This window comes from Asterias rubens, chromosome 6, assembly GCF_902459465.1.
Source record: "Asterias rubens chromosome 6, eAstRub1.3, whole genome shotgun sequence".
Taxonomy (NCBI): Eukaryota; Metazoa; Echinodermata; class Asteroidea; order Forcipulatida; family Asteriidae; genus Asterias; species Asterias rubens.
In genome coordinates, this window is record NC_047067.1 from 22,485,202 (window position 1) to 22,557,290 (window position 72,089).

The 72,089-nt window shown below is 38.3% G+C and overlaps 2 protein-coding genes and 2 long non-coding RNA genes across 4 annotated transcripts; 2 read left to right on the forward strand and 2 right to left on the reverse strand.

The window, feature by feature from the left end:
• Positions 1–7,470: 7,470 nt before the first annotated feature.
• LOC117291918 (galactosylceramide sulfotransferase-like) lies at positions 7,471–13,250 on the reverse strand. Its single transcript, XM_033773924.1, has 2 exons — positions 12,725–13,250; positions 7,471–10,206 (listed from the first exon to the last, which is right to left on the reverse strand). Exons 1-2 carry the CDS (start codon positions 12,850–12,852, stop codon positions 8,916–8,918), a joined length of 1,419 nt encoding a protein of 472 aa, XP_033629815.1. The 5' UTR covers positions 12,853–13,250; the 3' UTR covers positions 7,471–8,915.
• Positions 13,251–13,712: 462 nt separating this feature from the next.
• On the forward strand, positions 13,713–20,952 carry LOC117291622 (mitochondrial carrier homolog 2-like). The gene is made up of 11 exons (XM_033773446.1): positions 13,713–13,907; positions 15,320–15,404; positions 15,993–16,099; positions 16,760–16,864; positions 17,408–17,517; positions 17,844–17,903; positions 18,049–18,142; positions 18,395–18,442; positions 18,987–19,054; positions 19,406–19,481; positions 20,547–20,952. Exons 1-11 carry the CDS (start codon positions 13,800–13,802, stop codon positions 20,637–20,639), a joined length of 954 nt encoding a protein of 317 aa, XP_033629337.1. The 5' UTR covers positions 13,713–13,799; the 3' UTR covers positions 20,640–20,952.
• A 7,523-nt stretch (positions 20,953–28,475) lies between these two features.
• On the forward strand, positions 28,476–30,767 carry LOC117291955. The gene is made up of 3 exons (XR_004519229.1): positions 28,476–28,515; positions 29,004–29,107; positions 30,729–30,767. It is a non-coding gene; the product is annotated as an uncharacterized LOC117291955 (long non-coding RNA).
• Positions 30,768–48,936: 18,169 nt separating this feature from the next.
• Positions 48,937–50,122, reverse strand: LOC117291656. The gene is made up of 2 exons (XR_004519184.1): positions 49,857–50,122; positions 48,937–49,037 (listed from the first exon to the last, which is right to left on the reverse strand). It is a non-coding gene; the product is annotated as an uncharacterized LOC117291656 (long non-coding RNA).
• Positions 50,123–72,089: the final 21,967 nt, after the last annotated feature.

Below are 72,089 nucleotides of genomic sequence, written 5' to 3' on the forward strand. Positions count from 1 at the left end.
AGACCAATCTACTAATCAACTTATCAGAACGAGTATACGGGCACGTATGAGAAACTTGTCCAGACGCGTTCGGGAATGCGATGTGGCGTCATAGACCAATCAAATAACCAGAACGAGTATACGAGCACGTATGAGAAACTTGTCCAGACGTGTTCGGAAATACGATATGACGTCAGTTGGACGAATAAGAAACTTGTCCAGACATGTTCGGGAATGGGATGTGACGTCATACAAAGTACTCCACCACCTTATAATGATAGTAATTTATTGAACTTATTATTGCGCTTTATTATTATGAAAATTAATCTATACAAAAACAACCAAATGCGTAATTACATCAAAAATCCATTCAGCCGCTTCTGTTATTTTCACTGATTGATATTTGCTGTAACCTTTTTATAGATTTTTGTTATTTGCTGGAACTTTTTAATGGACTGCTGGAACTTTTTAATGGATTTTTGATGTAATTACGCATTTGGTTGTTTTTGTATGGATTAATTCTCATAATAATATAGCGCAATAATAAGTTCAATAAATTACTATCATTATAAGGTGGTGGAGTACTTTGTATGACGTCACATCCCATTCCCGAACATGTCTGGACAAGTTTCTTATTCGTCCAACTGACGTCATATCCTATTTCCGAACACGTCTGGACAAGTTTCTCATACGTGCTCGTATACTCGTTCTGGTTATTTGATTGGTCTAGGACGCCACACCCCTTTCCCGAACATGTCTGGACAAGTTTCTCATACGTGCTCGTATACCCATTCTGATTAGTTGATTGGTCTATGACGCCACATCGCATTCCCGAACGCGTCTGGACAAGTTTCTCATACGTGCCCGTATACTCGTTCTGATAAGTTGATTAGTAGATTGGTCTGTGACGTCACATCCAATTCCTGAACGCGTCTGGACAAGTTTCCCATACGTGTCCGTGTGCCCGTTCCGATTAGTTGATTGGTCAATGACACCACATCCCAGTACCGAACACGGTTGGACAAGAAACTCAAAATGAAAAGAAACGGGATTTCAAAGTGATCGTCTTTACTGTTCAAATTCAAAACATATCATTTGTTTAGACAAATGCTTTAACAGACCATATAATCTACATTATAATAGTTGCTTAACACTGCCGTGGGCCCAACCCCTCACCACTGCGTGGCTCGCCCTAATTACATTAGCCCACCTCCGCCAGGGTCGACACACCTCACTTCCAGTCCGGCAAAACAACATTGAAAACAAGCCATATTTGCTTGCCGGACTGCGATGAATCCCACTTTCTGACATATAAAAATTCAAAGTCCCTAATATCACTACTTTTAAAGCCCACCCCAACAAAAATGTTGTTAAGTTGGATAATAATGCTTCTTCAAATTAAAGAAGTTTGAAATCTAAAAACCATTCATGTGCCACCCCCTTTTTAAACTAGGATGCTCAGCTTCAAATATTACGCCAATCATGACAACAACTGGCCACTTTTCCATGGTACTCAATCCACTTCCATTAAGAATGCATGAATTTCTGCCCTTTGTCAATCCCTGTGCAATCAACATGAAATGAAAAACCTATTAGGACATGCAACACCAGACATCACAAATAAAATGCTTTTATTAATCAAAAGTGAAGAAGAGGCAGGCTTGAGGAATTGATAGCAATTGAAACTTAATCACACTGTGGAGGTATTTATAGAATATATTGCTTTGATGGCAAATGGAGCAAACAGATCTCTCATCCTATGTCATGTTATTTAAGACAGAAAAGGGTATTAGTTGTTGCAAACTGCTTACCAACCAAAAGGACCTATGGTATAAATGCAAAAAGCAGTTAATGGCCTGTCATCTCGACCCTAGCAGAGTCTGTGCAAATGCTAATTAATTTTTATGATGGCACAAAATACATGAACAGGTATCTAAGTGTAACATAAGCACTAAACAGAAGGTTAAAGCAACCTGTCACTGGGGTGCAAAGACCTGAGACCATTATCATTGAGTTGCTTTGTTTTAATTCAGTTGCTTATACACAAAAAGTTGCTTTAAAAAAAATTATGCTTACTGCACCGGAATAAGGTTACTAGCCCAAAAACAATGTCAAGTGTACCATTTGACTGGTTTCCTGCTTAATTTGGCTTAGCACAATTTAATGCTTGAGGCAGCTCTATCAAATGGAGCTCAACATTTAATTAATCCAATTTAAACTTCGGACTTGCCTTTTAGTCTCAAGATTTTATAATAAACAGCAAGTTCTTTCTTTCTGAACAGTGAAACAAGGTTAAATTTGACGACTTTGCCATACACACATTCCACTTTTACATCCCTGTTGGGAATATTTGGTTCTTTCCTGTATCCCTGTACATGTACTAAACATCCTCCAGTATACATTGTACATACAATTCCTTGTGGAGCACCCAGTCTTTAGAATTCCTTTGCGGAGATTATTATTTCAACTTCTTCCCCTTGGTCTCTATAGTATTACAACACAGACAGATTATAAGCACTGAACACTAGGTGCTTTCAACAGGGTGGATTCGAACCACTGACCTTTCAAATTCTGGTACTGATGTCTAAAGTGCTAGAACCCAAAGATTGCCTGGCGATGAGAGGCAAGTAATCCAAGCAGTGGTGGAAACATTGCACCCGGAATAAATGCTTCAATTACACTCAAATGCAAGCCATCTTACTTTCACATAGAATGGTTAAAGGCACCGAGTTGTCAAAGACCAGCATTCTCACTTGGTTTATCCCAATTATGCATACGAAAAAAAAATCTGCGAAAAATTTGGCCCAATTGCAGGCCTGAAATTTCATCTTGGAAAGGGCAAGGCCATTTTAATTTTGCAAAGGGCACTTGCAAAGAATAATGAAAACTCTTGCAAAATGAATACAATCCAAGAGTACATTGTACACCTGAAATGACTCATACCCTCCAGGATATATTATTTCACTTTCCTACTGCACAGTTTGACATTTGAAGACGACTGTACTTTCCAATTCAATGGACATTGCATTGACTTCCACATTGTGCTTATATACAACCTTTCTTCATGACAGACAGTCCATGATCAATACTATAGAAAGCAGAAATATTCCATGAAATTTTACAAGTTTCATCGCAAAAAAAAGTACCTTGTGTCAATCACTATAAAAATAAGGGAAACAAAATATTTTTTTTCCCTTTCACTCGCAGTCCACAGGGAACAATACTGTAGTATTTCATGGCCAATCACTGATTGTGCAGCCATCTATTCTATTTACAGACCATGACCCAATCAGAAGGCAACGTATCCCTTTAAAGTTATTGCAATTGAATCACTTCTTACGCTGTTGGCACTTTTGAAAACCATACTTGTAAAGTAAGTCTTCAACAAAATTACAGAACCTAAAGAATGTAGTTCAGAGACTTGAAAGACAAGGATATTACTCATGGTGTACCTTCCCCTTCCAGGAACCAGACCCTGGGTGGACTTCCAAATGAATTCCACTCCTCAAGCAATACAAGCAATTTTGCTCTATATACAGTGAATTGTTTCATTATGTGTTTATATGCTCTCTAAAAAATTGTCCACGTCTATACAGAGTTCTTCTTTTAAGGAATCCCCCCTCCCCCAAATTAGTTGTTCGAATATTTCTTTTGACATTGATGCATGTTACTTACTATCGAACATTGTACACACCTTTTACAGCCTCCAACCCATTCCCACCCTTCATACTCTTGCTAGAATTGTGGGAATGTTGACAACTTTGGAGTTTCCTATACTCAAAAGGTGTGCACGTTGAAATATATATTTCACAATTATTTCATATCATGGACAAATTCCTGCATCCTGAAACATCATTCTCATTCATTGAGATCTAAATATCTTATTTAATCAAATGAGATATTGCTTTTGGTAAACAATGAGTGAAAAATTGGTGGTCGGATACGTACAATGTTTCCATTCCTTTAGTTGTCATCGAAACATAAAAGCCAAATACTTAGAATTTCAAAAAACCATACCAGACATCACTCTGTAGGTAAAGATGTTAATTTTATTCAATACAATCTGCACCATTGAGTAGAGATTGACCCACGTATTTAACCTTACAATATACATAAGTTGGTTTACAAGCACAACCGACACCATAAACAAATTTCTCTAGTCTATACACTGTACAAGACATAAGGCTACATTTCAATAACAGTCTATCCATGAACGCTTACTCACTAAAACCATGTTAGAATTCCTGAGACAAAAACCTATTGTATTTTGTTTACAGTACTAAACAAGCACACTGTGAGCTGATGTACAAAATTACATTAGATCTATGGTTACACCTTCTCTGAATTATATCATAACATTGTGCAAAAAGAAATAAAGATTAGGAAGAAGAAAAAAAAAATGGAAAAATGATAGCAAAACAGTTGTGAACAAAATTAAGGAATACTTTCTCTGAGCTCTCAGTTAAGGTTGCACATGATTCCAACAATCCCCTTGGCTCATATTTGTATATTGAAATACTTCATTGGTAAAAGCATTTTGCTGGAACCAAACAGTGAATTGTTAAGTGAAAAAACGTTTAGATACCCTTCATGAAAAATACAATCTACCAAACCATTTAAGTGAACTAATAGTTGGCTTCCATTCTCTTTTTTTCATATTTTAAAAAGTGTAGTTTTAATTGAGACATAAAAGTACAAAAGTGATTTTGGATAGTGGCTTGCAGTGCATGGTAAACACTTCAATTGATCTGTACAGCAGACAAGCCTTGATATAAAGAGCACCGTATAAAGAGGTTCTGCTTTAATAACAGGGTACATTCAGAAGTCCTGAGTCTGATTTCCCATTATAAAAAAGGTAATTCGGCCAGTCCTATACATATACATATAGCGACCTTGTTATAATGAGAGACGACCATTACAATAAACAAAGCACAACTTCTTGCGTGCTCAAAATTCACATGCACTGCATAGTCTGTGGCTTTTATACAATACATGCCAATGTGTACATACAACAAATATATAAATAACCAATCTATAAATAGCTTTGTGTTCCTTTACTTAATTACAGCCGCTTGGGAAAGGAAGGGAAAAGATCCATTACAGAAAATTAAGGATTGATGACAAGAAACGATTATTTTTATGTCAGGGACATGTTGGAAAGAGAGAGCTTTATAGACATTTAGACATTTGCAATGCAGCATCAAGTGCTGCAGGTCAACTGTTAATAATAAGTGCATTTACAGACAGACATACTTTGTTCAAACACTTAAAGGTACTTGACATGTTTGGTAACCGTCAAAGACAAGTATTCTCACAAGGTGTATCCCAAAATGCATCAAAAACAAACCTGTAAATTTTTTGGCTCAATTGGTCATTGAGTTTGCAAGAGAACAATGACAGAAAAAAAACCCTTGTTGCATACTTTTTTGTGCTTTCAGATGCCCTTTAACATGCATGAACTGTATAATATGTATATCTGTCTCATATTGGGTATGGGTAACAGACAGGTGTGTACTTCCATCCTTGGGAAAGCAATTTGACTGTTCCTGAGAAAGAGGCCACCTCCACTGGGAAATCACAAATGGCAACTTGAAAATGCACAAGACATGGGTCCTTTCTCCTAGGGCTTGAGCAACCTTAGCCCTGGCGGCCTTACACTATCAAATGTACTACAGTGACGTCCTGGACATCAGGGTCCATTTCTGGGGTGGTGAATTTTCACAGCTTCATAACTCAAATCTTACCTGCAACAAGCAACTAATTTCAACAGATTCACACTCCATGGCAGCAAATGTTTTTCTGCAGTGGGTTTTGATCGTCATATGTTCTTCACAAATCCGTCATTTTCATGAAATAATGCAGCTCCCAACGTTAAGAAATTCAAAAATTTGTTCGTACTCTCACAGTCTGCCGTGTGTACGCAAGACGCAAATATTGCGTTGCATTTGCGTGTTAACGCTGTGCAGTCAAGATAATGGTGACCAAGAATCCATGCGTCTTGCACGCGAATGTATACGCGTACGCACGGCAACAGAAACACTGTGAGAAAACGATCAAAACGAGAATTTTTTAACGTTGGGAGTTGCATTATTTCACGAAAATGACGGATTTGTAAGGAATATATGAGGACCAAAACCCACCGCAGAAAAATGTATGCCGCCATAGAATGTGAATCTGTTGAAATTAGTGGCTTGTTGCAGGTAAGATTTGAGTTATGAAGCTTTAAAAATTTTCCGCCCCAGAAACGGGCCTTATTGGTTATTAGGACTCTGTATCTGTGCACAGAGGAAGAGTCCTATATAGGGCTAGAGCAACCTGAACAATTTTCACAACCTGTGGAGAACTCGGAGACTCAAATGAGCTAAATGTCTAGATCCCTGATTACTTTAAAAATATTATAAATCATTTTAAAGACGGTGGGAACATTAGGGTTAACTAACCATCAATGGAGAGGAAAACTTGTTCATAAGGACAAAGTAGATCTTTAGTAATACATTGTTAAAAAAAACACACTGTAAAATCTGCACTCATTCACAGCATTTGTGTTCGATTTTCAATAAACATTCAGTTTTTGCTTATAAAACATGATCTGGTTTTCAAATACAAACTGTACATGACATTGCAGCTGCTTCTATATTTAACTTCATGGTCATTGGGTCGCAGGTCCCAATCAGTTTGCTATATAACCTCTCACCTCCCCAAACTTAACTAACCTCTTTCTACGTTTGTGTTTAGAAAAGGTATGCACAGGTTAGTAGAGTACATACAACAAAGTTACAGGTCTGAGAAACCTGGAAGTGTATGTAAGTTAAAGTAGGGCCCTATACCTTTGGTTTTGGGGACGATTTCATTGTTTCAATCTTTTAAAACAATGCAGATAACGTACAATCAAACTATCCTGTGAACATTTCATTTTAAAAAGTGGTCCAATTTTTGAGATAGCCCTGAAAATACAGAGAGATTATGTCCACGCAAGAATCATAATCTGTAATTGGGGTACTTGATCTGAGAAATGTTTTGACAGTAATGTTTCTCAAAACCAAAGTTTGTGGACAATAACTTATGCAAGACCACATTTCTTTAAAGTGAAATGATTCTCAAATCACTTAATACTATCGAAAGGTGCTGTACTTCTAATCAAGGAAGTTTTTATTGCCAATAATTTGAGGAGTGATTCCAAAACAGATTACCTTCTCTTTAAAGACACTGGACACTATTGGTAATTGTCAAAGACTGTCTTCTCAATAAAATAACAAACCTGTGAAAGTTTGAGCTCAACTGGTCATCAAAGTTGTGAGAGAATAATGAAACAAAAAACACCCCTGTCACAGGAAGTTGTGTGCTTTCAGATGCTTGATTTTGAGACCTCAAGTTCTAAATCTGAGGTCTCGAAATCAAATTTGTGCTAAACTACTTCTTTCTAAAAAACTAAGTTACTTCAGGAGGGAGCCATTTCTCACCAGGCTTTTTACTATCAACCTCTTCACATTACTCATTACCATGTAATGTTTTATGCTAATAACTATTTTGAGTAACTACCAATAGTGTCCACTGCCTTTAAGGTTGAAACTAAAATGCAACTTCATCAAACTTGACAGAGCTGTTAACGCTAATCAGGATACACTAATTAGCAAACATTTGCTACACAGTATTTAGAAAAAAAAAAAAAAAGCATCAGCAGTGCTTTCGCAGTAATATGTTCAGGGTAAGCCACATTTTCAGAGCTTCACTTGGCTAATTAGTAATTGATCAAAAATTAGCTCTGACACCATGTACATAATGATTCCAAAACCTATATTTTCGTTGTGACAAATGAAATGTTTTTAACACAGGACGAATTTCGATGATGATACCTTTTTTATATAAAATATGTTGCCTGCTGAGAATAAAGTTTCACAACAAACACTTTGACCCAACGATACATGTACAGTATAAGATTACACGGCCAAGTGGATTACCGACAAAACACGCAACAATTTGATCAAACTCCTGCCGCAGCATGCAGTATTGCAGAGTTGTGCGTCAACAAAATTGACTGATTTCCCCACAAGGATGCGAGGTGACTTTACACTTTGACTTCAAGTAAGAAATATCTACATAAAACCACAATCACAGCCTAAGTACGGGTTGTTTTCCAGGTTAGAATGGATGATAAACGCCACATGACCTTTGACATTTAATAAAAAAAAGGTGACTGTTTGTTAATATCTACATATCCGCACTCAAAGACAAGGTGCATGTACAAGTTACTCCTTAATATATTTGGTTTACTTTATGAAGAAAAAGTACTTTCCCTTCTTGACTAACAAGAAAGCATTCCTTTTCCTATGTTACAATAAGAGAGTTTCAGAAAAGCACAACTTTCGGTATTCGCTGATTAAGAAAAAAATAAAGCCTAAGAATAGCTGTGCCAAAATATAAGTTATAGGCCTGATAGCAGAGTTTTTCAAATATAAAATAAAATACCTTTGATCACAAACAAAGCAGCATCCATGGGAGCCACTGAGTCAAATAACCTATTTTTCGTAATATAGTTGAAATATAATTATAAGTAAAGACAAGTTTATGCATTAATAATCTAACAAGCATTTTTATTGATGGGTCTCTAGTTTATGAATCCCTGGAGCGGGCCCATCTAATGGTTGATGATAAATCTATAAAGTTAAGCTAGCCCGGACGGACAATATTACCGAGTATTGCCATATTGGCAGATACTTCACAGCGGCAACGAAGAAGATTGCCTCCATGCCCCCTGGACGTTGCCTTGGTGGCCTTGAAATGCGCTCCAGTAGATATTTCCCCATAGGAAGCCCTTTACCAAGGAGCAATGCCTTGGTGCCCTTGCCCTTTCAAAAACGAAGCATACAGGCCTGCAAAGGTAACTTTTGATATCAGCACAAGCCCATATGAAATGAAGAAATTGTACAGAATTGCATCTACAGCGCTTTCCGCCTTCTTGTGCTTCGCTTTGTTTTCCGAAATGGGATCTTTGGAAACTGTGCACGTCTCAGCTCGTGGGTGTAAACAATCTCGGGTCTCACCATGTTCTCACAAACTGGGTTATCCCGCGCTGATTCCTTCAGTACAAAGTTATTGATCTTGACCCCAGGCGGTTGCCAGAGGTCAAATTCCCCCTCCTTCCTGTCTGCCGAGTCTGTCTGGATACAGAGTCTGTGGTAATGATCTGTCAGGGCTTGAAGTTCTTTAACTTCCTTGGCCATTTTGTCCCGGCCGTACTCCTCGATCTTACGCCACAGCGTTTTGTTAAAATGATCGTACAACATCACGTCGCCCGCGTTCCACGAGCGAATCTTTTCCTGAACGCCTGTCTTTAATGAGTCTACTGATGTTTGATTGCGAGAGTTCATCTTAAACACAACCATGTCTTCCGCTCGCCAGCAAAGCACGTCGCGGAGCAGAATTAATGACTCCTCAAAATATTCTGCAATTAAAATTAACGAGAACTGCTGATCAATTTTGTCAATTGCTCCCGTTATGTAGCCCATGTCATCATATTTGGTGCTTGGCACTCCAAAGTCATACAGCATGTTATTGCGCATGTGCACCACGCTGGGTGCATTCACGTAAAATATGCTCGGATTTTCAAGAAATTTGCTCATAGCATCTTTATCGTCAGTCATTTTGAGGCGGTAGTCTATTTTAAAATAGGTGAAAGCACTCTCAAAGACGTGGACCGGGTCACGCAGGATGCTGATATAGACCGAATTCGGCGGCATAATTTCCGGGATGACCTTACTAAAGCGGGAATGGTGACAGAATATATTGTACAAGCCGCTGTCCACAGGTAGCATGTGGAGATGGCTGAAGAACTCTGGGAAGCCAAGGTGATGACCGTAGGGTGGCAACACAAAGTTCAACTTGTGGCGTTGTCCGAATCGCAGGAAGATGTTCTGCAAGGTGCTGCTGCCAGTCTTGTGCACCTTGAGAAAGGTGATATTGTGCAGTGGTTTACACGTGGAGCGATCAATCTTCAGCAGTTGTTGTCTTTTTTCTTGTAGATGTTGCGCATTGCTATAGGCCTCCTCAAACGTCTTCACCTCTTCTCCAGTTCCTCTCCAAGTGTGCTCTCTCCTGCCCCTTTCCTCCTTGTTTCCAGCCCCCGGAAAAGGTGCAAAGTTAATGGGTTGAGGCAATTTGTCCGGGTTGAAGAGAGTGTCCTTGGGATGTCTATCATCAAATGGTTGAATGAGAAGCTGGTGCCGTTGTCTGTGGGAGAAAAAGAGATAAGAGTAACACAGATGAAAAGGGAACCAAACAGAGAAAAATAATCTGCTACCGAAAAGCCTTTCATTCTTGAAAGGTCATGTGCAGCAATTCTTTTTGGTAAAGGGCACTTCTATCAGGTAAAAATGGTAAATTGTATTGAACTTTGCAAAGAGCCCCGCAGCAAAAACAAAGGGCACCATGGCAATTGCTTTAAGTGCCTGTGGGTTATTTTGAGACCTGTAGTGTACCCAGATTGTATGGCTATAAGAACAAAAGACTGAGTTTCATGACAACCATGACTTTCTCATATTAATTACATGTATGTCAGTCAACTTCTCAAAGGCAGGCAAATAAATGTGTGAAATCAATTTATAAACTAAATACATAAATTGTTTGAAAAGAGCAACAGAGCTGTGTTGAGCACAGCTGACAAAATATCAAATAATGTGTCTCGTACGATCTGCCATCTTTCGTAAAGTATCTGCCATCTTTTGTATTTTAGTATTGTACAGAAGAACAATAAAGAACAGCTGATAGTTGATATGCATGGCTTTTTGTCATTTGTATTTAAGTAAACATCAAAGAGACACTTCAAATTTGAACGATACTTTAGTTGAAGTAAGTAAAGATTTATTGAAAAGAGCAACAACATGTAATGTCTGTGGAGCACAGCTGGCAAAATATCAAATAATGTCTCTTACATCTGTTGTCTTTTGTAAAGTGTTTACAGAAGAACGATAAAACCTAAGAACAAAGAAGTAAATTTCAATTGGAACAGCTGACAGGCATGGCTTTTTGTCATTTGTATAATTTAAGTAAACATCAAAAAGAAACTAAACATTTGAACAATACTTTAGATGAAGCAAAAGTAAATAAAGTGTATTTGTATCAGTCTAAACAAGTCAACTTGCACTACACTGAAACTGGAACAGTAAGATATTTGATCAACCTGCTACATGTATTTCCTTCTGAACCTCAAAATCTATTCTCTCTTCAAGTGACTGAACAGCTGGTATTATTTTTTACAAAAGATATTCACAAAATTGAGACTGTTTCATGCAGGATCGAACACATAAAACAGGTATAAAATCAGCCTTAAAATGTTCACTGATTCAAGGATTATGTGTTAAAATAAGTTTATTCCCAGTTGATTGGCCTTATTTATATCATAGCGAGTTAAAAAATAATTAACAATTTCTTGCATAAGGCAGCATGCTGAACAAATTATAGTGAAGATAGGCCATTACCTAACATATGTCAATGCAGGGGCAGTTAGGATTGCTACTAGACAGTTGGGTTAGACACTGGCCTGGAATCTTTGAGAGGGACAAGGTCATTTTCATTTGGGAATTGAAGGCACCTCTATTGGAAAATCTGAAAGTCTATGGGAAACTTTTGAAGGTCACTAAAAAGCTAAGACCAAGACCAGGGGTTGTCATGGCCTCTATGGCCCCTGTGTACTGTAATTACGGGCTTAAACATTTACCCTCAACTTTCTCAGTGGTGTTGAACATTTAACTTAAGTGTTCATAATTTTCCCTGATGGATTTGTTGACCTTACTGATTTTCACAAATTTAAATTGTTAAAAACTACGTACGTGGACAGTTGAGTTGTAGACCAATGCACTACAAGGTATGTCAATGTTAGGTATGTCAATGTTGGTTTATACATGGCAAACCATTGAAAACAACTGCAAGTTTACTAACAAATCTGTCACAGCCAGTTCAGAAACAAAACCATTACAATTAGACTGTAGACCGGACAAGAAAGGAGAAACGTTTGGTTGCATTACGCAGAATGCTAACAAAACAGTCACTAAGGTCAATGCAAGGGCAGTTTACATTGCCAAAATTGCTTAAAAGGTCAGGGTAGGTCAATTGGTGACACAGGTCTGTTGGAACAGATCGTCAAACATTAAATACACCTTGACTAGTGAGTGAAGTGATCTGTAACTTTACTCACAGTTGGGTGGTTCCATATGTTATTATATTCTTTAAAGGTAATCACTCAAGTTACGTGTGAACAATTTAAATGATTAAACATCATCAAAGATAATGGTGTGACAGTAAATAGATTTTGAATCCACTGGTTTTCAGATCTCATAATAAACCATCATAAAATTTAAAAGGAAACTGACTGGGTACATTTTTTATTATATGATTTGGGTTTTAAAATCTATAAAAAATAAAGACTTGTTTTAATTTATAGTTCAAATGGCATAAACTACAACTTAGATAGTAAACATGGCAAGCATCTGTAAATGAAAAAAATAAAAATAAAAATAAATAAAAATAAAATGTGTTACTGTTAATTACTAGGCTACTGCTGTCATGACTGTACTGTTGAATACAAACAATTTTATTTTTTTTATTTTTAATATTAATAATATTTAAAACTGTGTTGAATGGTTAGATTAAATAGATTCATAAAAAGTATGCACAAGTTTCAGTAATTTCATAACTTTTTATAAACAAAGTGTGTTTTCCATTGTTTTTGTTAAGCTATAAGTATAACTACCTGTTCCATTTATCGAACTCTTGATCCACCCCGTGGTGTCCATCTTTACTGCTCAGGTGCAGGTAAAGCAACGCAGTAACTCCCACAGCGCAGACAACAAGCAAAACATATCTCGCCCTAGTCCTCATGATGTTGCCTGGGCCCCTAAATTAACTCAAGGTTTAGGGGCCAGCATACAGGAAATCCAAAAGGCTTCACCTGGACGCGCGAGAAACACGTTGGAACACCACCGAGGTTTGCCCTAGTTCCACCCGGGCCTACACCTCGTTTTCAACGGCTTCCCCCCTTTTCGGTCACGGTCGCCCCTCTCTCTGATTCTCGGAGTCTCTGCAGACCTTTGTGTCTGTGTTTGGCTTAGTTCCGCATGATTCGTCCAGTCAGGCTGAGACTGTAGACTTTATGAAGAGGTCGAAAATCATGTCAAAGTGCTGACAATATTTCTCTGCGATATTCTTCATTGAATATTGATGGGAAAAAATACGAAAATACAGCACGAAATCCGTCTGCCGCTAGCTGTCTGCCATCCTTTTTCGTTTCTTTATTTTCACTGGTTCCTTATATTCTGTGAACTACTTTCACTACTGATAATAGCTGGAGCGGGGTACCAGAGTTGTGTCTTTGGCCACTACAATTTGTTACGGCTGTTTATTGTTCCATAACAAAAAAAATGGCAATCTTGATTTGATATTGGCATGCTGGCCCATTTCGTTTATGCCTGCCATTGATCTCTTTAAAATAAATCAATGATGCCTAAAAATAACGTAACTTAAATCTCTTTTATTATTATGTTCAATAATAATATAACAAAACTTTACTCAGTCAGTTTCCTGTGTGGTTTATTATTTGATAAGTTGTTTTAAACAAAACAGCCGTCAGATTATCAACCTCGAGCAAAACATACGATTTAACCCCGTGTTGCCATTTGCTCGACCCCAACCAAATGAGACGCTGGAGCGAGCGAAATGTGCCGGTAGTTTAAAAAAAGGTTGACACACTGCAGTCGATCTTGTGTCTGCTGCGCGGAAAGCTGAGTCTGAGATTTGTCGACAACTTTTCAAGAAATCCAGTCATTAAAATGGCGAATAGGCATTCTTCCCACCAAGACCCTTGGGTGCAACTGGCCATAAATGTTGGCCTCACTGCAGTGGCCCAGCCGATGGGCTACGTAAAAACACTGATTCAGGTATTTAGCTCATGGTTTGCTCAAGTTGTGAACTCATCATTGCATGATTTACGTTTAATCTATTTCGTGAAAATTCTTGCACCCCCCCCCCCCAACAAACAATCAACAATATTAATAATAATAATTATAAAACCATTCTTATTTAGCGCATATGGCACCGTGAAATTCTATTATACTGACTGTCTACTGACTTTGGCTAGAGTCCTAGACCCAGTAACTGGGGCGCTGTAGTGTAGGCCTACAGTACAGTTACAGTACACTCCTTTTTTCGAAATTTTGACATTCTGCTCGAGTCGAAGGAGTACTGCGCCCCAGTTTTTTACTGGGTCTAGACTCTTTGGCAGTGGCTGTGGCCAGAATGTAAAACAGACCTAGGATAACTTTCCGTATAGCGCCACCACTTTTTCACTCATTTTTACAAAAAGGGATATATCAATCAGGTAAATTAGATACTATATTATTTTATTTCGAATGAAAAAGTGGTGGCGCCATACGGAAACTTTTCCCAGACCTATTCTTCAACGTTTTTTTCTCAGCCAGAAGTCAGGTTTCTTAATTTGGACACTGCATAACGCTTTTCACAAGCAAGATGTCAGATGATTTACTTGACATGCTTGAGGTTGAAATAATAAGCAGTTCAAAAAACTTTAACAAGTATCAAATCTTGCACAAAACAAATTATCTACAATGTTTATTTTGTGATACTGCTAAAATACCATCCACGCCCATTCATTTCTAGTGATAGTTGCAATAATGTAACCATCCTCCCGTCGGGAGGAGGGTTACCTTATCGCAACTATTCTATCTATAATCTAGAGATTACTATTAATTATTAATGAAGAATATTACCAATAACCATGAAGATATCAATCTTGTGTTACTCTTTAATTTAGTGTAAAAAAGCTGGTCGGGTAAAAATGCAAATAAGAACTGTCACCAAAAGTCGCTGTACCCTAATGTACACTTCCTGCTTGGAATTTACTACCCGAGATGGTCAGCTGTGCACCAACTTACCTACTTAAAATTGAGTTGGCTGATCTACATAAACGTAACAAAATTTGTTTGTCTTCTTGGCATCGCGTTCTGAATGGGAGGATAGCCACACCAGGTGTTTGTACAGTACTAAACAGATGCAGCTGCAGAAATTGTTGAGCAACAAACCCTGAGGTCTTGTGGACCCCCCCCCAATTCAATCCCTGGCTATACAGAATACATTAAACAAAAGTGTGAGGATAAGTTTAAGGTACACTGTGTTGCCCATTGTTGGTAACCAAGTGAAAACAGCAGTAAGCCGTTGATATGGTTTGAAGGGCGAGGTATATTGGTTCCAGTTAATGTTGGTGAAGCTGCATGAATCATGGACAGGCATCTGGATGTTTACTTAATACTTGTGATATTCTTCATGTATACAGATTGGGTATGAGCCTCTACCACCACAGTTAGGAAGAAACGCCTTCTTTCGCAAGACATTACTTCTCCCTGGTGTCGCTGCTTACTGTAAGTTTTATGTGACAACACTTCAGGGTTCTGCCCACAGTGGTCGGTGCCAGAAAACCTGCTCGCATTCAGTATTCCCCAACCTATGTTCTGGACCACACATTTAAAAAAAATTTTTAACTCACACTTTCAATTTCCTTTCAAAGGTTTTCGACGAAATGTAAAATTGTGTATTTACCAGTATGTATGGTATCAAAAGCCATCCCTTTTTTAGCACTTCTTTGATTAGAGTCCATGTATGATCCACCATGTAATTGATCCACCATGTAATTGATCCATTTTCCAACACTAAAGAAATCCTGGGTAGAACCCGACACTTTTAAAATGGTAACTCCTTACCCAACTCCATTAGTAACCAACTCTCCAAAATTTGTTCATCTTTTTCTTTTGTAGCGGCAGGAGATCAAATTTACTTATTCTGAAATCATTCAGTGGTGCTACCTTTTTTGGGTCATTTGGTGTTTTCCAGATTGTTTTTTTTTGTCATTGTACCTTTGCATCTTTACCTTTAAAATTGATAAAAATAATGAAATCACATGGTAGTTTTAACTCTCCTTTCATGTTCTCTTCCCTTTTTGCTGTTAATAGCAAAGCACATCTGGAAGGTGGATGGATTTCTTGGTTTGTACCGAGGGTTCGTACCGCGTCTATGTGGAACCCTGTCAGGCTCAGCTGTGGCTAACAGGGTCTCTGAGGTAAGGAAAAAAAAGGAAGATAAAATGTAATTTCTGACCAAAATTAAGAGAAATCTTACATGAGTGACTCAAGGCTGAGGTTAGTAATAGTTATTGTGAATAGCATTTAATGAAATATGGTTTAAAGGCAGCTGGCCACTTTTGGTAATTGTCAAAGACTAGCCTTCACCCTTGATGTATCTCAACATAATGCATAAAATAACAAACCTGTGAAAATTTGAGCTCAATCGGTCATTGAACTTGCGAGATTATAATGAAAGGAAAAAACACCCTTGTCACACGAAGTTGTGTGCGTTTAGATGGTTGATATCGAGACCTCAAGTTCTCGAAATCAAATTAATGGACAATTACTTCTTTCTCCAAAACTATGGCACTTCAGAGGGAGCCGTTTCTCACAATGTTTTATACCATCAACCTCTTCCCATTACTCGTCACCAAGAAAGGTTTTATGATAATAGTTATTTTGAGTTATTAAGCACACTGATTGAAACGTTGAGCTGAAACCCGCTCTTCTCAGAGCCACCACTACTCAAAGAGATTTATTACAAGGTGTCACCGCAAACCTTACTTACTTAGCATTCATCAGACACTTTAAAATCTTGTATCAAAGCACCTTGCATTATTTACCGTCCTCATTTTTAAATTTTTCATTACTTGCAGAAAATGGATGAATTTTTCCCAGTCACTGACCAAAAAGACTTGGAAGCCATGAACAACAAATCCAAGGGAACGGCCAAAATATCCAATGCAACATTTATACAAGAGGTAAGACATTAGATATGATATTAAGTCTAGTCAACTAACCGCCTAAAAAGTCCCCAACTTGCCCAACATTTGCCAACTTGCAAGTTTTTTTTCAAGAATGTATTCATAAAAGGGAACAATAGAATAAAAGGATAATAATAAAGTACCCCACATACCGGGTGCAAGGGTGTGTGTGTTTGAGGACAGACTTACTTTGACCCCCCCCCCCCCCCCCTAGTACATGTTACCTAGCCACCCAGTCGAAGAGCGGCCCTAATATCGTCAGGCATGCGACTTTTCCGCCGATCAGCGGATTTCCTCTTTTTTAATCTCAGTTTTACCAGTCAAAGTTGAAAAAATACAACCCAAGTTCATTGAAATTTTGTGATTTCCTCTATTTTGGTGAAGTAACAGTTGCATGCCTGTATCTTGACAGAACCGAGATCTACAAAGCTGGCATGGGCAACATCTGAGAAGGTAGTTGTCAGTTAAGCAAGTGGTAGGTGAGCTTTGTGAGACTTGTTTATTAAGTGTTTAAAACTTGATGTATTTTGTTTGTTACAGACATGTAAGCTGACTGTCTCTCACAGCTGCGCCGTGATTGTCACCCATCCATTCCACGTCATCGCAGTACGCTCAATGGTTCAGTTCATTGGACGGGAAAGCAAATACAGGTATGGCTACCAAAAAAATTAAACGACAAGTTTTTGTTTGAGTATTGATGGGAACTAGATTCCTTGCTGCAGACCAAAGATGATAAGAATAAATTCAACAATTTCTTTTTTGAAAGATGGCCACACCTAAGGCAGAGACATTTCTTGGACTAATTGATGAGAATTTGTTTTAGGGTAATCACCAAAACTGTATCATGTTTTAGTTGGTCGGAGTAGAATTTAAAAGGCCTTAACCAATGTAGATAAAATCTAAAATCTTTCTGTCAATAAATCTAGTATATTTTTGAAAAGCTGAAATATTTGACGCCATTGTTTTTTCTCTCCAGTGGCTGGATATCGCCCTACAGTGAGGTATACTCTGAAAGTGGTATTACGGGATTTTTTGTGTGAGTATATTTGTCTTTTGACTTTTTGAAGGGCCTTATTTCATAGTAAAATAGTGCTTAAGTACAAGCAAAAATAAGTATCAACCCCAGCAGTGTCAATTTATATATTAAGGGTTCAATTGATATTTATTTTTTGTCCTTACAGAGGTTTAGTCCCAAGACTCTTGCAAGACGTTCTGACGCTTTGGCTTGCCAGAACTCTCTACCAACTGTTCAACAGTCTCCTTTTACACGATAAGGTACGAAAGAAAGGCTTGTGGAAACGGAGGATGAACAAAATAATTGGTGACTTTGAAATGTGATGGCTGGCATGCCCATGTAGTTGCCACAGAAGGCCAACCCTGATGGCTGGCATACTCTGCTGGTTACTACAGCATTATGGTTCCATCAATTCGGAAGAAAGGGATAGCGAGAGATAAATTAAGTTAGTAATAGTAACAGCAGTGCTTGTCTCACTTGTTGTGTGTTTTTATTATTTGATCCAATTTTAGATGTCAAACATCTCAGAGCTGAGGAGCTATGCACACGCCATAACTGGAGTAAGTCAAACTAATCATAAAGTATTTTTGTGTTAATTATTCATGGCACAATGGGATTCATTCTCAGCTTCTGATGAGGATTATTGGCAGTCTGCAGTGCTAAAATAGCAGAAGGGCCCTTTCCAAGACTCTGTAATGAAGATCTCACTCTCTTCCAGCAGATTCTTTGTTATTGGTAATTGCGAAGGCACACCGCTGAGTAAAAGGCATAGTTTCTTTCTATTGATTATTCATGAACAAAAGAAGACTTTGTTTTCATCTTCTTAGGTGTCTGCATTGTAATTAAATATTAATAGCGGTGTATTGTATTATGCGGGATGTAACTCTACTGTAATCCACCCCCCACTTCACACAAACTGAGTCCACTGATAACCAGAAGTCTATTAGAGTTGGATTGAGCTACTTTTCCTTTGACGATTTGTACAAGAAAAGTTTAATCATTTAACTTTGCTTTTACATTCAAAGACTGAGATCTTCTCAGAGTTAGAAGTTGTTGCATATCTATTACCAGGCCAATCATTGTTTGTTTTATTTCTTGATGCAGTTTATCGCTGGAATTGTTACATACCCATTGGGGTTAGTCAGCAACATCATGGCCGTTAATAACTCTGGGTGAGTAAACCATTACACGGTGCATTAAAGGAATAGGCCTCATACTTGAAATCATAGCTCCACATACCTTGCAGAAAATAGTACGAGGTGTTTTGAATGATACACACCTAGGGGTGTAATAAAGTGCTCTATTAGAACCGATGATCATTATTATTATTAAATGGACTAGCCAGAGCTCAATGAGCCATTTGCGAGTTGGTTTTGAACAATTTGTTGTGCCATGACTTGCTTAGTCACAAGTGCCTGCTTAAATTTGAATTCCACCGACTTAAAAGACAGTAGCTATGTCCCATAGAAAAACCGAAATTCTCCTTTCATGTCTTCATGAGAATGAAATTGTTTTACTTTCAGGCTGGCTGCTGGGTCTCTACCATTTATGCCTGTTTACTCCAACTGGATTGGATGCTGGGTAGATCTTAGAGGAAAGGTAAGCTAAATGGGTAGCATGAAACGTCTGTTAGTTGTAGGGGAACTGTTGTCATGATCATGGCGGGCCTGTGGCTGTATATAATAGCAAAGAGAAAAGACCATAGGAATCTATGACCAGTTACTGTACACAAGCAAGCGCCCTCTGTGTCGGATCTGTGACCAATGTGTGCAGTAACTGGGTTAGCCTGAACATCTCACGCCACACTTCATGGCTTGTGAATAACGCCAGACACCTGCCTCTAGACCGGCATTTACATGCACCTTTGACCTACATTCATTTCACATAGAGGTACGCTGTCAAATTCTATGGCGAACGTGATAGGAGTGTACTGTGTGGGCATCTATGGAAAGCTCATGTCACTGCACGTTTACTTTACGTTACACTTTACTTAGCAACTACGATTGATTTGCAGTAAGATAAATCTTAGCTCTTTGAGAAATTGGCCCCTGATGATCATTGCGACAGTCGCCCTTTAATGTGAAGACCTTAAACAACTGTGTCATGATCACAAGCACGTTAATGATCATCGCATCAAAATGAGAAGATACCTGATTAATGGTTAGACCTTGTGCAAAGGTGTCAAGATCTCGCTCTAATTGGCTTATCTGTCTTAAAGAATGTCCTTAAGATTACTCAATGTTTCAGCTACAATAGAAGTGTTTCAGACCGTGTTCTTTCCCATCAAGTAGAGGACAACCATGACATTACTTTTTGTATCAAAATGTGTTTTTAGATGAGTTAGGCCTGGTTCGTGCTGCTTCTTTCCTTCTTTCTTGCTATTACAGGGGGTTTTCTTTAGTGGAAAAAATTCTTTTGACCTTACGTTTAAGTGGCAATTTACTTGATACTCTTTCTGTGCAAAATTTTAGCATTATGTCATTTTGATGTTGAAATTGAATTTGTTTTAAAATTTATTTGTATGGCAACACAAGTGTTGACAGTTTGATTTCTGATTATAAGTTATGTTCATATCCTAAATGCCAAATCTACACATGTCGGTGTGTTTGTTATCTGAAAAACACTCTTGACTAGTTTTTTCCTTTCTTCCTTTTTGAACGACAGGGTCTATTAAAGCGTGGATCTAGCATCCTGTTCCGCAAGTACGAACCGAGTAAGATGACCATGTCTCCAATGCCACTGACACCCCTGGATTGATAAAGGTGTGGACAAAACACAGACTAATTTATGTAAATCATTTAAGTGCAGTATAATCCAGAATCACTGTCCTTGGACTATTTTTTGAAAATGCCTTAGATTGGTGAAAAGGCATATTAGTTGGTTCCTATTTAATACTATTACCTTTGATTTGAAGATCACTGGTCCTTTTCAGAATTATTGCAACTCAAACAGAGAGTTTTATGTGTGAGGAGTTTTAAATTCTACTTGTTTACATGATGTTACTGCAAACCTTACTAGATTATTTCTCCACCATGCTAAGTTTCAAATCCTACTCATGTACATGGTGTTACTGCAATTTCTAGATTGTATCTCCACCATGCAAAGTTTCAAATCCTACTCATGTACATGGTGTTACTGCAATTTCTAGATTGTATCTCCACCATGCAAAGTTCCAAATCCTACTCATGTACATGGTGTTATCAAAAACCTGAATAGATTGTTTCTTTAGATTTGTATATTTGAAATCAGTAAAATTACAACAAATCGCTGGTATAAGGGATATCAAACAATGGATATTATTTACTTTTTGTCTCTGTTGACGTGCCAATCAGGTTTCCATGGTGACCTTAAAGTTGCCCAAGGCAGCCACGATTGTTAGCTATATCCACAGAGAAATGTTTTTTTAATGTAATTTGTTTAAAAAAGATTGTCCGACTTACCCTTAGGTATGGAATGAATTTCCTTTGAAATCACAAATTCTTTCAAGACATTCTGCATTGGGGACTTAAACCGAATGGCTGATTCCATTTTCTGTAAGATACAAACAAGTTGCAATGAATGAGGGCAAAGAGGCATTGTGTTAAAGCGCAGGGAGTGTAGAATTTTGTTATCTTCACAGCCCAAGTTTTTTGCCAGCCAAGGTTAGAAAACTATGGAAAGCCATAAAATAATGCAAAGCAAAAGCAGATAGCCACAGTTTGTAACAGTGTCACACAACTATCCAAAATTAGTGGAACCCTGTTCTGGAAAGCATCACTGTTTTTTTGCTTAGCTACTCTCTGTGCCTAAGCAGCTCTATGAAATTGAGCCTTGGCCTTTCACAGGAATATAGTGTAAGAGTAATTCTATTGGTGAACTTAACCGGCTTAGCTAATCAAAAGCTTCAAAGAAATCGCAAAGAGTTTGTTTTTCAGCCTGGGTTTACCCAAGAAATTGCCAAGTTTCCGACTTGCCTTTCTTATTGCAAAGATTTCACATCTCATGACGAGCAGTAACTCTTAGTCATTAAAAGTGACTTTTAAAAAAGTAAACCAGGGAAGTATAAAAACACTTGATTAAACAAAGGCTAACAACTCTGTAATTATGCAGTATTATGACAGTCTGTATCCTCAGTTCTTTGCATGTTCCCTTTTGCATTGGACAATATCAACATCCCTCGATACCTGTTTGGGAAGACTCGGTGTCTTAGATTTTCTAGCATTTCTTTGCTCTGCTTTTTTATCTTTCTGAAATGTTGAATAATTCTGCTGTGAATAATATTTGTTCTAGGTGTTGCTAATACAGGCAGGTTTTTGTCACTAGGGAGTTTTATTTAGAGATTTGTATCAACTGTAGACAAGTAGACTACATCTGTGGCAATATTTACCATCAGGGCCAAATTTAATGGCTCTGCTTACTGCTGAATCCTGCGCTTGCATTCACCATTCTTTGCTTACAGGGGCAAGCGCCTAATTTTGGCGCTAGCTGTGTAAGCTAAGAATGCTTAGTAACTTGGAGTATGACGCGCGCACAAGCAAAATTCCCTGCTAACCTGTGAAATAGACTTGTCATAAAGTGTGGAACTTTCTGCTTCCATAAGCGCTGATTCTTTGGCTTTGATAAGCAAAGCCTGGCTTTGATAAGCAAAGCCATGTCATAAGGCACTGATCCTCAATTTCTTAAAACTGTTAAGCAGGAAAGATGAAATTTGCTAAGCAAAACATGATTTGGGCACCAGTGGAAGCAATTACTTTATGGAATTTGGCTGGTAACCTGTTTCTGCTAAGCAAGATGTGTCTGTGCTAAGAAAGTTTTGGGGGCTTTATACAGGCTTTATGGAGTACTTCCCTCCAGCCTCGGTTTTGGTTACATTAGGGTGTGTCACAATAAACGACTTGTGGCTATGGCTGCCCTTCAACAATGGCTCTGTTGCCATGGGCGATAGCGTAAGCCACAATCGCTTGATTATGACAAGGCCTTTTGAAGGGGAAGAACAACAATGTGGCTTCACCAATTAAGGTTTATTTTTGTGTTGTACCTATAAATAGACAATAGGCATAAATACCTGACATTATGGATACAGTAGTTGCCATTTTAACCAAAGGGAAATAAACTAAAGTCAATGGAGGGTATTTATAATTAGTTCTATTCAAAGTCCTGTTTGTCTTGTTAATCATTAGACAATGCACATGTCTGTTATTTTTTATATCTGAATATAGTGATGCAACATGCTTCTGTATTTTTTCAAGTAGAACACACATATGATTTTAAAGCAATTTAAACAAGAATCTTTTGAAGATAGTTTTAAGAAAGTCATCTGTTTTAAGTTGAGTTTTGTTATGATGGACGACAAGTCATAATAAATGCGTAATTAACTAAGTTTGTATCTTTGTCTCCAAGGTTTGTCTTTGGACCATTCTGTGTGCATTAATTTAATGTTCTCAAACTAAACAACTAATGCACTGGACAACTTTGGTTATGTCGAAGACCAGTATTCTCACTTGGTGTATCCCCCCAAAACATAAACTTTTTATGTTTTTTAAATAACAAATCTGTGACAATATGGGCTAAATTGGTCATCGAATTTGCGAGAGAATAATGAACGAAAAACACCCTTGGTGCAACAAATCTGCGTGCTTTCAGATGCATAATAAAAATCTTCAGCTGCACTATATTATTTTTGAGGTGAGAAATTACCTCTTTCATAAAAATTTAGAGGGAGACGTTTCTCACAATGTTTTATACTATCGGCAGCCAAGTAAAACAAAAAGTAAGTTTTTATGCTAACTTGTTTTGAGACTTAAAGAAGTGTCCAGTGCCTTTAACTTCATTGACACATACACTAGTGAGTAGCAAGAAACAGGACATCTCATCTTCATTGATCGTCCTCCAAAACGTAATTTTCTAATCTAAACGCATCTTGTTATATCAAAGTTCCTCATAGTTTTTCCAATTCAAGTGGGTTTTATTTGGTCCTGGAGCTACCGGTACATGACGGGGAAATTGAGCCCCGTATCTTAGACGAATTGTCGGGGAGCATTTGAAAGTAAAGAGGTGATATTTGACGGAATACGATATCAAGTTATCGGCCGAGGGGTATATCTTGTTATATGTTCGTGTTTCTACTGTAACCTTTTCTGTTCCCCTCGAGGAACATTGTGCTCTGTTAAACAAACAATATTGTATGCTAAGAAGAAGAAAATGCGCGCAATTTTTCTCAAAAGGAAACTCGCTCTTGAATTTTCTTTTTTTGGCATCAGTATTGACAAAACCTTAAACATGACTCTGTCCCCTTGCAATGCAGAAAAGAGAACAGAGACACTAGACAGACAAGGGGGAAAAGAAGAAGAGAAAGAACAAGAATAAGAGAAGAAAAACATACAACCTAGAAAACTAAAAAAGTCGCCCAAAACACTAGAAAATATTCGTTCTTTAACAAAAATGTATTCGGTATAGACAGATAGATAGATAGATAAAACGGTTTATGAAACAAACTGTCCTTGCAGCACAAATGCTGACTTCGAACAATCTTACATTAATTTAAAATTGACATTAAATAGGAGGCAAGCTGGCAGTAAAAAAACATAGGTGGAATAGTAAAGCCATTCCCCTAAATTTAAAAACATTGCACATTGAAATTAACTCAAATATGGTTTGACATCGCTATCGACAAAACATAAAACATACCTATGTCCCACTAGAATGCGAAGAGAAATAAAGAAAAGAAGAAACGAAATTAGGAATTGGAAGAACAAGAAAGAATAACAACGAAAACAAGTAAGAGCGTAAAAGTTGAAAGCAACAAGTGTCATTTTGCAGATGGACTCTGCTTAGGTGTAGATAATGTGTTTCAAGACTCACAATAACAGTTTAGCCCCTTAACTATAGAGTGGCTTTAAGCCTTGTTTTGGGGCGAACTTGCATCGCTTACAGGCAAATACAAAAAATTTGGAACCGTTATTGTTGTATTCCTATGTAAAAAATGTAGATGTAAACATTAAAACCAACATCTGACAAATTATTTTCAAAAGTCGGTCACAAAATATTTTTAGAGATATTGCCGAAAATCCGGAGTGGATTCCATGCAGGAAGTATACTTCCCACATAGAACAAAATGCAAAAAATTGTAATTTCTTACTAACTTGTTGTTTGAGGGCATTCGTCCATGCTGTACTCTTCAATCTTCACTTCACACAGTGTCAGTGAGCTGGCATACTCGTCGGTTTGAAACGTCTTGTCATCGTCCACACTGACGTACCGGGCAATCACAGGAGGGTCACATAAAAACTGTATGTGTGCCCCAGGGATCGATGCTTGGTCTATTGTCACTGGTAACCCACACGCGGCGTTTTAAAAAAATGTCGCTCTCTATGCCGGCCCTAACGATGGCGCCAAACAAACGATCACCTGTAAGGTTGAACATTTTTGAAATACTAAGTAAAACACGTAACAAATATTAATGAGTCATGACAATACATAAGAATTGACAACGTTAAATATGTCAAAGCATGGGCGTTCTTCGTTCGTTGTTATAAGGGTATGATATAAACAGCGCTCTCGCCCGCCTAAGCTGTATTGCAAGGACCACGCCCATCTGAACATCTGACATCACACTTCGAGGCTCGTGAATTTATGCCAGATACTGTAGCGGATGAATCTTTTGAATCGTAAATTTCCCATAATAGTGGACCGAATCTTCGGCACACCTTGCAAGCTAGCCTGACATCAGAAAACTCCCCCAATTATTGTTCTAGTTGTGTTAAATCCAAATCAAGAATGGTTAATTCTCGGTATTAGCTACTTTTTGATGGCGGATATGCTACGCACCTCTCGCTTGAGAACGGGACTTGAAACAAATCTTCTTGCAAACAGACTACTATTAAAATTAGCCATGTCCTTGAAATAACATCTTTGAGAAAATAAAAATGTGAACTTACTACAGCACTCTCCTCTGTTGACAAGGGTGATACGACCGAGGCAGTGGTTGGTCCCCAAGTCCACCTTCCACAAGGGATGAGCAGTGACCTCTATAAGAGCAATAAATTATTGTGTACTTTGAATGGGACACTTTGGAACGCTAGGTGGCAGCAGACTTACCTAGGTCTGCTGCCACCTAACGTATAATTCTTACACCTTTTCGAAAATACTGGGGCGCGCGCGTAAAGCTTGGAATTAGGTGCATTGTGGTCTAGCTAGTGATCAAATTTGATCCATATCTATCCCACAATGCACCTCATTCAACAGTCTGCGCTTGCGTAATGGTATTTTGCGAAAAGGTCTATTGATCATACGTAGTTTTGAGCATGCGCAATTACCGAGAACAATGTATTTACCATGGTACAAGTTCATGGCGCTGCTTAATGGCCGATGTTGTGCTTACTGTGCGATTTTCATTTCATAGCGCTGCTAACCGTAATATTAAACACACACAATGGGAGACTTTGGGACGCTAGGTGGCAGCAGACTTACCAGGTAAATTTCCATTGTGTAGTTCTGAGCGTGCGCACATGACCGAGAACGATAGATTTTACCTGGTAAGTCTGCTGCCACCAAGCGTCCCAAAAGTCTCCCATTAAAGTTTTGCTAACCTTCCGGTGCTTATTCTTTGAAAATGAACGACGTATAAATTCCAACAAAACAAATCTCTTGTGAGTGCGCAAGATGAGTTCAAATGTTCACAGGCTTGTTATTTTAAGCATAATGTTGAGAAACACCAAGTGAGAAGACTGGTCTTTGACAAATTACCAAAGGTGTCCAGTGCCAAAACAAAACAACCATGTTATGTTCTTTTATAACCAATTAGCCACTGGACCGCCAGCCACCTAAAGCGATACACTGTTTTATGCGGTAGGAGGAAACCTCGCTATAGCTTTTGTTTGTAGAATAAAAAGAAACATCAAAATAAAACTAGATAGTCAATAGTAGGCCTACGCATTGGTGAATCCATCTACTTGTTTATAGATCATTATTAATTTTCCCCATCACAGTTGAATTGTCGAAGCTAATGATGATGAAACCCCACCAAACGCTTATTAGTAAACACAAAGAAACTGTAACATCATGGTGATGTTTGAATTTGATCAGTATGAGCATTGAGCCAGATAAAAGCTTTGAAAAGTTATTGCGTCCATTTTATCATACAAAAATAATCGCCATAAATATTACCGTGGGTGTTTAACGAGGGGGTTTATTGCTCGCCCAGGAGGACTTGTACAAATATTACCGAAAGGGTCAAAAATGTTGCAAAAAACACATGGTAAGTGCGGATTTTTCTTGAGAAAGTTTTTATGTCTGGAGAAAGGTAATACGTTTGTTGCTTTGGCTGTTAAAGGCAGTGGACACTATTGGTGATTGTCAAAGATCAGTCTGCTCACTTGGGTGTATCTCAACATTATGCATTAATAATAACAAACCTGTGAAAATTTGAACTCAATCGGTCATCGAAGTTGCGAGATAATAATGACAGAAAAAACACCCCTGTCACACGAAGTTGTATGCTTTCAGATGCTTGATTTCAAGAACTCAAGTTCTTTAAATCCGAGGTCTCGAAATCTACTTCGTGGAAAATTACTTCTTTCTTGAAAACTTCGTGGTCAGAGGGGAGCCGTTTCTCACAATGTTTTAAACTATCAACAGCTCCCCATTACTCGTTACCAAGTAAGGTTTTATGTTAATAATTATTTTGAGTATGTACCAATAGTGTCGACTGCCTTTCAAATTTGGGGAAAATTTGCTACACACATGAGTCGGTGAATTTTCAAGAGGCGCAGGCAGGATGGAAGTTTGTGACAAAACGTTATTGCTTTATTTTAGGCGTATTTGCAACGGTATCCTTCACTTGTCTGCTCTCGCCGAATGCCAGTTAAAAGAATTGCAAGCGAATCTAGAATTAGAAACTTCAAACCAAAAACAATTTGCTAATCCCCCAGCAGCAACTTACTAAAATAACTGTTTTTTATTGTTATGTAAAATTACCCCAGTGGTTAAAAATAACAAAATGCACTTGAGGACACACATGGTAAGACAACTTCAACATAAACATATTTCAACATAAACATAGCGAGGGGCAATTTTCCAGCATCATCATGGTTAAACAAAATCATATAATAATATTATTATTATTATTTTTTTTTCATCTTTGTGAGTGACAACTTTTGTAACGGTTCTATAATGATTATTAGTAGTATTTGGAAGGGATTTCTCGTGGTGTGGTTCGTATTTGGGGATATTGTTTGTTTAATTTCATTTTTTTATCCTGTTGCGCTTGGTATTTTCATAGAGTGGATGTTTTTACCAGAATTAATCAAAATCCTCCAGCAAGTGCATCAATTAACCATCTAATGCAGGCTCATTAACTTTACGCGGGAGACTCTACAATCCGCCGACAGAGGGCGCGATTCCTATTTAAATACTTAGTCAGATACCCTAAACCAAATTCAACGCTGAACGTATAGATGAAGTCGAGCTTGATAAATCACGTGTGTCCCATTCAGAAACGCATGCGGTATCAGAATTTCTCAAAAACATGAACGGAGAGGAGTGACTTGCTTCTTCGAGAGAATTTTGCCCGCATTTGGCTCCATTTTACCGTTTCCTGAAAAAGAAACGGTAGTTATGAAGTGCAAGACATGTGCTCACAAAGTAAATGCAAAAAGTAAGTTTGCAATATATATATTTATTGTGGAAACCGGAGCTTGTAAAGTTGTGTGTGATAACCCCCTTGACTTGTGCGTTATTTATAAAAGGGATAGGCGGGGTCGGGACGTGGTCAAGGAGGCGGTGGGGGAGGAGGCTGATGCATGATCGCAACACTCAGACTTTGAATATTAAACACATTAATGCAAATTCAGCTCAATGACTTTGAGTCTGATGATGTAAATGACCTGTGACATAATTTGTAGTTGACAAAAAATATTGACTATTTTTTTTATTTATTTAGGATATAAAAATTACATTCCTTTCACAGATTTTCAACAAAATGTAACACCTGTGTAAAGTTGTTTTTATTAATATTATCAGTGATTTTTTTTTCTTTGTATCACTCAGCAATGACCGCATATTTTATATCACTACCAATTAATAGCACAGACAGCATTTTTTGAATGAATGAAAAGTCACTTATTGTCTTCCTTCTCATTACAGCTGCATTACATGGTGTGGTCTATCATTCATACCTGCGTCTCAACTCTCACAAGAATGTTGAAGGTCGTCAGGAGGTCGTCGACCAGAAAGACCTAGGACCACTGGTGAGTGAAACACTGGAGTTTATCTTACATTTCTTAGGAATTGTCCAAATTGTTTAGGTTTATATCTTGATGTTTACATACAGAAATGTTTGTACATTATTGTTGTTTAGTTGCCCCTGCTAGAACCATCAAAACACTTTGTTTTTATTTTTTCTTTCAGAGGTTTCAACATTTATATTACTCTGAATTTTTAAAATTGGTTTATGAAAAAAAAGATGCACAATAGATGAAATTTATTAGGTGATTTATTGCATATGGTTTCTTTTGAAGAATATAACCCCCAAAATATTTAGGTTCACCATTTGGTTTTTCTTCAGGAAAGACACAAAAACGAATCAGTGTAAAGGGTTTGCCACCTGTAGGGGGACCTCTGGTCAATTATGAAATGGTTTGAAAAAAAGGCACAATTTCGTTTTGAATAAAAGGTGGTTTATCATTTTGTAAATTTTGAAAAAAAAAGCAACCCCAAAGTTCTTTGTTGGTACTTGTTTATTTTATTTCAGAGGTTTTATCCCTCTGAAAACAGCAAAATTCAGTGATAAAGGTTCGCCAACCATAAGGAAACCTCTGGCCAATGTTTTAACTGTTTTAGTTGAAAAATGTACCACTTCGTTTTAAAAGGCGATTTTTTTTTATAACTTGATAATTTTTGAAAATTACCCTCCCCCACCCCAAATATTTGGTCAGAAATAGTTTTGTTTTATTTCAGAGGTTTTATATTTAACTCTTAAGAAGAGCAACATTCAGTGATATGGGTTCGCCACCCGTAGGGAAACTTCTGGCCAATTTTTTAACTGTGTTAATTACCACTTCATTTTAAAAGGCGATTTTTTTTATAATTTGGTAATTTTTGAAAATTCCCCCCCCCCAAATATTTGGTTAGAAACAGTTTTATATCGTAGGTTTTGTATTTAACTCTTTAGCAGAGCAAACTTAAGTGATATGGGTTCGCCACCCATAGGGAAACCTCTAGCCAATTTTTTAACTGCTGTTTATTAATTGAAAAATTTGCCACTTCATATTAGGTGATTTATTTGGCAAGTCTTGAAAAATAAGCCCCCAAACATTTGGTTTTATATTTTAAACTCTGAAACGAGAAGAGCAGAAATTCAGTAACAAAGGGTTCGCCACCCGTAAGGAAACCCCTGGTAAATTTTTTATCGGTGTTTGATTGAAATTAGGTAATGAAAACTAACGGAAGCCCCCAAATATTTTGATATACAAATAGGTTTGTTTTATTTCAGAGGTTTTATATTTTACCTGTGAAAACAGAGGAGCGAAAATCGGGTTCGCCACCCGGAAGGACACCCCTGGCCAATTTTTTAAAAATGTTTGGGAAAAAAAGCAAACCTTTTATGTTGATGTATCGAAATCTTTACCTCTTATTGATTGATCGCTACTGTGCCAGGGTTTTGCTTCTTTCTGTTTTCTTAGCAAGTAGAACCAGTAGATCTGTTTTGCTGAAACTTTCACAGTTTTACTTCTTCTTTCTATGTTTTGTCCATTAATCATTGAAAAACAAAACAAAAAAACTTATGGCCTTACCTTTTAGGCGTATTATCAATGCTTGGTTATTTTTCATCACTTCTTAATTTCATTTTTGTATCTGGTCTGGTTTCAGATTGACAGGGCATGTGCCAAGTGCCGTCACGATGGACTTCATTGCCACACCAGGCAAACACGATCAGCTGATGAAGGACAAACCGTCATCTATTTCTGCCCATCATGCAAGTAAGTTAATCACTACTTAAAGTCACCTGGAAATAGAATTTGTTTTCTTTCAAACATAAGAGTATATGCTTACGAACAATAAAACAATTTTTTTAGTAATTGTTTATCACGATTTATATGTTTAAAAAATATATAAAGTTGTTTGGGGGGCTGAATCCGCCTACCCCTTTTGTGACGTCAATCGAGGCAGACTTTGCCTGCAATGCGTATAGTAAACACACGTGCAAAGTACGTGTACGTCCAAGTCGTAAGTTGGTACATTTCAAAAAGTGTTTTTCTGCATTCAGCAGCAATACACCTGGTCGGCATTGCCGGAAAAAAACAATTTTGTTGTTGTTTTGAAACGTACAAACTCACGACTTGGTCCGTACATGTACTTTGCAATTGTGTTTACTCTACGCATTACAGGCAAAGTCTGCCTCGATTGACGTCACGAACAGCGCCCTCTCGGGTCGGGGTCTACTCTTAAATTTGTTAATAACATAAGAACTGATTTTTTAAAACCTTAGTTAACTGTTTATTCACATTCCACTCATCAAAACACATATATTAGTGACAAAAGCTTTATTTTGAAAAAATACCATTTCCAGGTGACTTTAAACCTGGTTCATACTTCCTGCAAATGCAAAGTGAATTTTGGCGACCCAGCCCTGTTTAGTTAACGAATGTTTCAAAGAGGTTGAACACAGTTCAACTGTTGCGAGTGATTCATTGCGAGTTTGTGACAACAAAACTTGTTCGCATTTGCAGGAAGTATGAACCGGGCTTTAGGCTTGTAGATCCTTTTAGGTTTATCATACAGTTTCCATAGATTGCACAGGGGTAAGTAGGTACCTGTGAGGGCAGAGATGGTTCTTGTGATTTATTTATCACTACATATTTGGCTGCACAGGCAATTTCTGAGTTGGTTTGATGAATGAAATAAATGGTCCAGTGATAAGGGGTAACATTGTTGAAGAGCCACGAGCGTCACTGAATGACGGATTTCAGTGCTACATGCGGAATGGTACAAGCAGAAATTCACCGTTCATATGACATGTGTGTAAATCGTTGTCGGAAGTGTCATGGCCGAGCGGTTAAGAGCATCAAGTTCAAACTCTGGTGTTTCTGATCAGCAGAGTGTGGGTTGGAATCGCCAGCCATGACACTTGTGTCCTTAAGCAAGACACTTAACCATTGCTTCGCCCTTCGGATTGGACGTAAAGCCGTAGGTCCCATTTAAAAGAACGCAGTGCATGCACTTATCGAAAAAGAGAAGGGGTTCGCCCTGGTGTTCCTGGCTTTGGCTGCTGTATGCGCCGTAGCACCATGCCATTACATGGTGTGCTAAGGATAAGGTCTCATAATTTCAAAATCTTCATCCCACTCACCTTGCAGTACAAATATTTGGCGCTTTGTATCCTTTGGAAAAGGCGCGTTATAAATACGTTGATTATTATAATTTTTAATATTGTTATTATTAAAGCACAATATGGTTACAAGTGCATCCATCAGCAAAACAGAAACCAACAAAACATGCAATTGGATCTTGTGAAGGATCTGCGGTGAACTTTACAAAGAGTTAAGACTAGTCTTATCTTGTTAGGACAAGTTACTCGTCTAACTTAGGACTAGCCTAAAGTTAGGACCAGTCCTAACTCTTTGTGAAATCGACCCCAGGATGGTTAAGTAATTTTGTTTAATTTTTTTATTTTATTTACAGGCATCAAGAGATTGAGTACTCCTGAAGAGAATCAACATCTTCGGATCAGTCTACACTGAGAGGAACTCAAGGCAAGAGCTCACTGGAACAAGGAGATGAAATCACCACGGGCGACGACGACGACCCGATGCCAGAGAGATGTCTTACTGATGAGGAGGCAATTTTTGGGGTGTGTTTATTCATTGAAAAATGCACCACTACATAAAAGGTGATTTAAAAGTTTTGAAAAACAAGCCCCCAAATATTTGAATATTTTTATATTTTGAACTCTGAAAACAGAAGAGCAAAAATTCAGTGACAAAGGGTTCGCCACCCGTAAGGAAACCCCTGGCCGAAATTTTAACTGTGTTTGATTAAAAATTGCAACACTTCAAATTGAAAGTTGACATTTGGTAAATTTTGAAAAATAACAGGAAACCCCCTCCAAATATTTTGATATACAAATAGGTTCGTTTTATTTGAGAGGTTTGTAGGGAAATCCCTGGCCAATTATTTTTAAATGTTTGGGGAAAAAGCAAACATAGTTTGTTGATGTATCAAAATCTTTAGATGGATTCATCACTACTGTGACAGGGTTTGCTTCTTTCTGTTTTCTAAGCAAGTAGAACCAATAAACCTATTTTGCTGAAACTTTCACTGTTTTATTTCCTCTTTCTAACCATTTGTGAAATCGACCCCAGGATGGTTAGGGTCAAAGGTTAATTTTTTAATGTAAAAGTAATTTGTTTATATTTACAGGCATGAAGAGATTGAGTACTCCTGAAGAGAATCAACATCTTCGGATCAGTCTACACTTATAGATCTCAAGACAAGAGCTCACTGGAACAAGGAGATGAAATCACCACCGGCGACGAGGACAACGATGACGACCTGATGCCACAGAGATGTCTTACTGATGAGGAGGCCGATTTTTTGACTGGTTTATTCATTGAAAAATGTGCCACTTCATATAAGGTGATTTATAAGTTTTGAAAAACAAGCCCCCTACTATTTGGTTTTATATTTTGAACTCTGAAAACAGAAGAGCAACAATTCAGTGACAAAGGGTTCGCCACCCGTAAGGAAACCCCTGGCCGATTTTTTAACTGTGTTTGAGTGAAAATTGCACCACTTCAAATTGAAAGTTGACATTTGGTAAATTTTGAAAAATAACAGGAAACCCCTCCAAATATTTTGATATACAAATAGGTTCGTTTTATTTGAGAGGTTTTATATTTTACCTGTGAAAACAGAGAGCAAAAATCAGTGACAGTCTGTAAGGAAATCCCTGGCCAATTATTTTTAAATGTTTGGAGAAAAAGCAAACATAGTATGTTGATGTATCAAAATCTTTACCTTGGATGGATTCATCGCTACTGTGACAGGGTTTGCTTCTTTTTGTTTTCTAAGCAAGTAGAACCAATTAACCTATTTTGCTGAAACTTTCACTGTTTTATTTCATCTTTCTAACCATTTGTGAAATCGACCCCAGGATGGCTAGGGTCAAAGGTTCATTTTTTTATGTAAAAGTAATTTTTTTATATATTTTTTTATATTTACAGGCATGAAGAGATTGAGTACTCCTGAAAAGAATCAACATCTTCGGATCAGTCTACACTTATAGATCTCAAGACAAGAGTTCACTGGAACAAGGAGATGAAATCACCACCGGCGACGAGGACAACGATGACGACCTGATGCCACAGAGATGTCTTACTGATGAGGAGGCCGATTTTTTGACTGGTTTATTCATTGAAAAATGCGCCACTTCATATAAGGTGATTTATAAGTTTTGAAAAACAAGCCCCCTACTATTTGGTTTTATATTTTGAACTCTGAAAACAGAAGAGCAAAAATTCAGTGACAAAGGGTTCGCCACCCGTAAGGAAACCCCTGGCCGATTTTTTTAACTGTGTTTGATTGAAAATTGCACCACTTGAAATTTAAAGTTGACATTTGGTAAATTTTGAAAAATAACAGGAAACCCCTCCAAATATTTTGATATACAAATAGGTTCGTTTTATTTGAGAGGTTTTATATTTTACCTGTGAAAACAGAGAGCAAAAATCAGTGACAGTCTGTAAGAAAACCCCATGCCAATTATTTTTTAAATGTTTGGGGAAAAAGCAAACATAGTTTGTTGATGTATCTAAATCTTTACCTTGGATGGATTCATCGCTACTGTGACAGGGTTTTGCTTCTTTTTGTTTTCTAAGCAAGTAGAACCAATTAACCTATTTTGCTGAACTTTTCACTGTTTTATTTCAGCTTTCTAACCATTTGTGAAATCGACCCCAGGATGGTTAGGGTCAAAGGTTCATTTTTTTATGTAAAAGTAATTTTTTTATGTATTTTTTTATATTTACAGGCATCAAGAGATTGAGTACTCCTGAAGAGAATCAACATCTTCGGATCAGTCTACACTTATAGATCTCAAGACAAGAGCTCACTGGAACAAGGAGATGAAATCACCATCGACGACAACGACGACCACCACCTGATGCCAGAGAGATGTGTTACTGATGAGGAGGCCGAGCATCCATCCCAGTATGGGTACTTAAATAAGATAAGGATCCTTTATCACTGACAGTGCCATCAGGATTGTCTCAAGAAACAAAATGAGGCTTGACAACAAAATTAAGTCTGGTTCCTTTTTGTTAAACTTTGAGCGTTTCGAGCGGGTTTTGATCGGTACACGGGAACCAGACAAAATGGCCGAACTGTGATAAAGGTGTTTTTAAACTGTCAGTGTTGCTTACATTAGTTTGCGATAACTCGTGCTTTATAGCTTGTTTCAAAAAATGAGTATCTGAAATTGAATTGTTAACCGACGTGAATTGTTGTTGTTGGTCGATCCTCCCCTAACCCCTGGGGTGGGTTGATCGATTGAAAGAACGATTAAGAAACTTGAGTGCACACCTTTTATGATAAAAGCCTTCTAGCTCTGGTTAGGATTATGGCATACTTAGTAACTTATGGGTCATGGCAAGACTAAAACTCCCTTTTTCCTGAGAGTTGGTCATTGCACAAAATGTCATCCTCGATACTGTTACTAGGAAACGCCTGATGCATTACGGAGGCAACGTTGCCACTGGTCATTGCCTGGGTGCCCCTTGAAATGTTCTTGCAATTGTTCCATAGAGGTGCCCTTTACCAAGAAAAACCACCTTGGTGCACTTGCCCTGTTTAAATGACTGAGCTGTCCTTTTCTGCTAGGGGTTTGCGTCATAGCAAACTAGGAACCTATCAACGTGTTCTCTAGCAGTGGCTTACTGTTGTACCACTACCATAGTGCATGACTTTCATCCCTTTCTGCAAGGGATTGGGTCACAGCAAACTTAAAAAAGAATAACATTAGTGGCTTACTGTTGTACCACTACCATCACACGTGACTTTCATCCCTTTCTGCTAGGGATTGGGTCACAGCAAACTAGGTAAAGTTTTAGTTTAGTGGATTACTGTTGTACCACTACCATCACACATGACTTTCATCCCTTTCTGCTAGGGATTGTGTCGCAGCAAACTTAGTAACGTTTTACATTAGTGGCTTACTGTTGCACCACTACCATCACACATGACTTTCATCCCTTTCTGCTAGGGATTGGGTCACAGCAAACTTAAAAAAGAATAACATTAGTGGCTTACTGTTGTACCACTGCCATCACACATGACTTTCATCCCTTTCTGCTAGGGATTGTGTCGCAGCAAACTTAAAAAAGAATAACATTAGTGGCTTACTGTTGTACCACTACCATCACACGTGACTTTCATCCCTTTCTGCTAGGGATTGGGTCACAGCAAACTTAGTAAAGTTTTAGTACAGTGGCTTACTGTTGTACCACTACCATCACACGTGACTTTCATCCCTTTCTGCTAGGGATTGTGTCGCAGCAAACTAAATGTTGAGGTTGATATCTACATACATGATCTTTTCCCCTTCCTACCTGGGGGAAATGACTGGTACTTTATATTAATCCACCTGCCGTGTGACCTCTGACCCTTCTTCTGTGGGGTAAGGTTACTGTAAACCTTTAGCGGATGTATGTCAGAAATGGCCACTTGCCATTTTACCTCTGCCCCCCCCCCCCTTCCCACCTGGGGTATTTGTTGCAATAACACAGTGATAAATCTTGAATCATGTGTTGTGAATTGTTTCTATAGACTAACAGGCCTGTATCGTTCTTTTTTGAAAAGGCAAGGGCACCAGAGCATTTCCTCCTTGGTAAAACGCACCCTATGCGGAAATTGTAAATCTGTACTGGATCATTTCAAGGGCACCAAGGCAATGACCAGGGGCATCGAGGCTATCGCCTTCGTTGCCTCCGTGAAGTATCAGGCCTGGATTTATTCATGATTGTGCATTTCACTGCATCTGTGATCCAACTTGACAAAAAGAACAAGACAAATCATTACGTGAAACATTTCGCTCACCATTCTTTGTGTTGGCCACACACGCAAAATAAATTACTGTCAAAGCTATTCTTAATTTTGGCTTTAAACTTAATTTTGGGACAAGAAATACGACAATGCGAAAAGATTTGTCTTTTTTGGTAATTTGGGTCACAACTGCAAAATATTTGTGTATTTTACATAAATTATCTTAACACTTTATTGAGACATTCCCACGAAATGAGTTCACATTACTTTATATACAAAATGCGTACATTTTTCATATAGAACGCTTGACTTTACTTCCCAAAATACAAAATTCTAAATTCTTATTTTTTTTTTTTTACTCTCTTGGCAAATTTTTTTCCCGCTACTACTTTTAAAACTTTGCTCACTTTAAAAACTCTTCTTTTCTAGATTTTTCCCAGAGTTGGAATATCTTAGCAAATTTTACAGAAATTTTTGTTTTCCTGTTTAGGAAAACAAAACTTTCTGTAAAATTTGCTTGTGACTCAAATTGTGGGAGTGTCTCTGGTCCTATTTTGATACTTTGATGATTGTGAAGCCAAGTACAACTTGCACTCAATACAATTAATGCAAGCGGAACACATCCTAAAGTTGTATTCTTGGGACCAATCTTCATGACATACAAGTACGCCATCATTTTAACTAAATTTATTCCTTTTTGGCACAACATGTTTGGATAAGTGTGATGCACACCTGTCCAAACTCAAAATGAAATACGAGTACGTCATCAATTTAACCAAATTTATTCATTTTAGGCTTGACATGTTTGGACGAGTGTGATTTACACCTGTCCAAATTCAAAATTAAAAAGTACAATATTTTTTATGAAACAGTCACAAACTTCATTTGAAAATGTTTTTTTGTTCTTCTTTGCATTGCTGCGACAGTAATAGTTAACAGTTCTAAATTTTATTTATTTTTTTTTTGCATCAGCTGATACAAAAAAAAAATCTAATTTCAGAGATAACTTTATTTCAACTCAAGGATTGTAAATGTTGTACTTGGCTGTTTTTATAATTTGAAAAATTATGTAGTAAATTAATTGGTTACCATTCATTAAATGCTGTAGAAAGCACCACTGAACTGTAGAAGCAGCAGAGTTGTGCAAACGTGTGTGCCGGTCGGTGTGGCCAACTACTATCTGGAAAGTGTGACGACCTAATGATCCAAGAGTTAATGGTTGGGTAAGCATTTTATTAAGTGAAATCTTGTTAATGTGGCGCTGGTAGTCTGTCTTACCGGTGTCCTACCTTACATGATTGACAAACATTTCAACTTTCTCGATCTCCAACAAAAAATTGAAACCTAAGAAAGAAAGGATTTGGTTGCCTGTTGAAGTCTTTGGGGGCCTGTATCAAAAGTGTCAAGGACTGAGGACCATTGCACTTTTTTGCACATTTTTTATCTGATCATTTTGTTATCCTAAGTTGGTACCCGTCTCTCTATACTGTTCCTGTGTAAACGGGTCTACTTTTTGAGCAACTTCTCTACACTGGACATCCTCTTCTGATCTGAGGGAGCCTCTGAACTTGACGGATGACGGAGACTTCTACCCAGATGTTGGTGCGAGGGTCGGAGAAACGAGATTCTGAACATGGCTATTCACATTTCAATCAGGTACTCAGGCTTTTACATTGGTTTCACTTGTGTTAAGAAGTTTTGACTGTATCAAAAGGAGATATCAAAGATGACATTGGGATTGTGTAGGAAGTTAACAGGGTCCTTTATAGAAGAAACATCGTCGCTTAGATAGATGCCGTTGTGCATTAGGTAATTGTAACCGGTTAAATTCTCAGCCACTGTAGGTTGTATGTACACTCCATCGTCAGTTAGAATAGTGTTTAAATTTTAGATTTAGTTAAAACACCTGTTGAACTGGTTGGCAATATTCAGTCTATGACGTTAACTATTGGTCTATTTCAGTGACCAATTAACTAGGTTGTTCATTGTAGGTTTTGAGTGGTCAGCTTTATGACAGATTCTACAGTAGGTATGTTAACGACAATCAGTTGAGGAAATGATTTACAAATGATGTTGACCAATAGACATTGCTTTTTTAACAAATACTGCCACTGTGGTGTGCATGATTTGTATACATTTTTCATAAAACATAGAAATTTAGCTGCATTAGGTGTTTTCAATCCTTCAGGGTATTAATTATTGATAATTGTAAACAGTTTTTACAACTGGTTAACCCTTTTCCAGCTGAATATGGTGACGACACTCAGGCGATTTACAAACACTCACAAAATTTGTTCAGCCGCAATGTTTGAATCTTGTTTCTCTAGTTATTTAGGCTGTTAAAGTGACAAAGACACTTGGTCATTAATATTTTGACAGGTTCTAAAAAGAGTTGGCAAGTTTAAGATATGTAACCCATAGAACTGTTGGGAACAAGAGTAACCTACTAGTTTTTTGTCAGTACAACAATTGTCTTTGAAACGAGACAAATTTTGTGCGATGTCCATCAATTATTTTATTTCTTTTATGGTTAACATGAGAATGTCTCAACATGTACAATAGCGAAGTGTACAATGGATCAAACTAGGTGTTTAGTAGCGTATTAGCAGTATTAGTGTAGACTTATTCAGTTAAATAACCTCAGAACAAACATAGTAATTTGTCACATGGCTAGGTAGTTATAGGGAGTATAAACACTAGTCCAGTATTAGTGTAGAATTATTAAACAAATAACTAAATTAGTTATTTCTCAATTTGCTTGTTAGCTTGATTTTGTTATGAATATTATGCCAAAAAGACACAGCAGGAATAGGTAATCTAAATAAGACGTCACTTTGTTACTTTAGTCATGCACTGTTTGCAGAATCACAGGTGTCTTTCTAGATGGAAAATACACCAAGTTATCAGCGATCTTATCGTCACTGATAAAACCTTAATTTTCCGACATCGACGTCAGACCCATTTTTATGCAAAAACATTGTAGTTTATAATTGGTACGAAATCATTAGTATGCAGTGGTTGGTTCGCAGATTTACATGAAGTTAATCAGTAGGAGTAGTTGTTGATCCTAGATGTTCAATACTTTATTGGGACTTCATCAGCAATTTGTAGTTCCGTAGGATTTGAAACTTTGTTGTACTTAGGATCTTATCGTCACTGATAAAACCTTAATTTTCTGACAACAACGTCGGACTCATTTTTATGCAAAAACCATTAGCATGCAGTTGTTGGTTTGCAGGCTTACATGAAGTTAATCAGTAGGAGTAGTTGTTGATCCTAGATGTTCAATACTTTATTGGGACTTCATTAGCAATTTGTAGTTCCGTAGGATTTGAAACTTTGTTGTACTTAGGAGTTTAGAATTTGTTTAGAGATAGGTTAGTTTTTTTTAAGAGTTTTTTTTTTCACAGTCTAGTTATCCTCCATTAACCCAATGTCATCTACAATATCTCCTGTAATGATATGCAAATCTGATGTTTGTGTATAACCTCATTTTTTACTTTGAAATTTGACTTCATTTGAACGTGTAATCACACACACTGTTAAAATGTTGCGATGTTTTAACAAATCCAAAACAAATTGTAGTACTTCTAATGCAAGTGAAACCAATACATTCCTGAGTATGCTGTTCTGTTTTTTTGTGCTTGTCACAAAAATTCACAAAATTTTTCAAGTTCAGCCGCCATGTTGGAATCTTGTTTCTCTGATCAGCGCATCATCATCTGGGTTGAAGTCTTCGTTATTCTGATGGTACAGGACTCAATCGGTGACGGAGTGGGAGCGTCCTTTTACACTTCAACCAAAATTCAAACTTGAAACTTTACTCCAAGAACTTAGCGACGTGTTTGCCCGAACAGGGGGAGACGTCCGATGGTACACTTGATACAGATTCATCAAACATTTTAACGGGCAACAGAATCCTTTCCGACTTGTGTTTTGGACTTTGAAAAAAAAAATCTTAAGTTTGTTTTTGGCTTCGGACTTTTAAAAAACAATCTTTTTAGTTTGTCAATCATGTAAGGCAGGACATTGGTAAAACAGACTATCATTGAAACATTAACTTGATTTAACTTAATAAAATGCTTTCCTTCCATTAATACTTAGATCATTTAGTCGCTTCACTTTCTAGATAGTAGTTGGCCACACCGACCGGCACACACGTTTGCGCAACTCTGCTGCTTCTACAGTTCAGTGGTGCTTAAAAAAATCAAAAAAATCCCTTAAAAAACGCCTTTTTTATATAGACTAAGTCAGCCAAAAATATTTCTCGTGCCGTTGTACGGTTCGAAATTAACTGCGTAAAAACTTTGGCCCTACCCCCCCTATTATTAAAATCTTGATCAACCAAGTACACCCCCTATAGGGGTGCAGAAGAGACTGTATCCCAAAGTAATGTACACCAACAATGTAATCAACTAGAAATTTGCACATGACACTTATACAAGACGTCAAATTCAAATTACCATTAGATTATATAGCTAGGTACATCAAAATGGAATACAGCCCCTTATTAAAGGTATCGTCTTATAGCTTGTTGTGACTTTAAATAACAATAAAATGGAGTCCCATTGTGGACTTAGTCATTTTTTGACCAAATCACTAGCCATTGTTTGTACTTAGTAATTTTTTGAGCAGAAACTCATAGTCTATGTTTGTACTTAGTCTTTTTTTGGACTTAGTCATTTTTTTGACAAAACACTTGGTAATTATTGACTTTCTGTGTCCTATTGTGGACTTAGTCATTTTTTCGACCAAAAAAACTAGCCATTATTTGTACTTAGTAATTTTTTGAGTAGAAACTCATAGTCAATGTTTGTACTTAGTCATTTTTTTTACAAAAACACTTGGTAATTATTGACTTTCTGTGTCCTATTGTGGACTTAGACATTTTTTCCGACCAAAAAACTAGCCATTGTTTGTACTTGGTCTTTTTTTGGACTTAGTCATTTTATGACAAAAACACTTAGTAATTTTCGACTCTCTGTGTCCCTTTGTGGACTTCAAAAACTTTCCAAGATTGAGATTATAAAGTCACAGAACAAGCTATAAGATGCGGCCTTTACAGAAGATACAACATTGGTAGTTACGCTATTGTGAATTGAACTTATATGTTTATTGCGGGAATTTAGTGAACATGCATTGCCTTGAATTTTGGTAAGCATGCAAGTAAACATTCATCTAAATGTCCACTTGATGTAAAAACTGTATTGAGTTAAACAATAAATAAAGAAATGTGTTGTGAAAACGCTGCAAGTTTGAGATAACGTTTTTTGTGTCAAAATTTGTGCACTCTATATGCAGTATATGAATACCAATGTTGTACCTTCTTTATAAGTAAGAAATGCAACCTGTAAACCATAAAGGAGTCAAATTTAATTAGATTGGTTTGAAAAGAAAAAACAAACGCTTCGATTCTGTAAATATTCTGAGTTCTTGTAAGATGAAGAAAAAGCACAAAAAAATATTTTGCAAGTTTGCAGAAATCAAATAGTTAATTCATGAGACTAGTTTTTTTTTGTTAGCCATGTGGACTCCTTTTGGATAAAACAGGTTACATTTCTTCCTTGGTTGATCATTTATATTTCTTAGCTATGGTTGTCATTTGCCAGCTGATATTTCTTCGCGAATATTTTGGGGGTTTAAGTTGAATTTTGAAACTATACACATTTTCAAAACTTTTAATTAAAACAAGTATGAATTGAAAGCTGTATTTGATTTTACAAATACAATTTTTTAAATGTGGCACTTGACAAGTGCATTAAAAAAAAAAAAAAAGACATTTTGAAATAATTTCAATGAAGTTTTCAAAAAGTAATTGTACATCAACTGGCATATTTCCAACCATCAATTTAAGCAACTATCAAAATGAATAGTAAGGAAGCAATAGGAGTGCAAAAGCACCCACAAAAACAAAAATTGTTTTAATTAAAACATTAAGGAAACATAACATACAACATAGTCATAATCAAGTTCTTGAGGTTGGGGTGGGTGGGGGTAATGTCTAACAGTGTGGATGCACTAAGTGAGTGTTATTGTTTTCTTTCTTTGGAAGACATTTAAAGTTTGTTCAAATAAAGTCTTGAAAATTCAAATAAACAATCTAGTCTGGTTTGCTTATTATTTTCTGAAGAATCCTAATATTTGGACAACTTGTAACTTTGATGCCTTCTTGGTGTTGATGAACTAATTAAAAATAACTTTTAGAAAATAATTAAGGTTGGGGATACTTTTCGTAATTATCAAACAACAGTCTCCTCACTTGGTGTGCCTCAATAAATGCATAAATAACAAACCAATTGAAGTTTTGGCTCAAATGGTCATTAAAGTTTAAAACAAATTATTCCGTTCATGAAATTGTGTGCTTTCTAAATGAAAGTTTTTAATAGAAATTTAACTGATTATTCGGAGGCCCCACAAAAAAAGAAGTCATAGGTGGGTCTTAGGAGAAAAAAAAATATGAGAGAAATTTTGGCAAATGTGTTGGTATAAGTTATTCTGGCCCTACAGCTAGTAATAGAATATGATTTATTTTGGTTGCCTTACAGAATGGTTGAGGCTGTGTACCTCAGTGACTGCTGTTGTGGCTGGAAAGACTGCTAAGATGCAGGGAGAGGCAGCATACACTTGATGAAAGGGAAACATCAGATTCCACGAACTCTGAAAAAGAACAAAATTATATTTTGAGTATAGATGTAAATTAGTGTTCATACAAATGAGGGGATATAGGAAGTATAAGGCATTGGGAAAATTACTTCAGGGGCCTTTAAATTGTTCAGAGGCCTTTAAATTGTCTCCAGGGTATAAAGGTCCCGTACCATTGCGAAAAAAAATACACCTAACTCAGGAAGCTGAACTTTTACTAGTTATGTTCCTTGTAGTCGGAACTCCAAGACAGCATTATTTAAAATTGTTGAATTTTCTCATTTAATGTTAATATTTTGGGCTCACACTATCAATTTGGTACATGACGATCGCATCGCCAGTGGCAGGACTCCGACATATTTTCAGAAATTATTTCATGGATATATTTGTAGCTGTAAACTCGTTCAAAATATAGTGAGGGACACTATGAACATATTAACGGAATTTGACTGTTTGTATTGCCAAGACAATCTTGTCTTAGAACCCCCCTCAAATTTCCTCTTTTGCATCAACACATGAATCACTTACCTGATTTAGAACATTCTATGAACATCCGTGCAGTTATCATTGTGGAAGTTGTTGAATTTTGATGTCGGTTTGCGATGTAAAATGTTGCAGAAAATCTGCTTTTTTACCACACACGTGGAGCTGAACCCACCATGCCCGCGCTCAGAAAAGAAAATGGCCGCGGGGGAGTAAAGGGTAGTCTGGTCCCCTGACCAAAGATTCCTTGACGTCTCTTGTCGACAGAGCCTAGTCGGAGATTTTTGGGTCTGGGAACCAGACTAAGTAAAGGGGTGCACCAACTTCGTTCCCAGGGGCGATCGATCTCAATGCGCCATTTTTTCCCCAGCATGCCTTGCTCGATGTGCATCCTTTTATTGGCCGAAATTTGAAAGAATCATAGGCGGTGAGGCCAGCACTTTTCTCAACTTTTGCCTATTTTGTTTTTAAGGTCCGATGTTGTGCTCTTCATGATGCGGTAGGCTTTTCTGAAGCCTTTTTTTATTGAACAGAGGCCAAGAATAATAATATTTGAAGCAATAATTAGGAAGTTGTGATTTTTTTTATTTTTACTTAAAAGTTGGGCGAAACTGAATAAAACTATAAAGGGTAAGGTCCAGCATTTTTATCAAATATAGCCTTATGATTTTTTTTTTCAGAAGCGAAAAGTTCATAAAGCTATTATAGCCTTGTGATTTTTTTTAGAGCAAAAAGTTCACAAGGCTTTTGATTTTTTTTCGAGCGAAAAGTTAATGATTTTTTTTTTACAGCGAAAAGCTCACAAGTTTTTTCGAGCAAACAGTTCACAAGACTTAAAAAATCATAAGGCTTTTGTCGAGCCTTGTAAATTTTTGGCTCTAAAAAATCACAAGGCCTTTTCGCTCCAATGTTGTATCATCCGTTCAAACACCCCCTTGTGATTTTTTTGAGCGAAAAAGTCACAAGGCTATGATTTTTTTTTGAAAAGTTCACAAAAAGTTTGCCTTGCGATTTTTTCAAGCGAAAAATTCACAAGGCTATTATATGCCTGTGATTTTTTTAGAGCGAAAAGTTCACAAGGCCTAATGATATTTGTTGAGCAAAAAGTTAAAAGGCTATATATAGCCTTACGATTTTTTTCGAGCAAAAAGTTCACAAGACCTTGTGATTTTTTTCGAGCGGAAAGTTTACAAGGCCTTATGAATTTTGTCGAGTGCTAAGATCACAAGGCCTTATGATTTTGTTTCGAGCGAAAAGTTCACAATGATTTTTTTTCGAGCGAAAAGTACACATTGGAGCGAAAAGGTCTTATGATTTTTTTAAAGGCACTGGACACTATTGGTAATTGTCAAAGACTAGCCTTCACAGCTGGTGTGTCTCAACGTATGCATAAAATAACAAACCTGTGAAAATTTGAGCTCAATCGGTCGTCGAAGTCGCGAGATAATAATGAATAAAAAAGAAAAAAACACCCTTGTCACGAAGTCCTGTGTGCATTTAGATGGTTGATTTCGAGACCTCCAGTTCTAAACTTGAGGTCTCAAAATCAAATTCGTGGAAAATAACTTCTTTCTCGAAAACTATGGCACTTCATAGGGAGCCGTTTCTCACAATGTTTTTTACCATCAACCTCTCCCCATTACTTGTCACCAAGAAAGGTTTTATGCTAATAATTATTTTGAGTGATTACCAATAGTGTCCACTGCCTTTAAAGCAAAAAGTTTAAAGACTCATGATTTTTTCGAGCAAAAAGTTCACTAGGCCTTATGATTTTTTTTCGCGCAAAAAGTTCACAAGGCCTTATGAATTTTTTAGAGCGAAAAGTTCACAAGGCCTTATGATTTTTTTAGAGCGAAAATTTCACAAGGCTACAATCGCTCACAATTCTTATGATTTTTTTCGAGCAAAAAGTTCACAAGCGAAAAGTTATGGACTTTTTTGAGCAAAAAGTTCACAAGGGTTAGTTTACAAGGCTTTAGCCCTGTGATTTTTTTAGAGCGAAAAGTTCACAAAGCCTTATGATTTTTTTTTCGAGCAAAAAGTTCACAAGGCCTTAAGATTTTTTGTGAGCGAAAAGATCACAAGGCCTGGTGATTTTTTTTAGAGCGAAAAGTTCACAAGCGAAAAGTTCACAAGGCTATAGATTTATGATTTTTGTCGAGCGAAAAGTTTTTTTCGGGCGAAAAGTTCACAAGGCCTTATGATTTTTTTCGAGCGAAAAGTTTACAAGGCTATATATAACCTTATGATTTTTTTTTGAGCGAAAAGTTCACAATGTTAATGATAGCCTGGTGATTTTTGGAGCAAAAAGTTCACAAGGGTAAGTTTGTGACTTTTTTTAGAGCGAAAAGTTCACAAGGCATTATGATTTTTTTTAGAGAAAAAAGTTTAAAGGCTATATATATAGCCTTATGGGTTTTTTTCGAGCAAAAGGTTCACAAGGCCTTAAGATTTTTTTCGAGCGAAAAGCTCACAAGGCCTGGTGATTTTTTTTTCAAGCGAAGAGTTCACAAGGCCTGATGATTTTTTTAGAGCGAAAAGTTCACAAGGCCTTATGATGTTTTTCGAGCAAAAAGTTCACAAGGCCTTATGATTTGTTTAAAGCGAAAGGTTCACAAGGCTATAGCTTATGATTTTTTTAGAGCAAAAAGTTTACAAGGCCTGGTGATTTTTTTTAGAGCGAAAAGTTCACAAGTGAAAAGTTCACAAGGCTATATATAGCCTTATGATTTTTTTCAAGCGAAAAGTTCACAAGGCTACAATCGTTCACAATCCTTGAGGATTTTTTCAAGCAAAAAGGTTCACAAGGCTATATATAGCCTTATGATTTTTTTCAAGCGAAAAGTTCACAAGGCCTTATGATTTAACAAGGTTAAAGTTAACAAGGTTAATAATAGCCCAGTGATTTCGTTTGGAGCCAAAGGTTCACAAGCGAAAAGTTATGGATTTTTTAGAGCAAAAAGTTCACAAGGGTAAGGTTACAAGGCTTTGACCTTGTGATTTTTAAAGAGCGAAAAGTTCACAAGGCCTTATGATTTTTTTTTTGGCATAAAGTTTAAAGGCTATATATAGCCTTATGATATTTTTCGAGCAAAAAATTCACAAGGCCTTAAGATTTTTTTCGAGCAAAAAGTTAACAAGGCTACAATCGTTCACAATCCTTAAAGATTTTTTTCAAGCAAAAAGGTTCACAAGGCTATATATAGCCTTATGATTTTTTTTCGAGCGAAAAGTTCACAAGGCCTTATGATTTAACAAGGTTAAAGTTAAGAAGGTTAATAATAGCCCGGTGATTTCGTTTGGAGCGAAAGGTTCACAAGCGAAAAGTTATGGATTTTTGGGAGCAAAAAGTTCACAAGGGTAAGGTTACAAGGCTTTAACCTTGTGATTTTTAAAGAGCGAAAAGTTCACAAGGCCTTATGATTTTTTTTTTGCATAAAGTTTAAAGGCTATATATAGCCTTATGATATTTTTCGAGCAAAAAATTCACAAGGCCTTATGATTTTTTTTTGCATAAAGTTTAAAGGCTATATATAGCCTTATGATATTTTTCGAGCAAAAAATTCACAAGGCCTTATGATTTTTTTCGAGCGAAAAGTTAACAAAGCTACAGCCTTATGATTTTTTTAGAGTCCCCTTGGACTGGTTGACACGAGAGCTAAGAATTATACCACAACGACGAAGACTGGTGGGCAACGGACTGCCGCATGGCCAGGCCGCAGGATGCTGCTCAGCCACCGGTCACGCCCGACTGGTTTATTGCGTAACAATAATATACAAATAACAACAATCACAACATGCTTCAACGTTATGTTTTTTTACTTATTTTTTTAAGTTGGCCGAATTATAGTAATTTAGCCTTCGAGAAAGACTCTGCTTTTATTTGCAAGGCTATATATAAATAGCCTTGTTATTTTATTTTTGAGCGAAAAGATTACAAGGCCTTATGATTTTTTTAGAGCGAAAAATTTACAAGGCTATAGCCTCGTGCGTTTTTTTCGTGCGAAAAGTTCACAAGGCTAAGTTATCAAGATAAAACAAAAGGACTTTACCTTGTCGTTTTTTTTAATGTTGGGCTAAAATTTGATAAAACAACTGGACTTATGACCCCTTGTGATTTGTTTTCCTTCAATTTTTTGCCCAAAATTGATAAATATGTTTGAGATTTTGTCAATTTTTGCCCTCAATAAACATAGACTTACACTTAGGAAAAGAATCTGCCATGGGGGAACCCTTTGTAAATTTCTGAGGTTTTAATAATACAACCTGAAAATTCAGTGTTACTTTTCGTCAAGTGTTTTCCTTTAATCAAATATTGTCAAATTGTGGCCTCTATTGAGTCCTACTTCTTTGCCTTACTACGGAAGAAAAACAAAGCTTGTGCTATAGAGTCCGCACTAACTACCTCAGCTCCGATCCCTCCACGGTAGACTGGGCCCCTGTCTTTATCCGCAAGGATAAAGACAGGTCGCTGCCGCTAGATCCAGTGATTCCCATTGGATACAATGCACATGCAGTGACATAATGTCCAAATAGTCACTGCTCTCAAGTCCGCAATGTAATTTGACTGCGTATCTATATGTGAAACGACAGAGGTCAGAGGTCAACTAAACGCCGGTTTTTGGCCGCTCTCTGGTGTTATTCACGAGCCTTGAAGAATGACGTCAGACAATCAGGCTACCTCCACGGCAGAAATCTTCTCCAGTTCTTTGTGGTTCTTGGTTCGATTCCCCAGCCTGCTGCCTTGATCCTTAGATTTCTAGGCCTCTAACGAAGTACTTGCAGACAAACCCTGTCTCATGTTCCACTTTGCAGAATTACTAGGAGGAGTGAACTCCTGCGGCTGTTTTGACGTGTTAAGCGTGTCGTCGCAACTTTCTGTGGACGCAAACTTGCTCTTCTTCTGTGGAGTTTGTCTCATCGATGGCATCATCCAGTTGTACTGCTGTGGAGGAGCAAACTCTTGAGGGCGCTCTTCATGTACTTGCTTCTTCACCCTGTCCCATTGCGACTCTTCTGTTTATAAATAAGAATTGTAAACAAATTGTTAGTTTTAAATGACAGCTACCTAATTATAAAAGTTTAACAAAGTCTTCAATATCTTCAGTTGACATCAGGGGTGCGTTTTGGCGATTGCAACTGATACCTGATTTGTGTTGCAAGTACTTATGAAGCCATTTTGCTAAAAACAGAAACATGTGCACACACACGGTGCCAGATTGAACTGAGAAGTCTCCCGATCAATCTACTCCACGGAAGTAGAACTAAGCAAGACAGTTCTCTAAGAACAAACTCTAACTGGCAAGCAGATACACACATGGTGTTACCGCAAACCTATATATACTAGTAATTTGCAGCCATTTTAAAGACACTGGACACTATTGAAAACTGTCAAAGACTAGTCTTCACAGTTGGTGTATCTCAACATTATAATGCATAAAATAACAAACCTGTGAAAATTTCAGCTCAATCTATCGTCAAAGTTGCGAGATATTAATGAGAGAAAAACACACCCTTGTCGCACCATGGTCACAGAAAGTTGTGTGCTTTCAGATGTTTGATTTCGAGACCGCAAATTCTAAATCTGAGGTCACGAAATCAAACTCGCGGAAAATTACTTCTTTCTCAAAAACTACCTCACTTCAGAGGGAGCTGTTTCTCACAATGTTTTATACTATCAACCTCTCCCCATTACTCGTAATCAAGTAAGGTTTTATGATAGTAATTATTTTGAGTAATTGCCAATAGTGTCCACTGCCTTTAAAAACAAAAACATGTGCGCACACGCGGTGCCAGATTGAACTGCGCATTGATATGTGCTACATTTGGACTAACAATTTGGTTCAGCATGCAACGTGACCAAGAAGACGAGACGTCCCTCCATGCAACGTTCTCAAAACACAGCCCTGGTACAATATTGTTATTGCGGTGTAAAGTCCTTCTGAATCGTTTATTTCAGCAAAGAGGATGTAGAGGTTTTAGGAAGGTTAGGTTCCAAGGGGCTGTGTTATACTCAACAGGCCTGTAGCTTTAAACGGATTCATGAATTACTGTACATATTATGTGACCTGTCACAACGAAATGAGCTATAAGTCGCATTGTGCCATTTCCCATTACAGACGGTCAAATCTTTCTCATTAGATAAGTGAGAACTCTCTTGTTTCCACAAGCTCTGTCGACTTGGAGGATTATTGTTACCCCAAGTGTTGTACACCATTGGAAAGCTATTAATCTGCAGAATTCAGAAATGTGAATAGCTAATTTGTTTTAAATTCCGAATTTTAGCTCATTTTGTTGTGATAGGTCACACATGTGCCCTCCCTTGGTATCATATCTAAGGCGAGTACACGCAAACATGCAGGTGAGAGTTCATGATACTATGTACAGCCACAGATCTGCTTTGATCATGAAACAGCCCCTTTAATCACAACAAGACTCTGAAATCCTAACTCTCCACAAGGTTTAGTGCATGTTCTTCTTTTACCATGTTTACAAGGTTTATCAACATACAATACATAATAATAATAATAATAATATCGAAGTCTTATATAGCGCACGTATCTACCTAACGAGGTACTCAAGGCGCTGAGTATATACAAACTTTCAGAAAGATAGGCTATTGCAGTGATGAATGTTGAGACCCAATTAGTTAGCACCTTATAAGGGTTTACAAGGTGCTACGGCGCATTAAGCAACCACAGCCAGGAACATCGGGGCGAACAATTACCAATAGTGTCCACTGCCCTTAATCAACACAAAAATCATGTTATCTTCTTACCTCGTCTCTAAGATGACTCAACATCTCCATCTGACTCTGTCTCTCTCCCTCATCCTTTGAGAAGTCAAAGCAGCCGACACCCATCTCTCTCACATCTGAACAGAAACAAAACTGGCATTAAAGACTCTGGACACTTTTGGTGTTTGTCAAAGACCAGTCTTCTCACTGAGTGTATCTCAAATAACACATGTTAAAATTTGAGCTCAATTGGTCATCGAAATTGCAAGATAATAATGACAGAAAACACCCTTGTCACACAAAATTGGGTGCTTTCAGATGCTTGATTTTAAGACCTCAAAATCTAATATGAGGTCTCGAAATCAAACTCATGGAAAAAAAAATTCTCAAAAACTACGTTACTTCAGAGGGAGCCGTTTCTCATAATGTTTTCATTCATTCATTCATTCATAATTGGTTTATTATTTTAAAAACAAATTCCCATGGCGACCGGAGGTCGAATTACAGGAAAATATACAGAGATTAAAAAATAAGAAAAAAAACACACGATTTCACATTATTTAAGAAATAATTGATTAAGGAGAGACAAATATTTACAATGTATAAAATAAATTGTTCTGAAAGTTGCGGGGAAAAAAACCTGGATAAAAAATATTGCTGGCACAGTCAAAGGGCGCATAAAAAGCTGCATTCTATTGCAATTCAGTTGTTAAAAAGGCGTGTGAGGTGAGGGAGAGGGCTCTTTCTATAGCGCTCTGTTCGGCATTTAAACTGACCCAGAAGTCCGGAGTTCCTAAGTTGGTACCCACTATCATACCTCTGTGGCAAGAGGCGCTTTAGGACTGATGAAGGGAGAGTTTTGGCAAAAGATTGGCACAAGTGGTTACGACGGCATACCAGTGTTTCAATACTGCACAATTGTAGAGCGTCTGAGTAACGCACGTAGTCATTGCCAAGAATAATTCTGCATGCGCGCTTTTGCACCCTTTCCAGATCATTGCACTGCTTACTTGACAAAGCACCTGACCAGGCGGGTGCAGCGTACTCCAAAATTGGCCGCACAAAGGAGGTATATATAGCAACAAGATCAGATATGCTTAGGTAATGGTACTTCAATTTACGAAGCATGAAAAGGCGGGAATTTGCACGCTTGATCATTGAGCCTACATGCGTGTCCCACCTTAAGTCGGCTTGAATAAAAACACCTAAAAGCTTAATAACTGCACATTGTGTAATAGTTTTGTCATTTAGAGTCAATGAGAGGGGATCTGGTTGGTTCCGCGAGAAACAAATGTCCATGGTGAAACACTTTTTCACGTTGAGTTGCATTTTGTTGTCCGACGACCAAACATCCAGATCAGTTATTGCAGATGGGAGGTTGGATCCAACACTGGCATCACGGGTTTCAATGACAGTCATGTCATCAACATATTTGAAGTGTTTTATACTTGTATTGATCTCTTTGAAACCGGCGTCATTGATGATTGCTAGGAAGATAATGGCACCGAGCTTAGTGCCTTGTGGGACACCTGCATTAGTATGGGTCCATTCCGAAAAGCAATCGAGGTATCTCACGCACTGTTCACGATTAGAGATGAAATCACCGATCCATGCGGCTAAATGTGGTGGAACTCCCAACTTGAGGAGCTTGGAAACTGCAATTGTGTGGTCGATGTGATCAAAAGCCTTAGAAAAGTCAGTGAGAAGAATGGACGATATAGATTTGGGTAGTTCAGCATTAGCATGGAGTGTGTGAAGAACATCAATGAAACAGTGCGTGGTGGATACGTTCTTGATGTTTCCGAACTGGGCGGGGTCGAGGTTGGCTTTAATCGACGCCATTGTTTGTTGAGCAATGAAGTGTTCTGTCACTTTGGCAAAGTGATCTGAGAGGGCAATGGGTCGCAAATTGTCTATGTTGGCTGGTGAAGTTTTGGGCACAGGGACGACAATTGCCCTCTTCCATTGTGCTGGGACGATAAGCTGTGCAAACGAGGCGTTGATAATGTGAGTCAATGGCTTAGAAAGTTCATATGAATACTGTCGTATAAATCTAGCCGATATTATCTGGGCCACTCGCCTTTGTGCTGCTTATTCTCTGAAGTTGTTTGAGCACCTCCCAAGGTTGGACAGGAGGGATTGGTTTGGCTGGAAGGTAGGCTGGCAGTAAGGATGTATCCAAGGGGTCAAGGTCGTTACCGACTGCAGCGAACTTTTCACAAATAGCAGACGCTATGTCCTTGTGAGCTGTGGGGTCAATATTCTGCACATGGATGTTGCGATTTGTGCTCGTGCCTGTTGTAATAAGTCAAACTTCACGAAACCATGAACTCGGATTAGATTTCTTGAGTCGCTCGACCTTGGTTGTGTAGTGTGTTTTCTTGGCCAGTTTGATTTCACGATTGATCTTGTTCCTGAAATACCTCCACAGCGATTGTTGGTTGCCATGGAAAGCGCGCTGACGCTTGACAACGAGTGATTTGATGTAGGGTGTCAGCCATGGTTTGTCAGTGGGGTGTTTTTTGACTGATTTTTATACAATCAACAATTCCAACAGTGTCCACTGCCTTTAAAGGGAAGGTACACATTTGTTAATTGTCAAAGAACAGTCTTCTCACTTGGTGTATCCCAACAAAAGCATAAAATAACAAGCTTGTGAAAATTTGGGCTCAATCGGTCAACGAAGTTGCGAGAAAATGATGAAAGAAACAACACCCTTGTTGGACGAATTTGTGTGCTTTCAGATGGGAATAAAAGACTTCTAGCTAGAAGTCTTTTAATATTTCAGTGAGAAATTACCTCTTTCTCAAAAAACTACGCTACTTCAGAGGGAGTCGTTTCCCACAATGTTTTATACTATCAACAGCTCTCCAATGCTCATCACCAAGTCAGTTTTTGAGTTAATATTTGTTTTGAGTAATTACCAAACGTGTACCTTCCCTTTAACCACCTTTCAGTGATCACTTTGCAGAACAAGTTTGTATTTTTAAATTTGTTTTGTCATAATGAAACAATGATTTCTAACCCAGTAGAGAAATTGACTGTTCTCAAGAAATGTACCTCGAGACTTATTTTTATCTATTGAGAAAATGTGGCTTTTGTTCACCGTCTCAAAAATTTATTGAGCTAACCTATGGTAATATTTTTTAAAATATGCTGAAACATTTTGTTTAAAATTATCTTGGGAAACCCGGGCAATACAAAAAAAACACAACAAATCTTGCGTGTTCCGAAATAACATTCCCGTGGGCACATGATCGCAACCCATTAAAAGATTTGGGTATTGAAGATTTTGAAGATAATAATAGTGAAAACCTTACCCCTTCAAATATTACTTACTGAGGTGCTGTAGTTTTTGAGAAATGAGTAAAACAATGTCATGAAAATACGTTTGTAAATAATTCAAATAATTTTTGTGACATTGTTTTACTCATTTCCCCAAAACTACAGCACCTCAGCACGTAATATTTTCATGGAAGCTTTCTACTATCATTATCTTCAAACTGTGTAAGTTTAGTGTAAATCTGTGGACATTGTGTTTTTTGTCCTACAAAAGTTACATAGACCCTTTAAACCACAAGAACGATCTACTGACTAGACTGAATCATTCTGCTCAAGTAAAAAAGGAATCCTACATGAGTGAATACGGGCAGGCGCCCAATAGAGTGGTCTTTGTCAAATTGAAATATTCCTACCGTTCCCAACCCTTGAGACCTACTCAAAATAATTATTAGCATAAATCCTTACTTGGTAAAGAGTAATGGGTAGAGGTTGATAGTATAAAACACTGCGAGAAACAGCTCCCTCTGAAGTAAAGTAGTTTTCGAGAAAGAAGTAACTTTCCACGAATTTGATATCGAGACCTCAGATTTAGAATTTGAGGTCTCGAAATCAAGCATCTGAAAGCACACAACTTATGCGACAAAAGCATTTTTTCTGTCATTATTATCTGGCAACTTCGACGACCTATTGAGCTAAAATTTACACAGGTTTGTTATTTTATGCATATGTTGAGATACACCAAGTGAGAAGACTGGTCTTTGACAATTGCGAATAGTGTCCAGAGTCTTTAAGACGGAAAACAAAATACACAAATTGTTTCTCTTTCTTTAACACTAAAATTGCGGTTTTCCTTATACATGTACGTCGTGAACTAACAAGGAACTCTTGACACCACAAAATGGCCGACCGTGTTAGCTTTAAAGGAAAACCATAGCCCGACTTGCCTGATTCTCTGCCAAACAGGGCCAAATTTCATAGAGCTGCTATAACACACAAATTTGCTTAGCATGAAATTTTTTCCTTGATAAAAACAGGATTACCAACCAAATTTCCATTGTTGCATATTTCTTGTTACTGGTATTCAGCTGTTGTTTGCTTATCCTGAAAATCATGTGGAAATTTGGTTGGTAATCCTGTTTTTATAAAGGAAGAAATTTCATGCTAAGCAAATTTTTGTGCTTAGCAGCTCTATGAAATTAGGCCCAGTACACCACAGCACCAAGAGTCCCAATAAAGTAATGTAAGTGCTGAATTGAATTGTCCTCTCTAACAGATAAGAGTCGCTATGTGGCACTCATTATACACACATTCTGGTGATGGTTAAAGGCAGTGGACACTATTGGTAATTGTCAAATTGCGGGTTGTGGGTTGAGGGCTGGTTGTGATGCCTATCCTAGACTGGGTGTCTGTCTTTCTGGTCCATGCCGCTAGATCCAGTGATTCCATTGGATACAATGATATTGGATAAACGTGCACCCATTATGCCCAAACAGTACACTACTGTCAAGTCCGCAATGGAATTTGACTGCGTATCTCTATGTGAAATTAATGAGTACAAAAGTCAAAACACACGCCAGTTTTTGATGCCGGTCTCTGGTGTTATTTGCGAGCCACGAAGTGTGGCGTCAGATGTTCAGGCTATGCTTATCCAAGTGCTAAACTACAAGTACCGTACAAACTAGTAAGGTTGCAGAGAAAACATCTCCTCAACTGTTTTCCCATAGTTTTCCTCTGAAGTAACGTAGTTTTTGAGAAAGAGGTTATGCAACTGAAAGCACACAAAGTTGTGCAACAAGAGTGTTTTTTCTTTCATTTTTTTCTTGTAACTTCGAAGACCAACTGAGCCCAAATTTTCACAGGTTTGTTATTGTATGCAAATGTTGGGATACACCAAGTGAGAATGCTGGTCTTTAAAGGCAGTGGACACTATTGGTAATTACTCAATATAATTGTTAGCATAAAACCTTTTTTGGTGACAAGTAATAGGGAGAGGTTGATGGTATAAAACATTGTGAGAAACGGCACCCTCTGAAGTGCCATAGTGTCCGAGAAAGAATTAATTTTCCAAGAATTTGATTTTGAGACCTCAGATTTAGAACTTGAGGTCTCGAAATCAACCATCTAAACGCACACAACTTCGTGGGACAAGGGTGTTTTTTTCTTTCATTCATATCTCGCAAGTTCGATGACCGATTGAGCTCAAATTTTCACAGGTTTGTTATTTTATGTATATGTTGAGATACACCAACTGTGAAGGCTAGTCTTTGACAATTACCAATAGTGTCCACTGCCCTTAATCAACACAAAAATCATGTTATCTTCTTACCTCGTCTCTAAGATGACTCAACATCTCCATCTGACTCTGTCTCTCTCCCTCATCCTTTGAGAAGTCAAAGCAGGCAACACCCATCTCTCTCACCTCTGAACAGAAACAAAACTGGCATTAAAGACTCTGGACACTTTTGGTGTTTGTCAAAGACCAGTCTTCTCACTGAGTGTATCTCAAATAACACATGTTAAAATTTGAGCTCAATTGGTCATCGAAGTTGCAAGATAATAATGACAGAAAACACCCTTGTCACACAAAATTGGGTGCTTTCAGATGCTTGATTTTGAGACCTCAAAATCTAATATGAGGTCTCGAAATCAAACTCATGGAAAAAAAAATTCTCAAAAACTACGTTACTTCAGAGGGAGCCGTTTCTCATAATGTTTTATACAATCAACAATTCCAACAGTGTCCACTGCCTTTAAAGGGAAGGTACACATTTGTTAATTGTCAAAGAACAGTCTTCTCACTTGGTGTATCCCAACAAAAGCATAAAATAACAAGCTTGTGAAAATTTGGGCTCAATCGGTCAACGAAGTTGCGAGAAAATGATGAAAGAAACAACACCCTTGTTGGACGAATTTGTGTGCTTTCAGATGGGAATAAAAGACTTCTAGCTAGAAGTCTTTTAATATTTTAGTGAGAAATTACCTCTTTCTCAAAAAACTACGCTACTTCAGAGGGAGTCGTTTCCCACAATGTTTTATACTATCAACAGCTCTCCAATGCTCATCACCAAGTCAGTTTTTATGTTAATATTTGTTTTGAGTAATTACCAAACGTGTACCTTCCCTTTAACCACCTTTCAGTGATCACTTTGCAGAACAAGTTTGTATTTTTTAATTTGTTTTGTCATAATGAAACAATGATTTCTAACCCAGTAGAGAAATTGACTGTTCTCAAGAAATGTACCTCGAGACTTATTTTTATCTATTGAGAAAATGTGGCTTTTGTTCACCGTCTCAAAAATTTATTGAGCTAACCTATGGTAATATTTTTTAGAATATGCTGAAACATTTTGTTTAAAATTATCCTCTTTGGAAATCCGGGCAATACAAAAAAAACACAACAAATCTTGCGTGTTCCGAAATAACATTCCCGTGGGCACATGATCGCAACCCATTAAAAGATTTGGGTATTGAAGATTTTGAAGATAATAATAGTGAAAACCTTACCCCTTCAAATATTACTTACTGAGGTGCTGTAGTTTTTGAGAAATGAGTAAAACAATGTCATGAAAATACGTTTGTAAATAATTCAAATAATTTTTGTGACATTGTTTTACTCATTTCCCAAACACTACAGCACCTCAGCACATAATATTTTCATGGAAGCTTTCTACTATCATTATCTTCAAACTGTGTAAGTTTAGTGTAAATCTGTGGACATTGTGTTTTTTGTCCTACAAAAGTTACATAGACCCTTTAAACCACAAGAACGATCTACTGACTAGACTGAATCATTCTGCTCAAGTAAAAAAGGAATCCTACATGAGTGAATACGGGCAGGCGCCCAATAGAGTGGTCTTTGTCAAATTGAAATATTCCTACCGTTCCCAACCCTTGAGACCTACTCAAAATAATTATTAGCATAAATCCTTACTTGGTAAAGAGTAATGGGTAGAGGTTGATAGTATAAAACACTGCGAGAAACAGCTCCCTCTGAAGTAAAGTAGTTTTCGAGAAAGTAGTAACTTTCCACGAATTTGATATCGAGACCTCAGATTTAGAATTTGAGGTCTCGAAATCAAGCATCTGAAAGCACACAACTTATGCGACAAAAGCTTTTTTTCTGTCATTATTATCTGGCAACTTCGACGACCTATTGAGCTCAAATTTACACAGGTTTGTTATTTTATGCATATGTTGAGATACACCAAGTGAGAAGACTGGTCTTTGACAATTGCGAATAGTGTCCATAGTCTTTAAGACGGAAAACAAAATACACAAATTGTTTCTCTTTCTTTAACACTAAAATTGCGGTTTTCCTTATACATGTACGTTGTGAACTAACACGGAACTCTTGACTCCACAAAATGGCCGACCGTGTTAGCTTTAAAGGAAAACCATAGCCCGACTTGCCCGATTCTCTGCCAAACAGGGCCAAATTTCATAGAGCTGCTATAAGCACACAAATTTGCTTAGCATGAAATTTTTTCCTTGATAAAAACAGGATTACCAACCAAATTTCCATTGTTGCATATTTCTTGTTACTGGTATTCAGCTGTTGTTTGCTTATCCTGAAAATCATGTGGAAATTTGGTTGGTAATCCTGTTTTTATAAAGGAAGAAATTTCATGCTAAGCAAATTTTTGTGCTTAGCAGCTCTATGAAATTAGGCCCAGTACACCACAGCACCAAGAGTCCCAATAAAGTAATGTAAGTGCTGAATTGAATTGTCCTCTCTAACAGACAAGAGTCGCTATGTGGCACTCATTATACACACATTCTGGTGATGGTTAAAGGCAGTGGACACTATTGGTAATTGTCAAAGACTAGCCTCCACAGATGGTGAACCTCAACATATGATGGTTGAGACCTCAAGTTCTAAATCTGAGGTCTCAAAATCAAATTCGTGGAAAATTACTTCTTTCTCGAAAACTATGGCTCTTCAGAGGGAGACGTTTCTCACAATGATTTATACCATCAACCTCTCCCTATTACTCGTCACCAAGAAAGGTTTGATGCCAATAATTATTTTGAGTAATTACCAATAGTGTACACTGCCTTTAAAGCCATTGGACCCTTTTGGTAAACAGTATTGTCCAAGGCCCACACTTCGTGTATCACAACTTCGATATCAAATAACAAACCCTGTGAAAATTTAGGCTCAATCGGTCATCGGAGTCGGAGAAAATAACGAGAAAACCCACCCTTGTATCCGCCTGTTTCGCCGTGTCACGACATGTGTTTAAAATAAATCAGTAATTCTCGTTATCGAGAATTGATACTGTTTTACTGTTTTCTCAAGTGAAAAAGTAAAGCATTTCATGGAATAATATTTCAAGAGAAGTCTTTCACCACTACCTTCTGTAAACCCTGTCAGTTATTTGAAAATCTGTGAACTTTAATTTTTTTATCTGTACCGAAAGGGTCCAATGGCTTTAACCTACTGCCTCATCCAGGAGTGAGTCCTAAAATATAAATGAGAGAGGGAGTGCATGCAGTGAGTACACAGGTGTGAGTGGAGTCAGAGAAACCGCCTGGTGTTGCGTAACAAAAGGAAGGCATGAGGGCCGCCTGGGGCATTTAAAGGGTGTTTAAAACACTATTAATAATTACTCAAAATAATTATTAGCATAAAACCTCACTTGGTAAAGAGATATGGGTAAAGGTTGATAGTATACAACATTGTGAGAAACGGCTCCCTCTGAAGTTGAGTAGTTTTCGAGACCTAAGATTTAGAATTAGAGGTCTCGAAGTCAAGCATCTGAAAGCACACAACTTATGCAACAAAGGCGTTTTTTCTTTCATTCTTATCTGGCAACTTCGACGACCTATTGAGCTAACATTTTCACAGGTTTGTTATTTTATGCATATGTTGAGATACAACAAGTGAGAAGACTGGTCTTTAACAATTACCAAAGGTGTCCAGTGCCTTTAAGAACCCTATCTTACACCTTACCATCAAACTTGAGGTTCTGGTAGTGAAGAGGCCCAGGACCTCGGCTCCTCATTTCTTCCTCCTCAGCCTCCCATTGCTTCCTCATTATCTTCCGATGCATGTCACTAAAGAGAAGATCTGGCAGTGTTTCTTGCTTCATAGCTTTCTCTTTGTCGTCCTTCTCCCTAAGATATGCAAAACAAAAACAGGTATTAAAGTGAAGCTTATTATCTCATCCCCATCCGCCACCAGAGGGCAGTATTCTTCCCATCATGGCTGATTTAACAGTCTCCTCTTTCCCAATCCTTTAAAGGGTCTATGTACTTTTTGTAGGATAAAAACACAATGTCTACAGATTTACACCAAATTTACAGTTTGAAGATAATGATAGTAGAAAGCTACCCTGAAAATATTACTTGCTGAGGTGCTGCAGTTTTTGAGAAATGAGTAACACAATGTCATGAAAATAATTTTTGTCTCAGTGATCATGAGACGAAAATTATTTTAGAATGTAAAAACGTTTTTTCATGACATTGTTTTACTAATTTCTCAAAAACTATAGCACCTCAGTAAGTAATATTTTAAGGGAAGCTTGCTACTGTCATTAGCTTCAAACAGTGTCAGTTTGATGTAAATCTGTGAACATTGTGTTTTGTGTTTGATACAAAAAGTACCCAAATCCTTTAAGGCCACATGCCAACAGATATTATTATCACAAGAGCGAAAATCTGGAAGTGATTCTTGCTTCATAGATTTCTCTTTGTCTTCCTTCTCCCTAAGTTATGCAAACAAAGACAGGTCAAGTTAAAGGAACACGTTGCCTTGGATCGGTCGAGTTGGTCTTTGAAAAGCGTTTATAACCGTTTGTTATAAAATGCGTATGGTTAGAAAGATGTTTTAAAAGTAGAATACAATGATCCACACAAATTTGCCTCGAAATTGCGTGGTTTTCCTTTTACTTTGCGGGCCATTTATGGGAGTCAAAAATTTGACTCCCATAAATGACCGACCGTGTTTGACGGCGAGGTAAAGGAAAACCACGCACTTTCGAGTGATACTTGTGTGGATCATTATATTCTACTTTTAAAACATCTTTCTAACCATACGCATTTTATAACAAACGGTTATAAACGCTTTTCAAAGACCAACTCGACCGATCCAAGCCAACGTGTTCCTTTAAAGGGTGGTGTGAGTGCTGATGATGACTAGAGCAGGCTAGATGAAATGTTGAGACTAGCAATACTCATCCCACAAGAAGATTGATACAAAGACAGATACCTTCTCTGTGAGACCAAGACCAAAACCTAACCTCCAAATTCGAAACCAAGGCCAAGATCTTCCGTCTGAGATCAAGACCAAGACCTCAAGACCAAGTCAAAGACTTCCCCTCCAAGATCGAGACAAAAAACAAGACCTTCCCTTGTAGCTTAAAATCAAGACCAAGACCTCCGCACTGAGATCGTGACCAAGACCAAGAAATTGAGACCAAGTCCAAGAACTCACGTTCAAGTTCGAGACCAAGAGACCTCCCTCCTAACATTTAAACCAAGGCCATCTCTTTAAAACCGAGACCTTCCCTCCAAGACTGAGACAAGACAAAGACCTAACCTCCTAGGGGGAGACCAAGACCAAGACCTCCTCTGAGAACCAAGACCATGACCCCAATGTCTGACACCAAGACCCAGACCATGAACTTGGATAAATCTGAACTGTAGGCCTACACATTAACTGTTTGGGTTTTCCTCCAACATCTAAAACTGAAATTTCTTCATCATCTTCTCTACACAGCTACCTTCAGGGTCATAGTGCTAGTCACTTTTTAAGGGTAACTTTTTTAGCGCCATGAGGATGGATTTGTGCGCTTTATAAGTTTTCATTATTACTATTACTACTTACAAGTATTTCATTACCAGAATGTAGAATAGTTTACCAAGTTCACTCTGTATGAGTGACTTCTTTGGAGTTGGATTTTTTTCAGCCTCCTAAACCAAAATGTTGCACAAATTGTGTGCTTTTACAAACTATGAATCAAATAGCGAGCGCGGAGACCAATCATTTATATCTGGTGATAATCTGGACTTACCTAAATGCCTGAGGATTAAGACGTTTATCAATGTTGATGAGCTCAGGAAGATCTTTCTTCATACAGCGTCTGGATCGTCCTAAGGTGTCCACAAAATCCATTCTGAGAAGAAGAGAAAAATAAGGAAAGTACAGACTTTAAATGTAGATTCATAAATACTCCGGACAGTTTCTCTACTCCTATTGGTGGAGAGCGCGTCACGTGCGGGGTGTTTGAATAAGGGAATAAAAGTGTAGCGACGAGTTATTAAACGGCCGTTTAAAACCGGCAGGGTCGTTGCCGTGTGATAAAGGCCCGAGCCGAAGGCGAGGGCCTTTATCGCACGGCAACGACCCTGCAAGGTTTTTAACGGACGTTTAAGAACGAGTCACTTTTCTTTTATTCCCATTCATAAATGCCCTTTTGTTAAAAAACTTTAAACAAAATACAATTATAGACACTTTGACAATTGAAAATTCGAGGTTTGAAATATTTTTTTCAAAAACTTTGTGAAGAATCTGTTTGATGCGCGTGGGTTGTGTGTACGCATAAAAAAAAAAAAGATTACGCGCGCGCTTACATATATTACGCCCTGTATAGCTATGATTTACGTTCCGCGTGATAATCTGGCGCGCGCACGCCCGACATGCGGAAGCCAGCCAGTCTTAAACAGCTTCAGCTGTGTCTTTATCAACCGTTTAAACACCCCCACGAGACGCACTCTCCACCAATAGGAGTAGAGAAACTGTCTGGGGTATTTATGAATGGTTGATAATGACCAGTGTTTATGACCAGCTGGCTTCCACGTGTCACAAAGTTTTTAAAACAAATATTTCCAACCTTGAATGTTCAACTGTCAAAGAAGAAGAGAAAACAAGGAAAGTATGACTTTAAAATCCACTGAACACCATGGTAGTTACTCAAAGCAATTGTTAGCATAAACACTTACTTTATGGAGAGCTGTTGATTTGATAGTATAAAACATTGCGAGAAACAGCTCCCTTTGAAGTAACATAGTTTTTGAGAAAGGGGCAACTTTTCACCCAAGTAATTAAAGACATTCAGGCCTGAAGCCTTTCTCAGGCTTCTAAAAGCACACAAATTTGGGCAACAATGGTGTTTTTTCTTTAATTACTCTCTCGCTACTTCGATTGTTTTAAAAGTTTTCACAGATTTGTATTTGATTCATATGTTGGGATACACCAACTGAGAATACTTGTCTTTGACAATTTAATTACCCAATGTAGACAAATGTGCTGTCACCATCCACACTAAACACTAAACGTGGACGGATTTGACATTGGTCTTAAAAACATGGTTATAAATGCTTACTTAGAGATATACCAAGTGAGGATTGCCGAAAGTACTAATACTGCCTTTAAGTGGAGAAAGCACCTAAACATTTTCTACAAAGCAAAAATAAGCAGCAAATGAGATGGGATTTTTAGCTTGATTTTCCCCTCGAATGATTTCCTCACCATTGGTCTAGAGGATTGACAGGGCCAGGTACATCTGAGGCCCCCATCTCATACTCCAGCCCCGCCCTTACTGCCTCCTGTTTTCCCCCTCCCCCTCCCTGGATGACTTCCTTACCATTGGTCTACAGGGTCGACAAGGCCAGGTACATCTGAGGCCCCCATCTCATACTCCAGCCCCGCCCTTGCTGCCTCCTGTTTTCCCCCTCCCCCTCCCTGGATGACTTCCTTACCATTGGTCTTGAGGGTTGACAGGGCCAGGTACATCCGTGGCCCCCATCTCATACTCCAGCCCCGCCCTTGCTGCCTCCTGTTTCCCCCCTCCCCCTCCCTGGATGACTTCCTTACCATTGGTCTAGAGGGTTGACAGGGCCAGGTACATCTGAGGCCCCCATCTCATACTCCAGCCCCGCCCTTGCTGCCTCCTGTTTTCCCCCTCCCCCTCCCTGGATGACTTCCTTACCATTGGTCTAGAGGGTTGACAGGGCCAGGTACATCCGTGGCCCCCATCTCATACTCCAGCCCCGCCCTTGCTGCCTCCTGTTTCCCCCCTCCCCCTCCCTGGATGACTTCCTTACCATTGGTCTAGAGGGTTGACAGGGCCAGGTACATCTGAGGCCCCCATCTCATACTCCAGCCCCGCCCTTGCTGCCTCCTGTTTTCCCCCTCCCCCTCCCTGGATGACTTCCTTACCATTGGTCTAGAGGGTTGACAGGGCCAGGTACATCCGTGGCCCCCATCTCATACTCCAGCCCCGCCCTTGCTGCCTCCTGTTTTCCCCCTCCCCCTCCCTGGATGACTTCCTTACCATTGGTCTAGAGGGTTGACAGGGCCAGGTACATCCGTGGCCCCCATCTCATACTCTGGCCCCGCCCTTGCTGCCTCCTCTTCCCCCCCCCCCCCCAGATGAATTTCCTTACCATTGGTCTTGAGGTTCGTCAGGGCCAGGTACATCCGTGGCCCCATCTCATACTCTGGCCCCACCCTTGCTGCCTCCTCTTTGCACCTCCCCCCCCCCCCCCTAGATGAATTTCCTTACCATTGGTCTTGAGGGTCGACTGGGCCAGGTGTATCCGTAGCCCCCATCTCATACTCTGGCCCCGCCCTTGCTGCCTCCTCTTCCTCCTCCTCGAGTCTTCTCTTCTCCTTCATGTCACTGATGGTCTTCTTCTCATAGTCCACCAGGAAGTGATCTGCAACATCGTCCCCTGGGTAAGACGGAATGTGACAAGATGACTTCAGTATTAGTGATCAGCCATTTGAAAGTTAGATTTGAACAATGTCTGGTACAATGACATGCTTAGCCACAAGGTGTTTTCTTAAATTGAAAGTTCTATGACAATTGAGACAGTTGCTACATCAAATGTTTCAGGGCAAGTGTTTGCATAGTTAGTAAGAGATGCAGGGTTCGGGTCGATACTCGGGAATTGCTAGTCAATAAGCGCAAATACAACCGTTTTGAAAAAAGATAAAAAATCATGATACTTAGTTTTGTATCTACTAATTTTACAAAAATCCTCTGGATAAAACAATTGTTAATACTCCAGACACCAAGATAAACACCACGTAAAAAAACCCCCATTGCGACGACCTTGTTCCCGAATGGCCCAACATTCAACGAGAGTGCATGGCACAATGGTACGGAAGTTTGCTCAACTGGAGGTTGCTATACAAAAGCTTGCCCTGAACCAAGACGGGAAGTTAATTCAGAGGTCACAGGTTCAATTCCCGCTGGTGTAAACCAAAATAAGTAAAGACTGGGTAACAGTGTTCTGTTTTTAATCCTTTAACATGTTTAAAGGGTCTATTAGTCTAGACCAGATTTCCAAAAAGGGCTCTAGTTAAGGAAGTGAGCGTCATTTTTGAGAAAAAGTTGGTAACATACCTGATTTAACTAATTTGGGGGTGCTGAATCCGAAAATGGTGGCTACCTAGGCTAATTTTTGGTCCTTCACCCTGAAAAATAAAATTTAAAACAATACAGAAAACCTAGCAGATGACGGACTTTTCACGTGAAAAATAGTCAGGTTCGGCTGTGGTTCCATATTAATGTTGTCAGGATACCACACAGGGCAGGTAACCAGGTGCAGGTCAGGTATCCGTAACAAACTTTTGATTGTACTGGATAGATCTACAACCAAATTGCACTTTCAGAGGGACCAACAGGTGCTTTCAATGTCAATTGAAAGTATTTGAGTTTGTGTTTTTTCTAATAAAGAGTTATTTATTAGTTGAACATAATTTCTCTGTTGTTAAAAGCACAAACCGTTGATTATTTTCTCTTGTTATATGGGCCTACACTACTTAAACAGGTAGGCCTACCAGGTGTAGTCTACACTCAACAATGATACAGAAAATTGTATTTTACATCAACTTTTCAGTGCTCCCTGTTTTTGAATAGGTTAGCTTTTAGTGTTCACACTCATGGCTTGAAATTATCTTACCAGTCAAAAAATTTGATTTTAGAGGATTTTAAAGTAACTCATTTTTTTATTACAATCCTCCCCCGTTTTAGAAAGTATTCTCCACAGTTGACGAACCAATCTAACTGTTGTAGGCTAACAATTGAAAAAATAAATTCCAGTTTGTTTGTTTGTTGGCAGTATAACGCATTGTTAGTCGCGTTTGAACACACACGGACAAATTGCACACAAGAAGACGATAGTAAGATTCCGAAACAAAGGACAACAACATATGTATCCCCTCCATTGATAAAACAATCCACCCCTCTCTTTTCAGCTGGCTGTGAAGAACAAGGAAAAAACAAATATCTCTTTATTCATTATTACCGCTCAATCCACAAGTATAGACTCCTACTTTATTTTTGTGTGTCAGCTAGGACGGTTCCCAGCAATGAATCATTCATGAAAGGTGTGCGTATCTTCGATATTAGCAATCATAGTTTGGAGTACAAACTGAGGCAAATTGTTTTGCTAAACAAAAAAGCTTAAGTCAAAAGACTGTTTTAATTTTGGCCAAGTACACCAGACTCTTACTTTGCTTTTCCAGCAATATTTTATTTGGGAAGAACAACAGGAGTTTAAACTTTTAAAACCAACTTCAAGAAAAGTCTTAAACCCCCCAAAAATGAAAATAGTAAGTTAACATATGGACCTAATCGTCAAAATGTCTAATACCCAGTGGACTTCTTTGCAATGTGATAGTATATGATTTTTGATTTAGATAACAAAAAAAGTTAACAGATTTACAAATAACTTACAGGGTTTACAGAAGGTAGTGGTAAAAGACTTCTCTTGAAATATTCTTCCATGAAATGCTTTAATTTTTGAGAAAAAAGTAAAAACAATATCAATTCTCGATAGCGAGAATTACGGATTTATTTTAAACACATACAAGGGTGGGTTTTCCCGTTATTTTCTCCCGACTCCGATGACCAATTGAGCCTAAATTTTCACAGGTTTGTTATTTATCAATATAAACCACAAGGGAAACTGACTGGGTAAATTTGTAAATGATTTTTGGGGTTGAACAAAGAATTGACTAGAGTGGGATTCGAACCAACGACCTCCGGATTAACATGCCGGTTTGTTATTTGATATAGAAGTTGTGATACACGAAGTGTGGGCCTTGGGCAATACTGTTTACCGAAAGGGTCCAATGGCTTTAAAGGAAAACGTTGACCTTGGATCGGACAATGAAATGCATTTGATTAGAAAGATATTTTAAAAGTTGAATATAATGATCCACACAAACATGCCTCGAAAGTGTTTTCCTTGTATGCCGTGGACTAAAACACGGTCAGCAACCTAATTAAGGGAGTCAAAAAACACAAAACAAAAATCAAGTCTTGAAACACTAAAACATACTATCGTTACCTGGTATTTACTTCTTTTGGGAAGGAACATTACAGAATTGGTTTTTGGTAACAGAACAGTTGCTGGCAGTGTAAGCACTTTATGTAATCCACCATCAATACATAAACTGACAAACCTGTAGAAGTTTGAGATCGATCAGCCATCTGGGTCACGAGAGAATAGTGAAAAACCGATTACAAATTTTGCATTGCATCGATGCCAAAGTTAAAATGAATAAAACGCTCACTGAGCGATAAACTCCAAAAGCGAAAGTTAGAATATTTATTTCTCATCAAATATGACATTTCAGACAGAAATATTTCAAGGGATGTTTTCTACTATCATCAACATTAGACCGTGTAAGTTTTATGTAAATCTGTGATCTTCACGATTTTTGTTTCTTACCATTTCTGTAACGTTCCTTTAAAGGCAGTTTGGTAATTACTCAAAATAATTATTATCATAAAACCTTTCTTGATTACGAGTAATGGGGAGAGGTTGATAGTATAAAACATTGTGAGAAACAGCTCCCTCTGAAGTGACGCAGTTTTGGAGAAAGAAGTAATTGTCCACGAATTTGATTTTGAGACCTCAGATTTGGAGTTGGACGTCTCGAAATCATGCATCTCAAAGCACACAACTTCGTGTGACCATGGTGCGACAAGGGTGTATTTTTTTTCATTAATATCCGGCAACTTCAACGACCGATTGAGCTCAAGTTTTCACAGGTTTGTTACTTTATGCATATGTTGAGATACACCAAATGTGAAGACTAGTCTTTGACAATACCCGATAGTGTCCAGAGTCTTTAACACAGATGTGTGTTGGGCATTGTATACTCACTGTTTTATCAGAACTATCACAGGCAAATCACTCAGGTGGGATTTGAACCCATGACCTTTGCATTGCTAGAGCAGACACATGTATAACTCGGGAAAGTACTGAGTATACAGTGCTTTCATACACATCGGTGTAAACAAATTATATTATTTATCTCCGATGCAAAACCTGGAATATAGGCCCTATTATAGTTAAAACAAACTTTTCTTAAAGTCACCTGGAAGTGGTATTTTTATTCAAAATAAAGCTTTTGTCAACAATCAAAATATGTGTTTTGATGAGTACAATATGAACAAATAGTTGACTAAGGTTCCAAAAAATTTGTTTTATTTTTATTTTTTAAGAGTTAGGCCCGACCCGAGAGGGCGCTGTCCATGACGTCAATCGAGGCACGATAGTTGAAGAGAAAATGTGTAGTCTGGCCTCGTATACTGGGTACCTGATCGGTATGATGCATACGTACAGAACTATGGTCACGAACCATGTCTGCACGCACTATGGCTGCTGTGCGGACGGTCCACTCGGATTACCCTGCACGGACAATGGCATGCAGTGCCAACACAAGATAGCTTGGCGCTTGACGATTGGTGTAAGCTAAAAACATGCCCTCACAGTTGAAACATTACCCGAATTGTTTTCTCATCAGGCAAATGCTCCTTTAAGTTCATCACGTCTTTCAGGTACCTTCTTCGACGTCCCACTAGCAAGAAAAATTGTTGGGATGGTGTCATGTTTCAGAATACCTTTTCTTTTCATGTCAAATGTGTGGTGTATTGTTTTCAGGATTCGAAGCACGACGGTTCGAAGTGTTCGCTGCACAGCGCTGAAAAAAGACAATGGACCGACCACTTTGCAAACTGACCCCATTTAAAGTTGTTTTACTGCATTTAGCAGCAATACACCTGGTCGGCATTGCCGGAAAAATGCAAGAAAAAACTTTTTTTCAAAACGTACAAACTCACGACTAGGACTTGCATGTACTTCCACATGTGTTCGATGTTCGATCAAGGCAAGGTTTGCCTCGATTGACGTCACAAAAGGGGTAGGCGGAGTCACCCCCATAAACAATTTTATCTATTTTTTTAACATATAAATCGTGACAAACAATTCCTAAAAAAAATATGTTATTGTTTATCAACATTATACTCTTATGTGTGGAGAAAAAAAATATTTTTCCAGGTGACTTTAAGTTTTAGCTGTTTTGAAACAGGAAACCCACTTCACAGTCCATAAGGATGTAGGCATGGGTACCATCCACTAGGAGCCACCTACTCCTAGGGCTGAAACAGGGTTACCCCCTTCACAGTCCCTAAGGATGTAGGCATGGCTGTCATCCACTAGGAGCCACCTACTCCTAGGGCTGAAACAGGGTTACCCCCTTCACAGTCCCTAAGGATGTAGGCATGGGTATCATCCACTAGGAGCCACCTACTCCTAGGGCTGAAACAGGGTTACCCCCTTCACAGTCCGTAAGGATGTAGGCATGGCTGTCATCCACTAGGAGCTGCCTACTCCTAGGGCTGAAACAGGGTTACCCCCTTCACAGTCGCTAAGGGTGTAGGCATGGGTATCATCCACTAGGAGCCACCTACTCCTAGGGCTGAAACAGGGTTACCCCCTTCACAGTCCGTAAGGATGTAGGCATGGGCATCATCCACTAGGAGCCACCTACTCCTAGGGCTGAAACAGGGTTACCCCCTTCACAGTCCCTAAGGATGTAGGCATGGGTATCATCCACTAAAAGCCACCTACTCCTAGGGCTGAAACATGGTTACCCCCTTCACAGTCCCTAAGGATGTAGGCATGGCTGTCATCCACTAGGAGCCACCTACTCCTAGGGCTGAAACATGGTTACCCCCTTCACAGTCCCTAAGGATGTAGGCATGGCTGTCATCCACTAGGAGCCGCCTACTCCTAGGGCTGAAACAGGAAACCCACTTCACAGTCCCTAAGGATGTAGGCATGGCTGTCATCCACTAGGAGCTGCCTACTCCTAGGGCTGAAACAGGAAACCCACTTCACAGTCCATAAGGATGTAGGCATGGGTACCATCCACTAGGAGCCACCTACTCCTAGGGCTGAAACAGGGTTACCCCCTTCACAGTCCCTAAGGATGTAAGCATGGGTATCATCCACTAGGAGCCACCTACTCCTAGGGCTGAAACAGGGTTACCCCCTTCACAGTCCCTAAGGATGTAGGCATGGGTATCATCCACTAGGAGCCACCTACTCCTAGGGCTGAAACAGGGTTACCCCCTTCACAGTCCGTAAGGATGTAGGCATGGGCATCATCCACTAGGAGCCACCTACTCCTAGGGCTGAAACAGGGTTACCCCCTTCACAGTCCCTAAGGATGTAGGCATGGGTATCATCCACTAAAAGCCACCTACTCCTAGGGCTGAAACATGGTTACCCCCTTCACAGTCCCTAAGGATGTAGGCATGGCTGTCATCCACTAGGAGCCACCTACTCCTAGGGCTGAAACATGGTTACCCCCTTCACAGTCCCTAAGGATGTAGGCATGGCTGTCATCCACTAGGAGCCGCCTACTCCTAGGGCTGAAACAGGAAACCCACTTCACAGTCCCTAAGGATGTAGGCATGGCTGTCATCCACTAGGAGCTGCCTACTCCTAGGGCTGAAACAGGAAACCCACTTCACAGTCCATAAGGATGTAGGCATGGGTACCATCCACTAGGAGCCACCTACTCCTAGGGCTGAAACAGGGTTACCCCCTTCACAGTCCGTAAGGATGTAGGCATGGGTATCATCCACTAGGAGCCACCTACTCCTAGGGCTGAAACAGGGTTACCCCCTTCACAGTCCCTAAGGATGTAGGCATGGGTATCATCCACTAGGAGCCATCTACTCCTAGGGCTGAAACAGGGTTACCCGCTTCACAGTCCCTAAGGGTGTAGGCATGGGTGTCAACCACTAGGAGCCACCTACTCCTAGGGCTGAAACAGGGTTACCCCCTTCAAAGTCTGTAAGGATCATCCACTAGGAGCATGGCTGGTGGAGCAAAATGCACTACCTTCAAAACTTTTTTAGGGAATGAAACATGCATCTTACATTATTTACCTTGATTTATCCAATGCATTTTCTTCTTCTGCTGTAAGGACTTTATCCTTCTCAGCTCGGGACTGAACTCCGTCATTCTTCTTGGTCCAGATACTTGCTTTCTGTAAAAAAAAAAAAAAAAAACAATAACCACAAGGAAACTGACAGGGTAAAGTTTTGAATAATTTTGATTGGAACTTGAAATGTTAAAGACAGTGGACACTATTGGCAATTGTCAAAAACTAGCCTTCACATAGGTGAACATAGTAAATAACCACCATTTCAGACAGAGTCTCATTTCAGTTCATCCAAGGTCCAGCCTACCTTAGGAACAGGTTTAGCCTTGACTGTAGTAGAGTTCTCTTGAAGTTGTTCTTTGCCGAGTGCCTCTTGTTTCAGGAATAACTCTGCTTTCAAACCCACAAGCTGCAAAAGAAGAAAGTGATCACATTGATTAATGTCAAGTTATTAACTCCAGTCTCCTGACGATGACTAGAGCAAGGTAGTCGGCTTGCCATGCAATGCCTAGAATATATTCATTTCTGTTTTAGTGTGAACTTTTTGGGGGGTGTTTCATAATAACTTGGGAAGCATCTCAGCATAAAAAGTTGGTTTTCCATTAAAAAATTATTTCACCTCCTGAAACTGAAAAGCTGAAGGTTCCTACTTGGATATATCCATGGTCTACATATTTTACAGTTACACAAAACGTTGAGCGATTGAGTCACTCGATCGTATTGGTACAATTTTCAATGTTCCTTAATTTTGTTTTTAATTCTTTATTTAAAAGCCAGAATAAACTTTAGGTTTTTTGTATCTCAATTTGATCAGTGAAAAACTTGGACCGTGTTCTGAGTCTGTGTTCAG

Coding starts and splice junctions, on each gene's coding strand:
- LOC117291918 (XM_033773924.1), bottom strand. CDS start 12,852: ATGAGGACTAGGGCGAGATATGTTTTGCTTGTTGTCTGCGCTGTGGGA. Junction 10,207..12,724: donor GAGTTCGATAAATGGAACAG/GTAGTTATACTT, acceptor TTTCTCCCACAG/ACAACGGCACCAGCTTCTCA.
- LOC117291622 (XM_033773446.1), top strand. CDS start 13,800: ATGGCGAATAGGCATTCTTCCCACCAAGACCCTTGGGTGCAACTGGCC. Junction 13,908..15,319: donor ACGTAAAAACACTGATTCAG/GTATTTAGCTCA, acceptor TCATGTATACAG/ATTGGGTATGAGCCTCTACC. Junction 18,443..18,986: donor ATGCACACGCCATAACTGGA/GTAAGTCAAACT, acceptor TTCTTGATGCAG/TTTATCGCTGGAATTGTTAC.